Below are 72,089 nucleotides of genomic sequence, written 5' to 3'. Positions count from 1 at the left end.
TCCATACCTCTAGGTTCACCCTCTCATGTTTCTCTCTTGATGGTGTATACGTGGATTGAGGAAAACTAATCAGTGGTTTGGTTTTGTATTGGAAATTTTGAGGAAAATCTAGCCAGTGTTATTTTGTAATTGCATTTCATCTTTACTTGCAAATTCCATGATTATTTACCTAACTTACTTGCATATCATCTTTATATACTGGATCATTGTCTAAACAGAGTACTTGTGTAATTGTGGATACCAAGGTGGTTATTTGTGTTTTCATACCTTGATCATATCACTGTTTGGTACTTGTTAAAATTATGAATTGTACAGGCTATAATGAGTATCATTTATAATTCTTGCTGCTTTTACCAAGCCAAGGTTAGGTATGATACTTGCTGAGTACATGGGGTCGGTTGTACTCATGCTAAACTTTGTACTTAATTGTGTTGATCCAGGTGTTGGACCCAGTAATCAGTAGCGGAGTTTGCGAGCTGAGTTGATCATCAAGAGACGAGGTAGAGCTGATTCTTCGACCGCAGACCTTACGTCTCGTTCCACATTATATTGTTGTCTTTATTTCAGACAGTGTTGCTATTTAACTTTCAAACTTGTATTTTCTATTTTTGAGCTCATGACTCTATAATTACTAATTCTAGGGGATTTATCTTGTATTGGTATCATTATGTTATGTTAAGGTTTAGGCTGATGTTAAATTCTGTCATTTATGTTATCTTGGTTCCTTATGGTTATATCTGGCTTGCCTAACAAGTGTGTTAGGCGCCATCACGATGGGTTGGGATTTTAGGTCGTGACAAGTTGGTATCAAAGTCCTATATTCATAGGTATTATGGGTCATGAGCAAGTTTAGTAGAGACTTGCGAATCGGTAGGGAGACGTCTGTACTTATCTTCGAGAGGCTACCAAACTATTAGGAGAAACTTCACTTTCTTGCATTCTTGTCGTGCAGACTTATTATTTCTGAAGTTTGAACCTTGACTTTTTTATTCTCTCGCAGATGGTGAGGACACGGGTGGCCGAATCAGGCAAACGACCACCAGTACTACCAGTTAGGGCCACAAGAGGCCAGGGGCGCGATAGAGGATGAGGTAGAGCCACCAATTTCTCCAGCTGAGGAGTAGGTACTAGATATTGTTGAGCCGGTGATACCAGCTCGGGCACCAGCAATGGCTATCGTTATTCATGGCCTTCAGAAGGCCTTATCCCTAGTTTTGACTATGTGCATAAGCCTAGCTTAGGCAGTTTTGATTACAGTTGCACCGGCTACCTCACAGGCTGGGGTAGGTGCCCAAACTCCTGTTGCTCGTACTCCAGAGCAGATAGCTCAGGGTCATCAAATGCCAGGGATGTTACTAATTCAGCCGGTTGTTGTTGCCTGGGCCAAGGTTGGTCCACCTATGAGTGATGAGGAGTAGAAGAGGTTGGAGCGATTTGGGAAGATTAATCCTCCAGAGTTAAGAGGAGGGGAGTCAGAGGATGCTCAAGATTTTCTATACCGGTGTTAGAGGATTCTTTGCACCGCGAATATTTTGGACACTAGTGGAGTTGCATTCACTACCTTTCATCTGACAGCGGCAGCCTATAGATGGTGACAGTCTTATAAGTGAGCAGGCCAGCTGACGCAGTGCCACTCACATGGCATGAGTTCTGAATTCTCTTCTTAGAGAAATTTGTCCCACACACTCGCAAAGAGGAATTGCGTAGGGAGTTTGAGCAGCTACTCCAGGAGGGTATGACTGTGACCCAGTACGAGATGAGATTTTTAAATTTTGCACGTCATGCTATATGGTTGGTTCCCACCGAGAGGGAGAAAATCAGCAGGTTCATTGATGGCATCAATTATGGTTTGCATTATAGTATGGCTCGAGAGGTTGCGACAGATGCTAGGTTTGACAAGCTGGTCAATATTGCTAGACATTTGGAGTAGGTTTGCAGGCTGGAGCGTGAGGAGCGAGAGGCCAAGAGGCCTCATGGTTTAGGTGGGTCCACTAGTGCCTCATCTGGAGGCCAGTCACACTATAGCAGAGGTCGACATTCTAGACCCGTTCAGGCAGCTCGCTATGTTCCTCGTGGCTCTTTAGTTAGCCACAGTTCCTACAATGCATGCCCAACTCACTCACCATTCAGTGCATTGCCGGCATAGAGTTAAAACCATGCTTCAACTGCATAGGGATCCATAGGCAGTTATTCAGATCATCAGGGTTAACAGCTCCATCTGAGGAGATGTTATTTTGAGTGCAGGGACTTGAGTCATCTCAAGAGAGATTGCCTAAGACTGTTGAGTAGGGGCCCACAACAGACCTCTCAGCCTATGGTTTTAGCACCATCAGCTACATCACCCGCACAACCAGCTAGGGGTGGGGCACAATCAGTACGAGGTCGCCCCGGGGAAGGTCGTTCAGGCGGTGGTCAGGACCGCTTCTATGCATTTCTCGCCAGGCCAGAGGCAGTTTCTTCTGACGCCGTGATTACAAGTATTATTTTAGTATTCCACAGGGATGTTTCAGTGTTAATTGACCCTGGTTCCACTTATTCATATGTGTCATCATACTTTGTTCGTTATTTGGATATACCCCGCAATTCTTTATTTATATCTATTCATGTATCTATACCAGTGGGTGATTCTATTATTATGGACCATGTGTATCAATCGTCTGTGGTGACTATTGTGGGGTATGAGACGAGAGTTGATCTTTTATTGCTTAACATGGTTGATTTAGACGTGATTTTGGGCCTGAATTGGTTGTCGCCATGTCATCTATTCTTGATTGTCACACTAAAACCGTGACATTAGAGATGCCGGGGTTGCCTAGGGCTGAGTGGAGAGATTCCCTGGATTATGTTTTGAGTAGGGTGATTTCATACTTGAAGGCTCAATAGATGGTTGAGAAAGGGTGTCTGCGTACTTGGCCTTTGTGAGGGATGTTAGTGTTGACACTCCAACCGTTGAGTCAGTTCAGGTTGTGAGAGACTTCCCAAATGTATCTCCACCAGACCTGTTGAGCATGCCACTCGACAGGGACATTGATTTTGGTATTGACTTGGTACCGGGCACTCAGCCGATCTCTATTTCACTGTACCGTATGACAAATATAGAATTGAAGGAGTTGAAGGAACAGTTGCAGGAACTACTTGATAAGGACTTCATCAGGCCTAGTGTGTCACCTTGAGGTGCACCGATTCTATTTGTGAGGAAGAATGATGGTACTATGAGGATGTGTATTGTACATGCAGTTGAACAAGGTTACTATTAAGAACAGGGTATTGACTACAAGCAACTGAACAATTTTACTATTGAGAACAAGTATCCACTACTGTGCATTAATGACTAATTTGATCAGTTTTAGGGTGCTAGAGTGTTCTTAAAGATTGATTAGAGGTCACGATATCATCAGTTGAAGATTCAGGATTCAAATATTCTGAAGACGGCTTTTAGGACCCGCTATGGTCACTATGAGTTTCTGGTGATGTCTTTTGGGTTGACCAACGCCTCAGCAACCTTTATACACTTGATGAACATCATGTTCTAGCCATATCTTGATTCCTTCATCATAGTATTCATTGATTATATATATGTGTACTCACGGAGCCAGGAGGATCATGAGCAACATCTGAGGATCGTACTCCAGACTGGCTTGATTCAAAGTATTTTTGGGGCACTGGTGTTTAGTGAGGTGTTCAAGGTGGATCCGAAGAAGATTGAGGCAGTTCAGAATTGGCGTAGATCGTCTTCAGCTATAGAGATTCTGAGCTTCTTGGGTTTGGCATGTTATTATCACTGTTTCGTGGAGGGTTTCTCGTCCATTACTGCACCTTTGACTAGATTTACCCAGAAGGGTGCTCCTTTGAGATGATCCAATGAGTGTGAGGTAAGCTTTCAGAAGCTCAAAACTGCATTGACTATAATAGTGTTGGTGTTTCCAATAGGCTCGGGTCTTATACCGTGTATTATGATGCGTTCGTATTGGACTTGGGACGATGTTGATGCAGGACGGTAACGTGATTGCCTACGCGTCTCGGCAGTTGAAGGTCCATGAAAAGAATTACCTTGTGCATGACTTAGAGTTGGTCGCAATGTTCACGCACTGAAGATTTGGAGGCACTATCTGTACGGCATTCCATGTGAGGTCTATACCGACCATCGGAATCTCCAGCACCTGTTAAAGTAGAAAAACCTTAATTTTCGGCAGTGAAGATGGTTAGAGTTGTTGAAAGCCTATGATATCACCAAATTATACCATCCGGGGAAGGCCAATCATGGGAGAAAAAAGGAACAATTTATGCAATTTCTTTTTTAAGAAAGAGATCATAGTGATTGATGGATCTTTCAATCCACCGATGTAGTGGACGATGTTTTGAGTAGGAAGGCTGAAAGTATGGGCAGTTTGACATATTTACTAGTAACAGAGAGGCCACTACCCATGGATATTCAGGCTTTGGCCAATCAGTTTGTGAGATTGGATGTTTCGGAGCTTAGATGGATTATTGTTTGCATTGTAGCACATTCATCATTGTTAGAGTATATCAAAGCTCACCAGTTTGATAATCCTCACTTGTTGGTGTTGAGGGACACAGTGCAACGGGAAAGTGCTCAGGAGGTTGTGATTGGTGACAATGGTGTTATGCAGCTTCAAGGTTAGATTTGTGTTTCAATTGTTGATGGGTTAAGAGATTTTATCCTTGAGGAGGCTCATAGCTCGCGCTATTCCATTCACCCAAGCGTCACGAAGATGTACTGTGACTTAAAACAACACTACTGGTGGTAGAAAATAAAGAAAGATATTTTTGCTTATGTCTCTCAGTGTTTGAGTTGTCAATAAGTGAAGTATGAGCATCAGAAACCGGAGGGTTGACTTAGAGATTGGAGATATCAGAGTGGAAGTGGGAGGCTATCACGATGAATTTCATAGTTGGACTTCCACAGACCTTGAGGAAATTTGATGCAGTATGGGTTATTGTGGACAGACTGACCAAGTCTGCACATTTCATTCCAATAGTGACTACCTATTCTTCAGAGCGACTGGCTTATATTTACATTTGTGAGATTGTTCGCCTTTATGGTATGTCCATGTCTATCATTTCGGATCAAGGCACTCAGTTCATGTCGCAATTTTGGATAATGGTACAACGAGAGTTGGGCACACGAGTGGAGCTGAGTACAACATTTTACTCCCACACGTACGGGCAGTCCGAGCCCACTATTCAGATCTTGGAGGACATGATATATGCTTGTGTTATTGATTTTGGAGGCTCATGGGATATATTTCTTCCATTAGTAGAGTTCGTCTACAACAACAGCTTTCAGTCGAGTATCCAGATGGCTTCTTATGAGGCCTTATATGGGAGGAGATGTCGTTCTATGGTTATTTGATTTGAGCCCGGGGAGGCTAGGTTATTGGGTACTGATTTGGTCCGTGATGCTTTGGAGAAGGTAAAGTTGACCCAGAAGCGGCTCCGTACAACACAGTCTAGATAGAAGAGTTATGCTGGCAAGAAGGTTCGTGATGTTACATATATAGTGGGTGAGAAGGTTCTGCTTAGATTTTTGCCCATGAAGGGTGTGATAAGGTTCGGGGTAAGGGAAAGTTGAGCCCTCGGTATATTGGTCTTTTTGAGGTGCTTGAGATAGTTGGAGAGGTGTCCTACATATTTGCATTGACACCTAGTCTATCAGGTGTTCACCTAGTATTTCATGTTTCTATGCTCAAGAAGTATTATGGTGATCCGTCACATGTTTTGGACTTCATTACGGTACTGCTAGATGTGGATCTGACTTATGATATGGAGCCGGTGGCCATTTTGTAATGGCAGGTTGAAAAGTTGAGGTCGAAGAATATAACTTCGGTGAAGGTTCATTGGAGAGGTCAGCCATTTGAGGAGGCTACTTGGGAGATCGAACGGGAGATGCGAGGCAGTTATCCACACATATTTAAGACTCTAGATATGATTTTAGACCTGTTCTAGGATGAACATTTGTTTAATGGGTGGAAAATATAAGGGCATGACCGATTATTTTGAGTATTTTAGCTACGTTTCCCCTGTTTGATGCCTTAAATATTGTATTTGTAATAACATGACTTATCGGGGTGGTTGGTTTGGCTTCAGGGAGGTTTCTGAGAAAATTGGTATACTTAGTCTCAAGGTTGAAGATTGAGTTAAAAGAGTTGACCGATCTTTGACCTTTGTGTAGACAGAATAAAGTTTTGATGGTTCTAATAGTTTCACATGGTGATTTTGAATTTAGGCATATGTCCGAATTTAGATTCGGAGGTCCGTAGGTTGATTTGATACTTTTTGGCGAAAGTTAAAAGTTTGAAAGGTTGATAGGTTTGACCGAGAGTTGACTTTGTTGATATCGAGTTCGGATTTCGGTTCCAGGAGTTGGAATAGGACCATTGTATCATTTGGGACTTGTGTGTAAAATTTGAGATCATTCCGTGTTGGCTTGATGTGTTTCAATATGCGTTCTTGAAGCTGGAAGTTCATTAGTTTTATTAGGATTGAATTGGGGTGAGATTCATGGGTTTGGTGTTTGATGTGATTTGATATTTCGAGTAAGTTTGTATTGTATTTTAGGAATTATTGGTATGTTTGCAGGTGAGAGGCCGCAGAAGCGGCTTGGTAATCGCAGATGCGGGCTTGGCTAGAGTTGTGGAGGAGAGCAGGTGCGAGGGATTTTCTGCATTTATGAGCCTACAGATGTGGGCAAGTGAGCGCAGAAACAAAAGGGGAGCCTACAGAGTAGGTTCGGAGATGCGGACATTGGAGCGCATGTGCGTATGCGCAAATGCGCAAAGGAGACCGCAGAAGCGGAAGGTTGCTAGAAGGTCAGGGTCTGCATATGCGGAAGGCTGGTCGCAGAAGCGGTCCCGTAGATGCGGGGTGAGGATCGCATGTGCGCTTGGTCGGGACTTAAGTGATTTCCGTAGATGCGGAATATTTACCGCAAAAGCGGCATCGCAGGTGCGACTGAGGGAGCCGCAGTTGCGAGAATCATAGGCAGAAGTGTTAAAACGAGGATTTAGAAATTTTTTCTCATTTTGAATTTGTGGAGCTCGGCTAAGAGCGATTTTTGGGAGACTTTTTGCCACAATTGAAGAGGTACGCGGAGTTTAATCACTTTTGATGTTAGATATTGATTACCCAATAATTATTACACCTAGTTTATGTGAATTTGAAGTAAATTTATGGACTTTAGGCTATATTATTGGAGAGTGAGATTTAATAATATGAGGGTCGATTTGTGAATGGAATTGAATGAAATTAGTATAGTTGGACTCGTAATTGAATGGGCGTCGGAATTTATAAATTTTATCAAGTTTCGGGGTGCGGGCCCGGGGTTGACTTTGCACATTTAATTCGAGACTTTAGCTTTATCCTTTGAAATTATTTTCTATGGCTTTTATTGACTATATTAAGTTAATTTGGCTAGATCCGAATCATCCATAGGTTGATTCACGCAGGAAGTCTTATTAGAGGAGTTATTTGGCTTGCTTGAGTTAAGTATCTTACCTAAACTTGGTTGAGGCACTAGTTGCCTGAGTTATTTGCGATAGATACATGCTATGGGTGCACATATGTGTGGGTATTGAGCCCATGTTCGAGCACAAGGGGGTATTTATACATGTTCGAGGTAGTGCTTATGCTATGACATGCCTTGAATTGATTGTTAAGTTTTAAGCTATGATGTTTATCATAGTTGTACCTTGTTGTGAACTATAAGATCCATGTTTTGAGATTACATAAAGGCTAATCCCCTAAGTGCACTTGATAATTGCTAATTCCGTAATAAAATTACCGATTTGAGCTATGATAGCACACTTTGCACATGCATACACCTTAGCATGTCAGTTATATTAGTCCAGAAGCATGAAATCTAATATTCATTGATCATATACATGTATTCTTGTATATTTGCTTATGTGTAATATGGCTTGGACTGGGTGCATGTGACCACGCGGGGCAGATTGTGTTGTTAGCATGTTACCACGCCGAGCGAATTGTGATTATTAGCGCGTGAGTTATCCTCGTGATTTGTATTATTGGCACGTGAATTATCCGTACACTATGTGAGTTGTCCATGCGGATTCAGATATTAATATTATTGGCACGTAAGGTTTCCTTGCGGTTGATATTATTAGTACGTGAGTTATCTGTGTAGCACGTGAGTTGTCCGTGCAGTACGTGAGTTGTCCGTACAGCATATGAGTTGTCCGTTCAGCGTGTGGATATGGATATATCCCCCTGGGATCACCCTCTCATGTTTCTCTCTTGATGGTATACACACGGATTGAGGAAAACTAATCACTGGTTTGGTATTGTATTGGAAATTGTGGGGATAATCTAGCAGTGTTATTTGGTTATTGCATTTCATCTTTACTTGCAATTTCCATGATTATTTACCTGACTTACTTACATATTATCTTTATATGTTGGATCACTGTCTGAAAAGAGTACTTGTGTAATTGTGGATACCGAGGTGGTTATTCGTGTTTTAATGCCTTGATCATATCATCGTTTGGTACTTGTTAAAATTATGAACTGTACTGGTTATAGCGAGTATCATTTATAATTCTTGATATTTTTACCTCGTCGAGGTTAGTTATGACACTTTTTTCGTATATGGGGTCAGTTGTACTCATGCTACACTATCCACTTAATTGTGCAGATCCAAGTGTTGGACCTGGTCACCGATTGTGGAGTTTGCTAGCTGAGTTAATCATTGAGAGACATGGTAGAGCTGCATCTTCGACCGCATACTTGACATTTTTTTCACATTGTACTGTTGTCTTTATTTTAGACAGTGTTGTTATTTATCTTTCATACTTGTATTTTCCGTTTTAGAGATCATGACTATGTATTTACCAGTTCTGGGGAATTTATCTTGTATTGGTATCATTATGTTACGTTAAGGTTTAGACTGATGTTAAATTCTGCCATTTCTGCTAGCTTGGTTCATTATGGTTATATCCGGCTTGTCTAGCAAGTGTATTAGGCGCAATCATGACAGAGGTTGGGATTATGGGTCATGACTAAAAAACTCCGGATCATTTCGAGCCTGAAATACCATATTCCATAGAGTTGATTTTATAGGATGTAATGGGTAACATATTCAACTTTCACATATTTTTAACGTTTATCTCCTCTGTTGCTTTAATACATCATTTTTTTCACAATCCTCAAATATATGAAACTATTCACATGAAACGATTATGTGTAGTACCCGTATTTCTCCTTTTTGTTTCTAAATGTTGGTTTCACAATTGTGTACTAATTTCTACATATCTACAATTTTATCAACAATATGATATATCTTAATAATGGATAAGCCTTTTTAGGGTGATTGTATACATGCTTCAATCGGGAAAGTATGTTATTAAGTTCTTTAGTCAATTTTTCACAATCCTCAAATACATGAGACCATCTACATGAAACGATTATGTGTGGTACCTGTATTTCTATTTATGTTTCTGAAAGTTTATTTTATAATAGTATTCTAATTTCTTTGTATCTGCAATTTATAAGCATTATGACATATCATAATAATGAATATGCCTACTAGGGTGATTTTATACATATCTCAATCGGAAAGTATATTATTAAGTTCTTTAGGACCAAGATATAAGACCTCAGCTTATATCATATGCACTACTTTGTTATCGAACCAAATAACTTAAAATTAAAGACTACGGTACACAACCTGAGACTGACATTTATACGTAGTACATTTATCGAGGAAACAATTAATCCTTTATTTCATATGAAAATCTTTAATTTGCTTCTTTTTCGATCATCGAACAAATCATCATGATGTCGATGAGGTAGAATATTCGGTAATTCTTCTCTTTTATTCTATTCTAATACTAAGTTTTATAAAACTGTGAATTATAGGTAAATTATTAAATAAAAAAATCACAATAGAAGAAAAAAGAGGAACAAAGATAATGTGAGAATATTTATAATCTAACTTAACTTAAAAAGTAAAATAAACTAGGTAAATGGTACTAACAATACTATTTATAAATTTAGACAGTTTAATAATAATATAGAATAAAAGTTTATAAAACAAAAAATTATACCAGAGTATAAATATATTTATAAATAAAAAATTATTACTATAGAAAAAATATAAATTTATATAATATTAAAAGAAGAGATTTCTGAAGCTACCAAGCGTAGGGTTAGACTGTTGGCAGCTCAGGAACTACGGCTGTGCATTATTTGGAATAACCTAAAAATCCGAACAGATCCGTATTATTCGGATTGGTTTGGATTTGATTTTAGCTCTTTGGACCAGATTTCAGATCTTTAATTTAATTATTTTAGATATTGGATCGGATACGGTTTGGCTCAATTTATATCCAAACCGATCCGAAACTCGAAATTTATATTTCACATATAAAAGTGAGGGGTTTGCCGGACGTTTTGAGAATATTAGCCTCGATCCCCTATTTATTACTCTCTCTATTATATTTTATGGTTATGTGACTTGTCGGGGCGCTTGGTGTCGGGTTCGGGAGAGTTTCAGAGTGGAATGGGACACATAGTCCATAAATTGAAAGTTTAAGTCATAGGAGTTGACCATAGTTTGACTTGTATGAAGACGATTCCGGAATAGAGTTTTGGCTGTTCCAATAGCTCCGTATGGTTATTTTAGTCTTAGTAGTGTATACAAATGTTGATTTGGAGGTCCGTAGGTCATTTCGGCGTTAATTGGCGAACGTTGAAAAGTTGGAAGATTTTGAAAAGTTTGACCGGGAGTGAACTTTTTGATATCGGGGTTGTATTTCGATTTCGAAAGTTGGAGTAGGTCCATGGTGTCATTGGCAACTTGTGTGCAAAATTTGAGGTCAATCGGACGTGATTTAATAGGTTTCGGCATCAAATGTAGAAGTTAGAAGTTCAAAAGTTCATTAGGCTTGAATTGATGCATTATTCATGATTTTAGCACTGTTTGATGTGATTTGAAGACTCGACTAAGTTCGTATGATATTTTGGGACCTGTTGGTATGTTTGGTTGAGGTCCAGGGGGCTTCGGGTGAGTTTCGGATGGTTAACAGATCAATTTTGGACTTAGAGGTATGCTGAAGTTTTCTAGTGTCTGTGTATCTGGTTTCCTCTTTTGCGATCGCAAAGAAAGGGACGCGATTGTGAAGAGTTGCTGTTGGGAGGGAGGGTTCGCGATATTAGGCCTGCGTTCACGTACCTTTGAGAGTCTCAAATCATCGCGGACGCGAGAAAGTTCACGTGTTCGCGTAGAGGAATTGGGCGCAGCATGTTCACGCGCAATTGTGCTTCGCGATCACGTGGGTGAGTTCGCGATCGCGTAGGTTGAGGAGTAAGTCCTTCGCATTCGCGTGGTGACTGATAGTTTGCGTAGGGTTAAAATTTTGGGCAGCAGAGTTGTGCTTCTCAATCGCAAGGAAATTTCAGCGACCGCGATTAAGGATAACTGGGTAGTAGAAACTTAAATTTCAAAATGAGGGTTCATTCTCTTATTTCACATTTGGAATTTAAAGATCAGATTAAGGCGAGATTTTGATGGATTTTCAGAGGAAGTGTTGAGGTAAGAGTTCTTAACTCATTTTTGATTAAATTCTCTTAATCTATCATTGATTTTATCATTTAATTAGGGATTTGGGTTGAAAAAATGGGGAAAATTGCAGGAAACTTCTTAGGCCGAATTTTGGGGATTTGAGCGAGATTTTGGTATCGGATTTGTGAAAATTTTGTATGGTTGGACTCGATATCGAATGGGTGTTCGATTTTTATAATCTTGGTTGGGTTCCGAGACGTGGACCCGGATCGACTTTTTGGAGTAATTTTTCCAATTCTTGCAAAAATTATTATTTTATTATTTAAACTAGCTTCCTATAGTTATATTTATAGTATGAAATTGTGTTGTCTAGATTCGAGCCATTCGGAGTTAGAAAATCAAGGGAAAGGCCTTCTAATTGATTGATAGATTGTGGTTTGAGGTAAGTGACTTGTCTAACCTTGTGTGAGGGAAATTCCTCTTAGGATCTGGTATTTTAGTGATGATTTGTGATATGTGAAGGCCGTGTACGCAAGGTGACGAGTGCGTACACGGGATAAATATTGAAATTCCGGCTTTTGCTATGTAGTTTCCTTTTCATGCCTTAATTGAGTTACTTTAGCACGTTATAGTCATCATGTTTAGCCTAATTTCACGTGTCTACGTGTCTTATCTCCTATTTGCAACTTGTATCACATGTTTAGTTGAATTACTTGCTTTTCTTGATTTCCGTATTCATTACTTAACTGTGGAAGTTCTTTACTTGAAATTGCTATCCTTGAAATATCATTTATTTAGTTGTTATGTTTTGGCTTTCGTGTTATTGTTAAAGTGATTGTTTGGTTGTTTGCACAAGGTTTCTGCCGTGCAGTTGTTGCACGAGGTTTTTGCCATGCTGTTGTGATTATTGATATGCATGCAGTGGTATAAGGTCTGGGTGTTGAAACGCATGCGGTGAGATAAAGTGGGCTTGATACACGTGGCTAGTAGGGGAATTACTAGAAGTCATGCGGTAAGATAAGGTGGGCTAAAATGCGGGATGCTATTTCAAAAAAATAATTTTCAAAAACCAAATATAAAGGCTCCCGCGATGATATAAGGAAAGACTGTGATTTGTTTTTACGATTTGAGACTACGAGGCGGTACCTCGGGAGTGCCCCTGTTGATATTCTTTATTTGGACTATTGTTTGGTTCTTGCTTTCCTTAACACGTAAAATTATTGTTTTCTTTCGTGTTGTATTAGCTTTTCTTGATTTCGTGTTGTTATTTCCCGTAAGTTTTTTATTGTTCACTTCCTTGTCATTTTTAATATATCATATTATCTCTGTCTTGTTTCTTATTATCTCCAGTAGGGCCCTGACCCTACCTTGTCACTACTCTACCGAGGTTAGGCTTGGCACTTACTTGGTACCATTATGGTGTACTCATACTACACTTCTGCATATATTTTTGTGCAGATCCAGGTAAATCCTATCAGCCTCGATATTGTTGTGTTGCTTCTTTGGAGACTTCAAGGTACACCTACCCGTGTCCACAGGTCTAAGAGTCCCCTTCGACCCTGTTTTCTTTATTTCCTTATGTTTTTTATAGACAGTGATGCATAGGATTGTTCAGCATTGTATCTAGATCTTATGACTTATATCTCACCGGGTTTTGAGAAATTGTACGTATTGAAGTTATAGTCTATTGATGATATTTTTGAAGTTTTGAAATTTTAAATTTTTATTTGATGTTTCCGCATATTGTTAGGCTTACCTAGTCTTAGAGACTACGTGCCGTCATGACATTCTACGGAGGGGATTTGGAGTCGTGACAAGTTGGTATCAGAGTCTCGCGGATCGATACAGAGATGTATGTACATATCTTCGGGAGGCTATGGAACTGTTAGGAAAAGCTTCACTTCTTTTATTCCTTATCGTGTAAAATCTTTGACTTCGGATTCTAAATTTCTGTCTTTCTATTCTCTCACAGATGGCGAGGACACGTACAGTTGGATCAGATGACCAGACACTCGCGCCCCTACTAGGACCGCGAGAGGTCGGGGACATCCATGTGGCGCAGCCAGGCACTCGCACGAGCTGCTACGGATGAACCACCAGTAGCTCCAGTTGGAGGGCAAGCACCTCAGATGCATGTTACTGCACCAGCTCTTCAGGAGACTCTCGCCCAGTTTCTGAGCATGTTCGGTACTTTAGCTTAGGCAGGGTTTATCCCACTTGCTCCTGCTACATGTCAGGCGGGGGGATGAGCACAGAATCGCGCTGCCTGTACCCTGGAGCAGTGGGTCCAGGTTGACCAGGTCCCTGAGGTCATGCATGTGTAGCCGGTAGACCCAGTTAAGCCTGAGGTTAGGGCAGCAGCTTCTGAGGAGGAGTAGATCAGGCTCAAGAGGTACCACCCTCTTATTTTCAGTGGCCCAGGGTTTTCTTGAGGAGTGCCACCGCATCCTCCGTACTATGGGTATTGCGGAGTCTAGTGGGGTTGTTTTCACTACGTTCCAGCTTAGATGAGCGACCTATCAGTGGTGGCATGCATATGAGTTAGGTAGTCCGGCTGAGGTAGCTTCACTCACTTGGACTCAGTTCTCGGATATATTCTTGAGGGAGTATGTTCCCCAGAGTTTCAGAGATGCATGGCGAGCAGAGTTTGAGCAGTTGCGCCAGGGTTCTATGACTGTGTCGGAGTATGCGGTTAGGTTCAATGATTTGGCTGGGCATGCACCAGCCTTGGTTGCTATTGTTAAAGAGTGGGTCCGTCGATTTATCGATGGGCTCAACCCCAGTATCAGATTTAGCATGGCCCGAGAGTTGGAGATGGACATCGCATACCAGTAGGTAGTAGGAATATCTAGGAGATGGGAGGGTATGTTGACTCGGGAGAGAGCGGAGAGGGAGTCCAAGAGGTCTCGAGAGTCTAGCACATATAGTGGTACTCATGCCCCAGCTACAGCTCATCATGGTAGGGTCTATGTGAGTCGCCCTATTCATTCCGAACTTCCAGCTTCCAGTAGTATTCCAGCCACTCCTAGGCCTTAGGATCCCTATTATGCACCGCCATTATCTAGTGCACCTCCTGCACTAGGTGATTTCAGCTGTCAGTCTAGCCGATCAGGCCCCAGCCAACCTTAGCAGCCACGTCCTCAAAGAGCTTATTTTGAGTGTGGTGACACTCGTTATATGGTGAGGGATTGCCTAGACTCAGGAGGGGTGCACCTCCACAGACTACTCAGGCTCCGCGTATTCCATCGGGCCCTCAGGCTTCTCAGTCCATGGTCACTGCACCAACTGCCACCCTACTTGCACAGCCAGCTAGAGGTGGAGTTCGGGAAGGTAGAGTGGGAGGCCATGTAAGATATTATGTTCTTCCTGCTAGGACGGAGGCAATTGTATCCGGCTCTGTCATGACAGGTATTGTTTCGGTCTGTCATAGAGATGCATCAGTCTTATTTGATTCAGGCTCCAATTATTCATATGTGTCATATTATTTTGCTCTGTATTTGGGAGTATCCCATGATTCTTTGTTCTGCTTCCTGTTGGCCCTCTCCTCCTGATAAATCCTCTCAAGATCCATTGCTAGATCTACAAAGTTAGCAAAGGTAGTGTTTTTTCTCCCACTAGCTGTATCTTTTCTGATTCCCGGAATCAAGCCACGAGCAAAGCGATCAATCTTCTCATCCTCAGTGGGGATAAGGTGGGGAGCATAACGGGATAACTTCTCGAATTTGATATAATTCTCTAAGACGGTCATGGTATCTTTCTTTAAGGTCTCAAACAATATTGCAAGGGCGGCTCTCACTCCCGGTGTTAATCACTTCTTAATGAAGATCTTCTTAAACTCCGCCCAAATCATTGGAGGTGCATCCTCCGGTCGACTTTTCTCTACCCCTTTGATCCAAAGGTCAGCAATATCTTTCAACCAGTAGGTTGCCAACCGAACCACCCGGTAGTCTTTAACTCCAGCAAAGTAGTAGCCTTCTCAACTTCCTCCAAGAAATTCTGAGGGTCTGTAGTAGGATGTGTACCAGTGAAAACTGGAGGCTCAAGTCTTACAAATTTCATGGCCAACTGCGCCATGTCCTCAACCATTGGTGCTCTCATCCCTCCTTGTTGGAGTGCATGAATACCCACTTAAAGGTTCTGTTGAGTTTGCATAGCCATGAGGCCAACAAAAGTATCCATAGCCTTTCTAATATCAGTGAGGGTCTTCTCCAAGTGATTTGGTTCTTGAGGTGGGACATGTGCCTCTTTAACTTCTTCCTCGAGCTCCTGGGCCAACATTGGAGCCATTGGAACTGGCACAGTCCGTGCTCTTGCAACCTTCGGAGGTCGTCCCCTAGGTCTAGCGGGCACCCCTTCCGAAGCCGCATCAGGTATAAGAGCATCTTCCAGATTCATATTACTGCCATGCGTGTTCACCATATTCTGCTAATTAATATAGCGCACGAGTTAGGAATTATTTCTTAGCTTTATTGCACGATTCTAGAACAAGAAGAAAGAGTGAAGAATTCTTATAATGTCCATATATCCTTCTCGATATAAGTGTGGTGCACAACACACCAATAATGAAAACTCTACCAGACACTATTCCATAGACTCCCTCGGACTCGAATTAGAACCTAGGGCTCTAATACCAAGTTTGTCACGCGCTAAAACCACGTGACCGACACTCGGTACTCTACCCGACCCGAGTGAACCATCCCATAGATTAATACTCACCTATGTGCCTAACAGGAGGATGCAGAAGCCTCTTCAAGTACAATCAATTTTAAGATATAAAACAAAACATGAATAATATCTTTAAGTAAATATTTTCCTTTGAAAGAAAACTTCATAAAGATGAAAGAAAGTTTCATTCATGCATGCCATATGAGTAACCAGAGGATTACAACCCAAAATGAATACTACTATTGTCAAAGTAATCTCTATGACACGCAATAAAATAGCCAACCAAGGCATAACCCAGTGGCTCAAAAGAATAATAATATAATAAAGTCTTCCACGGGTAAGAGTGTGGAGTCTCACCAAAAGCATCAACAGAAAATGTAGAGCTGCCCTAATCACGCGGTCCAAGCTGCTCAGGTCGAGTCCCTGAAAATAGAAATGGAAATGTGGCCGAAAGGCCTAAGCTCCACATGCCTAGTATGAATCATGAACCGTTCCCCAAAAGAAAATAGGACAAGACTTAAAAAGATAAAAGATATGCAATAACAATTGATATAAGAAAGAAGCATTTATATCAATTAACAATTTAGAAAACAAAATAAAATAATATGGTAAAACATACTTCAAAGTCTTCCTTTAGCATTAATCTTTACAAAATCATGTTAGAGTTTTCATTTACCAGGAGCAATATACCATCACCGACATAGAAGAAAGTCAACTAGGTTATGTACCTAGCGGCAAGTATTATATACCCTACTTGCTCAGGTCGTCTCATCGTTGTGCCACACGAATCGACTCAGTCATGCTAATAAAGTAGCACAATAGTACCCCTTCATGGGAAGTACTTTGCCGTAGTTCCCAACTGTAAGGTAGGTTCTACGCCTACACCGGCACGTGTAGTTTCATGACCTAATGAGGAAGAGTATCCAAGGTCAATCTCGGTGAACTTAAGTAACTCCCAAAACCTTTACATTTATCAATGATGGTGTTCATAGCCAAATCAACTATTTGAGAATAGTTAAATCTAAGATATATCACAGCTCATGTATTTTCATTTCAAAAATACTACAAGTGTTATTCCTCATTCATTTAGTTTCAAAATTAAAATAAAATATTTCAAGAAAACAATATTCATAACACTTAAATATTTTATGATGCAAGAAGTGTTACAATCCCAACTCGCTCGTCCCTACAAGTTAGGAATCACATTTAGAATTTCTATTTAATCGTGTTTCGATATGAGTTTGGAGAAAAGCTCTGAGGGTAGTAAGTTTCAACGTACCTCAAATTGCTTCCAACCTTACCCCAAATGGTCCAATAATTCCAACGAGTCACAATCTACATATACGAACTCACATAATTTAATAACGCATTACAACAATACCAACTAAGCCAACTAAGTGTCTAACACTTAAGTTCCATTTCGTAAGTTCAGCAAAAATCTCCATTTCCTCATTTGAAGGTCAATCCTTAAATTTTAACTCCAATTATTTCATTAAACCTATTATGAGATCTAGTCATTCCACTAGAAACTCAAAATAATATCGTTCGAGCAAGACCCAGCACTATTCATCATCCCTACCAACCAACTCTTCAATTTCAAAACTAGCTTCTAGGGTTTCATGAATAGATGTTTAAATACAAATCTATCTTCATAAATATACTCTACTACGCCCATGGAGTATAGTACATAAGACTGAAGTAAAGAGATTACCTCTTTGTCAAACCCTAGAACTTTGAAGATTTGAGTTCTTGAGATATTCTTCAAAAAATTATAATTTTTATGAGATTGGAGAGTTAAAAGATGTAATAAATGAACCCAACCTACCAAAGAAATGGATTTAATATTCAACTCAAGACATTTATGGAGTAGTAGCTCTTTCTTCTTTCTAACCCAAAAGAACTTGACCCAAATAATATTTCTCACTCTCAGATAGCCTATAAAAAGGTTGCTTCACTGATTCTCGCGGAACATGTGCGACACATCCTCGTTGCGCGACCTATCCCTTTGCTACAAAATTTTGGACGCCTTCCTGGACGCCTTGGCCTGACTTCATTGCTCATTGCATTGCCTTTGGTCAATCACAAATAAGTTTTCCTTCAAATTCATTCTCTTTTGTTCCTCGTCTTTGACATTAATCCCCCCCACCCCCCATTTCTCGACAACATAGCAACCCCAATGTCTGTTTCAAATTCTATCAAATGTTTCAAATAACTTAGCTTAGTCACATGCTTCCTAGTTTCCATATTCTCCCTTTTTCATTCTTGCTAATCGATTTCAATTATTACTAATTAAATATTCTCAATCATTTTAAATACTTATCCCATGGAACTATAATTAATTCCAAACTATACCAAAGTTAAATACAAGCGCTCCCATGACTTCGTTCCATTCGTATAACCATATAGCTCGGATTTAATTACATTATATTCTCAACCTCAAAATTAGTAGGAATTAATTAAAAAGAATTTACGAGGCTTTACAGTACTTTAGATTATGTTCCTAGCAGGGTTATTTCATTTCTAAAGGCTCGGCAGATGGTTGAGAAGGGGTGTGATGCGTATCTGGCATATGTGAGAGATGTCAGTGTTGATACTCCTACCGTCAAGCCAGTTCCGGTAGTGAGGGATTATCCAGATGTATTCCCGATGGATCTTTCGGGCATGCCGCCCGACAGAGATATCTACTTTGATATTGATTTGTTACCGGACACTCAGCTCATTTATATTCCACCCTATCGTATGGCCCCAGCAAAGTTGAACGAATTAAAGGAACAGTCATAGGAGTTGCTTGATAAGGACTTCATTCGGCCTAGTGTGTCACCTTGAGGTGCTCCAGTCTTATTTGTAAAGAAGAAGGATGGTTCTATGTGAATGTGTATTGATTATCGCCAGTTAAACAAGGTTATAGTGAAGAATATGTATCCATTTCCACGTATTGATGAACTATTTGATCATCTACAGGGTGACAGAGTGTTCTCTAAGATCGACTTGCATTCAGGCTATCATCAGTTGAAGATTCGGGAGCCAGATATCCCGAAGACTGCCTTCAAGACTCGGTATGAACATTACGAGTTCCTTGTGATGTCTTTTGGGCTGACCAATGCCCCAGCAATATTCATGCACTTGATGAACAATATATTTCAGCATTATCTTAATTCGTTCATCATTGTGTTTATTGACAACATTCTGGTGTACTCCCGGAGTTGGGAGGATCATGAGGAACACCTGAGGATTGTGCTTCATACCTTGAGAGAAAAGAAGTTATATGCAAAATTTTCGAAGTGTGAATTCTGGCTAGATTCAGTGGCATTTTTGGGTCATGTAGTATCGAGTGAGGGGATAAAGATGGATCTGAAGAAGATTGAAGTAGTGCAGAGTTGGACCAGACTGTCCTCAGCTACAGAGATTTGGAGTTATCTTAGTTTGGCGGGGTATTACCATCGATTTGTAGAGAGTTTCTCATATATTGCAGCACCTATGACCAGAATAACCCAGAAGGGTGCTCCGTTCAGGTGGATCAAGCAGTGTGAGGAGAGCTTTCAAAATCTCAAGACTGCTTTGACTACAACCCCAATGTTGGTATTGCCAACAGGTTTGGGGTCTTATACTGTATATTGTGATGTGTCATGCATTGGTCTTAACATGGTGTTGATGCAGGATGGTAGAGTGATTGCCTACGCATCTAGACAACTAAAGGTGCATGAGAAGAATTCATGAGCTCGAGTTAGCAGTTATTTTTTATGCCTTGAAGATCTGGCGGCACTCTTTGTACGGTGTCCTTTGTGAGGTCTACACCGATCATCGGAGTTTACAACATTTGTTCAAACAGAAGGATCTTAACTTGCGGAAGTGGAGGTGGTTAGAGTTGCTTAAGGACTATGATATCGCCATTCTATATCATCCTAGGAAGGCCAATGTGGTGGCCGATGCCTTGAGTCGCAAGGTGGAGAGTTTGGGTAGCTTAGCATATCTACCAGTAGTAGAGAGGCTATTAGTCTTGTATGTTCAGGCCTTGGCCAACCAGTTTGTTAGATTGGATGTTTCTGAGCCGAGCCGAGTTTTGGCCTCAAGGACAACCCCCAACTGCTTGTCCTCAAGAATACGGTTCAGCACGGCGATGCCAAGGAGGTCACTATTGTAGATGATGGTGTATTGCGGATGCAGGACATGCTATGTATGCCCAATGCAGAAGGCTTGTGTGAGTTTGAAAGGGGGAATGAACGTTTGGGGTGTGGGACTCTGCTTGTTTAGATAAATTGAAAAGGGTAGGCGGGTAAATAGTTTAGACCATATAGGTAGGAAAAGTAAATCCTTTGAGCTCGGGTATTAGGGTAAATAGTTTGGGTTAATAGCTATAAAGTGAGATTTTCTCAATAATTAATGGGCTACTTCATTAATAGCAAACTATTAAAAATATAATACAAAAGATTAGCATTAATTAATGATTAATAAATATGCCAGTAAAATATTTATACATATAGCAGATTTTATTCAATTCAAATCGGCAAGAATGAAGCTACTTAAAAAGGCAGTCGTAGTATTTAATATCTTTCCCTATTTTTTCTCTCCATTCCATAACATGTTTTATGTTTTCGTTGGAAACCAATCCATTCCATAACAGATTTTTTTCTTTCCATACATGGACCTTTTTATATAATGTAATGTAGCGAAATTATACATCTTTATATTCTGATGAAATAAAATATATATATTTCATGAAAAAAATGTGTGTGTGTGTATGTATATATATATATATATATATATATATATATATATATATATATATATATATATATACACGTATATAATAAATCATGTATTTTTAGGAAAATTCATGTATATATGCATATGTTGTTTATACACGTCTTTATATTTAAATATACATCATCGATCCATTTCATAATAATTTTTTTCCTTTTTATACATGGACCTTTTTATTCAACTTAATCCTAGCAAAATTATATATCTGTACATTCTATAGAAATAAAATACATATATTTTGTGGGGAAAAAAATATAATGTATGTTTGTGGTATATTATAAATCATATTTCTTTTAAGAAAAAATCATGTATATATGCATATGTTATTCATACACTTATTTATATTTAAATAGATATTATTAATATACCATTTATATTTTGCACTAATATAACGTGCATATTTGTATAAATTATCCGTATATAAATAGTATATGCGACATATTTTTTTTCTTCTATATACTTTTTTTGGTAACTAACAAATTTTGTATTAATCACCAGTAACTTTACCTATCCATAGCCTGCTTATAACTCAGCAACTATAACTCTTACATATTCTAAAGCCTACACTAACTGTCTATATCAAACATAAAATATTGCACCATGCTACTAATCCCAGTGGTGGCTCGTACGTTACATATGTAGGCTAACTCACGTGCAATACTATCAACTCCTCTGCTTCTATTTTTAAACAACCGCAGGTTCCTTTTTATCCAAATAAAGTGAGTTATCTCAGCATATACCATCCTAAAGACTTGTGCTCGTTGTGTTTTACCCTTAGCACATTGTATAACCCATTGCATATGTTGTTCTCAATTTCCCCTAGCCATATCCTGCCTTTGCATCCAATGTAGGATTCTCTGCCACAACTCCTTAGTAAATCGACAGTTGACAAACAAGTATTCCATGTTCTCATCATGAGCTTGTCATAAGGAGCACCTTGGATCTACAACTAGTCCGCATTGTATCAACCTATATGTAGTCAGCAATCTCCCATGTAGTTGCAGCCACAAGGTAAATATAGATTTTGGCCTGGCATTATTTTGAAACATCAAGCATTTCCAGTTAACTCTTAGTCTGTCTTCCAACAACTGCAAGTAGAAGCTGTTGATCATACTCTTTCTTTGATGTTGCTGATGCTGCACCTGTTGGAGTGTTGTTTTAGCATTTAGGATTTGTCTCGTCATCCAACTTGCTTGTTGGGGAATTGCCACCTCTTCAAAGTATTTGTCTTTGATGTAGAAAGCATGTATCCATTTTATCCATAGTCGATCTTGCTTGTTTGCTACATCCCAACAGACTTTAGCTAGAGCAGCCTTGTTCCATAGATGCAAATTAATCAGGTTTAGGCCCCCACTTGATTTAGGCGTACACATTTTATCCCAAGCTATCAGAGCCTTTTTGTGATCACATTTATCCCAGACCAGATGTAGCTTCAGCAGTATGAATCAATCATCTTCAAGACCTTTGAAGGCAGAGTAAACAGCTGCGACCGATAGGATTGAATACCAAATAACACGGTTTGAACAAGCTGTACTCGACCAGCATATGATAATTTCTTTGCTGTCCAGGAAGAGATCTTTGCAACTATCTTCTCTATCAAAGGTTGCCACTGTATCAATGAAAGCTTCTTGGTAGCAAGTGGGATACCAAGATATTTGAAAGGCAGTTCCCCCAATGTGAAACCTAAATGTTACAGTATATCCATTCTTATAGTCTGAGGGACTCCACCAAAGTACATTGAGCTTTTTCCAAGATTTGCTTGTAGCCCTGATACGTGGAAATTTGACTAAAACATCTATGAATAGCAAAGATTGAAGGAAGGTCACCTCTAGCAAATAACAGAAGGTCGTCTGCATAACTAAGGTGTGTGATCCCTAGTTTGTCACATCTTGAATGAAATCTGAAATTCTTCACTTCTTTGAGTCTATTTAGATTTCTACTAAGATACTCCATAACTATGGAAAATAGGAAGGGGGAGATAAGATCTCCTTGCCTCAAACCTTTAACAACATCAAAGGGTAGGGTGGATTCACCATTTATCATGACAGTATAGTTAACAGTGGTAACACACTCCATTATCCATGCTACAAATCTCATAGGAAATCCCAGCTCTATCAAGTTCTGCTCCAAAAAACTCCACTCGACTGAATCACAGGCTTTTTGAAGATCAATCTTGATCATGCATCTGCCAGAAATATGTTTCATTGTGTATGCCTTTACTAGCTCGTGTGCTAGTATGATGTTATCAGTTATTCTCCTGCCAGGGATGAAGCCAGCTTGTGCCTCACAGATGATAGAGGCAATGACTTGTTGTATCCTGGCTGCTAGCACTTTAGATATGCATTTATAAAGTATGGTGCAACAGGCAATTGGTCGATAATCTATGACTGTATTAGGACTGGGTATTTTAGGCACCAGTGTGAGAGTCGTGCAGTTAACAACTTTATACAATTTCCCAGTAGTAAAAAAGTCTTTGACGGCTTGAGTAACTTCATCTTTAATGATCACCCATGACTTCTTAAAGAAGTAAGCATTGTATCAATTAATTCCCGGTGCTTTATCACTATCAATAGCACATAATCCAACATATATTTCATGGTCAGTAACCTTAGCACATAGAGCAATCTTTTGATGTTGTGACAGGACTGGTCCATTTCTCATAACCAGCCTGTTTATAGTAGGGAGAGAATGGGCTGCTGATCCCATTAGTGACTTATAAAACTCAGTGATCTCCTGTTTTATGCTGTCAGGGTGAGTAAGCTTATCACATGTGAGGGCCACAATTTTATTTAGCTGTTTCTTCTGACTTCTTTCCTTCATGATAGCTGCAAAATACTTGGTGTTTGAATCATCAAGCCTAATCCATTTTGCTCTAGACTTCTGCTTCAATACACTTTCTTCTATGAGAGACCATTTTTCTAAATTCTGTAAGAGGCTCCTTTCTTCTTCAAGCAGTGAATCATTACATGTTGTATTGATCTCCTCCTGTATGTTTCCTAATTTCATTCTAACATGTTCAATCTTTGAGCTAATAGTTCTGAAATGTTTATTATTTAAAGTTCTGAAATGTGGTCTTAGGGCCTTCAGCTTCATCCAAACATTTTTTATCTGGCAAGTAGCATATGATTGTCCCCAAATCATTTCCCCAATATCAATAAAACTATCATGCTCACCCCAAACATTAAAGAATCTAAATAGTACTTTGCCATGTTTTGGAGCTTAGTGTAAAGTTAGTGTCACGGGAGCATGATCAGAAATAAATGGCAACCCGTATTCAATAGTCACATAACCCTACTGCATTATCCATTCAAAATTACCAAGTGCTCTGTCAAGCCTGCTACACACTCTATCTGTACTATGTTGCTTGTTCGACCATGTGTAATACTCCCCTGTCCATTGCAGTTCATTCAGTGATAATGAAGTCAGGCAATCAGCAAAATCCTGAATTTCTGTATAGTTTATAGGATTACCCAGAAGTCTGTCATTAGAATACAATACATCATTAAAATCACCACATAGGAGCCAAGGTTTGGTAATTCTTACTGCTAACTCCTTTATAGATTCTCATAAATGTTTCCTATGTTCCAGAGTATTATATCCATAGATAGCTGTAATTTCATAATCCACCACACACAGCCTATCCTGTACTAAACAATGTATAAGTTGAGCTTCTGTTCTTAGCAATGTAACAATATACCATTGAGGATCCCATGTAAGCCACAATCTTCCATTTGGTGCATGTTGATAGTTTGTAATATAGTTCCACCCTGGGATTACATTTTGCACCACCTTGCTTGCATTATGTTCTTTGACTCTAGTTTCAACTATAGGTGCTAACTTTATTGTCTGGCTACTAATATATTTTGTAAACTCTTTTTATCTGTATCTCTTATTTACACCCCTGATATTCCAGAAGAGTCACTTAATTAGCAAGTCATGTGACCCTTACCCTTATCAGGTGGTAGGGTGTTAACAATCCAACTTCTACTTTGTAATGGCTCAAAGGCATTTTTCACTGATACATCTGACAGTGCTGGAAAATTTACCATGCTCAGTTCATGCATAGTTCCTGCAGGTTTACCCTTATCTATTGTTACATCCAAATTGTCCTTGTGTTGTTGTATAGACATTTGAAAATTGCCCTGCTTATCTTGTGCATGAACGCCAACAGTTGTCTTCACATTTCCTCTGCCCTGTGGGCCTTCTTTGCTCTGCTGAGGGAGAATGTCTTGTGTCTGTTGCTGAGCTTGGTCCCCTGATTGGTTAGCCTAATTGTCTCCTCCTTTCAATGGGCCTTTGTATCTCCATTCCATTATTATATTCTTAGGATCCCTTCTCCTTATAGGTTGCTTCTCTTGTTGATTGTTTGGTCATTGCTCTATGCCACACTTGTGCCCCACCACTAGGAATTTCTGGCAATACTCGGGTTTCCAGTCATATCTGACTAGCTGCGTGAATTGCCTGCCATTAGGATCTATAACCACTAACTCTAGAGGTAACTCTTTAGTGATGTTTACTTTTATCAGCATCCTCGCAAAAGACACTCTAGTTTTCTTTGCAGTACACTCATTTGCATAGATAAGAGTCTCAATTGCACTAGCCATTCTACTTAAAGAATCATGACCCCAACAGTTCATAGGCAACTTAGGGAATTGGACCCACAAAGGAATCTCTGTAGGAAACTCCTCATTGAAGTCAAAGTCTAGTATCCAGGGCTTTAGAATAATAGGTCTATTGTTGATCGTATATGGCCTAGAATAATAGATTTCCTGCATGTCTGCTTAATTATGAAATTTAATGATGTAATAGCCCTCCTTATGTAGGTATAACTCGGGTTCAATAACATTTGCCCAATTCATCCCAATATATCTATTCATAGTGCTGTAACCTGGCACTTCCCCAATGATATAACCTATCACTGCACTTCTCCGTCTCTAGATCAATTTCAGCTTTGTCTAATTGCACTACAATTTGGCCATCAATAATTTATGGAGGTATGTAAGATAGCGACATACCATTCTCAACTGCTCTGTTCCTCTGAAATAGATTTGTCCATGGTTTGGGCTCCGCAACAACTTCCTCATTAAGCTTAATATTCTCCACAATCTCCGATCCATTAGCAACACACACAGGATTTACTGTCTCGTTGTCAGAGATTATTGTTCCCTTACTTGCACGTTGGATGGTGCTCCTCGGGGCTGTTGACTTCAGTTACTATTGGAGGAGTGTTCAGATCTAGCCTCTTTTTAACGCTAGAGCTTGTCGATGATGATCCCACTTCACAGCTCGTTATGCCCATTGCAATTCCAGTTTCCTGCACCACCTGTTTGTGATAAGGTGTGCCTAATTGATCCTTCTCCTTTCCATCAGCTTGGATTCGAGCACCCACAAAGCTACCAAAGATAGCTATGGGATTCTTCTTGGGCCTACCACGCCCTCGACCCCGTCCCCGTCCTCTTCCGTTCGCCATGGATGAGCATAGTCAGCGCACGTTAACTATCATGCGCCGAGAGCATGAGCAAAAAGAAGCAATTTTTATATACATATTAGTGGCATGCTAACATTTTAGATTAAATTTTATGTAAGGTATTTGCTAGCATATATATATATATATATATATATATATATATATATATATATATATATAAGTTATATTTGGCATATTGATGGAATATTTATATTGTAAATTATCACAATATAATATACTTGAAATATATTAAAGGTATATTTTGAGTTAAAATAAAATTATACAGAAAAAGTTAAAAACTCAAAAAAAACTAAAATTCTCAGGGTCGAGAGGGAATTATTTTTTAGATGTTCTTCTTTCAGAATCTATGATATATTTGGGGAAGTGTTATTTATAGAAGAGAAAAAAGAATTTATGGAAGAGTGAGGGAAAAGGAAATGTGGTAAAAAATATATTAATGTAGAGAGTTCTTTACTTAATGGAATTATCAATGTGAAAGTGTTAAAATAGTAAAAAAATGTGCCTTTTGGAATAAATAAAGCCTACTATTATTTATGATAATAGTTTTTTAAAAAAACGAGCAATCATTCTCATAGTTTTAATTGGAATATTTTCGACCCTTCTCTTTCCACCAATTGCTATCTTCAATCTCTTTACAGAACCGAAACAAAAATTCAAAAACCCTAACAGAATTTCTTCACGATCTTCCCAAATTTTACCCTCTCAATTCCTATTAATTCCCTCCAACTCCACTCCCTCTTCCCTCCCATGAATTTCTCCTTTCACAAACCCTAAAACCCCAAAAATCGCCAATTCACACAATGTCGGAGCAGCCAATAATCACTCACGTCTCCGATACGAGTCCATTGAACCGGCCAACGAGCTCCCGATCCGTGACGGAAACTGTAAACGGCTCACACCGGTTTGTGATCCAGGGGTATTCGTTGGCGAAAGGAATGGGAGTGGGAAAACATATCGCAAGTGATAATTTCACCGTTGGAGGTCATCAGTGGGCGATTTACTTCTATCCGGATGGGAAAAATCCTGAGGATACTTCGACGTACGTGTCGGTTTTTATTGCGCTTGCAAGTGAAGGAACGGATGTTAGGGCTTTGTTTGAGTTGACGCTTGTTGATCAGAGCGGTAAAGGGAAGCATAAGGTTCATAGTCATTTTGATCGGTCACTTGAGAGCGGGCCTTATACATTGAAATACCGCGGCAGCATGTGGTAATTTTCTTTAACTCCCATATTTTAGCTTTAATTTGAGGGCGAACCTCAGTGCAATGTAGCAATTTGTCATTTCTTATGTGATATGGTTTTAATTTGTAGTAGATTTGAAGTTTCCATGCTTTATTGCTGTGTTAGTTGTTTCGTTCTTTTGGTTTATGTCAAAGATTGCTGTTGCAGCTGCTATTTATGAGCAGTTTAGAAAGTATTAATTCCCAATTTAACTCCTGCAATTTTGTTTTAGTTTGAGGGCAAGCCTTCGGGCTATGGTAAATTGGCAGTTGCAAAAAATGCTACTAGCTGATTTCTGTCCATCTGCCTAAGCCTTGATAGGCGCAATTACCCGATATTTGTGCTGGTGGGAGATAGCATGTACCTGGTGGAATAGTTGAGGTGTGTGTAAGCTAGCTTGAACATAAAATAAAGAAGAAAAATTGGCAGTGTGTTTGTGATTTCTTTAAATTATTTAATTTTACTTTAATTTGCAGTGAATAAGTTTTCATGCGTTATTGTTGAGTTTACCTGTTTCATTCTATTGATTTATGCAAAAGACTGAAATTTGTGCTGTTGCAAGTGCTATTTATAAGCATTGTGGAAAGTTTTAATTCAACTTGTGTTAGTTGGAATTTTGTTCGATCAATAAATATGCCTCTATCCTTCTAGCATCTATCCAAAATGATCAAACTCTGTCCTATGTGAAGTTGCGTGAGAAATTAGTTGGGACAAGCTATAATTATGTTTCGTTCGGCTTTATTCAGGGTTCAGTATTAAGAGGGCTAATTATAGCTAATAATAATTGTGAAGACATCAACAACAACAACAACAACAACAACAACAACGAACCTAGTATAATCGCACAAGTGGAGTCTGGAGAGGGTAGTGTGTACACAGACCTTGCCAGTTGCTCCTACCTTGTGAATGAATAATTGTGAAACGTAGTTAAATAAATAAAAGTATTCCTCTCAAAAGCTTAAGTTTTTACATGAAATGGTTTACACATCAACATGGTAAGCACGTTCACTCTCGTAAGTGCATATCAAGTCCACGTTTGAACTCCAAAAATCCCGGCTTACACGTGTAGGGGGATGTTGAGATGTATACAACCCCCACATTGGTTGTAAAGGGCATGCAAAATGTTTTATAAGGGTCTTGGGTTACTCCATCCATTCTCATAAATTAAAAAACAAAAAGAATCTGACTCGTAAGTGAGGGAGTGTTTGAAGGGTCAGCTAGAGACACTCTGTCCTTCTCGAAAACTCGATATTTTTGATGATGCGGTTCACTTCTTATTAGAATGTCTCACATTGGTTCAGAGAATGAGTCGTTGTCTTCTTATATGGTCTTCGCAATCCTTCTTTTCTTCGGCAATCCTTCTTATATGGTCTTATTGGAATGTTTCACATTGGTTGGGTAATATAATTTTATTGATGTTAGTCTTGGGTAATCCTAATTTTATAAGCTAGTTTTTGGGGTTAAATTAGGCCCAATGTCCTTATTTGTAATATGGTATAAGAGCTAGACCCGTTCCAATTCTTAGTTTACCCAATTTGGGTCCCCATTTTACATATTTCATGCTCTAAATGTCTAGACCTAGGTTTGTTGGGGTTGTTAGAATGTCCCAAATTGGTTGACGAAATGGTATGTCTCCTTGGACAATCCTAACCTCATGAGCTAACTTTTGAGGTTGCGTTAGTCCCGTTTTTTAACTCATCTCAATGTAAACAGTCTTTTAAAGTAATTTGGATAAAGTGATCTGCTCAAGTATTTAATTGTTTTGATATGTTGCGAGGGTCTTTTCTGTTACCAAAGTTGCCCTATGCATGTAGTAGTTGATGCTTGTTGAGCACTGACTACATAAAATGAGAAATATTACATGGGCCATATGTGTAATGTAATATAACAGTCAAAAAAATGTAATATAACAGTCGCTTGGAGAATTGATACAAGAAGAAATGAATGGGAGGTAGAACGCTTGAATGTAGTCAAACCTGATCATCAAGGTGCACAGCACTAATTATCCTCTTTATATTCAATCAAGAAGTTGGTAGTTATCATCACAAAACTTCATTGAATGCTGAGACATCTTATTGTGTCGACATTATTTGTGGGCGATATTTGGTACTTGCTGACGGTGGTGCATCTCCTTGATGACACATGCTCTATTATTAGGTTTTTCCCTTTCTTGAAATTTTCTATTCCTTGTCATGGCATTAATGTGAAAAAAAAAAACACAAACTAGAACTAGTATCTAGGAGACCCTAATCGAACTTTATTTTTTCCTTTTTCTTTAAGCTTGATATTGTCTATTATAACTGAAGATAAAATTTGCTATACTTGTTTATATGTGTGGTATGCAGGGGCTACAAACGTTTCTTTAGACGAGCGATGCTTGAAACTTCAGATTATCTCAAGGATGACTGTTTGAAAATCAATTGCACTGTTGGAGTTGTTCGATCTACGATTGACTGTTCGAGCTTACATCCAATACAGGTTCCAGATTCTGATATTGGATCGCACTTTGGCATGCTATTGGAAAATATGGAAGGCTCTGATGTTGTTTTCAGTGTGGCTGGTGAAAAATTTCATGCCCATAAGCTGGTATTGGCTGCTCGTTCTCCTGTATTCCGCACTGAATTTTTTGATGAGCTGGAGGGTGATAAGCAGGAGATTGTTGTCGCGGATATGGAACCCACTGTCTTCAAAGTGAGCATCAACGTCTTTTCTTTTTTACCTCTTTTAATCAGTTTAGTTTAAATTAGGTTTTCCTGTGCTGTCGAAGTAGACGATATTTCTCATTGCTTCAGATAGTGGCATTTTTCCATCTCTCTTTCTGTATTTGTTTCTCCAAAGTAACTTTTGTTTTTTTTTTGGGGCAGAAAAGATTAAAAATTCTTTTGAACAATAAAATTAAATTCTCACTCTCCCCTTCTTTGATATATCCTATTCTTGTGGCATGAAACAGGCTCTGTTGCACTTCATATACAGAGATTCTCTTGTAGAAGAAGAGCTAGAAGATACTAGTTCTTCTTCTATTCCTTCTGTGACTGATTCATTGACAGCAAAACTGCTAGCAGCAGCTGATCTGTATGATTTAACAAGGCTCAGGCGGGTGTGTGAATCTCATCTTTGCAAAGATATTTCCGTGAACTCTGTTTCCAGAACTCTTGCTTTAGCTGACCGTTACCATGCCACGGAACTCAAAGCTGTCTGCCTTAGATTTGCTGCTGAAAATCTTGCAGGTATGAGAGATATTATTTGTTGCAACTTGTCCATATATTAGAGTGACTTCTGCAGAGTGTCCTGAGCTGCTTAACTGAAACTTGTGCATTTTGCCTTGTCTTGGATTGCAACAAAATGAAAATTAATAATTGTTTAGCATGAACCTTGTATATTTTGCCTGGTCCTTGGTGTTTTCTTTTTGTGGGTGGCGGGCGGTAGGTTATTTGTCATCTTTTTTGCTCTTTTGGAGCAGCTGTGAAGTAAGTAGACTTGTAGCATGTCCATGGTATCTATTGAATCTATCTTTGTCTGTATAGTTAACCATTTTCCATGTCCGCCCTTTTGCTGAATGTCTTGCGATCCCTCTTTTCCAAAACCAATTTAGCAGGAGTTATGCTTCTTTACTGAAGCTGTCAATATATTTTATGTCTGATAGGACATAAGCTGAGCAAAGAAGATAAGTCTTTCTTCTTTTGCTAGGAATACTTTCCTTTTTCTTTTCTCTTCTCATGAAAAATATTGAAAATTCAAAAGTGCAGCCGTCAGGTGGAATAAGAGTGTTCTGCTCCGAATTTTACCAAAATTGAAGCTGCTTTAGATATCCTAAACCACGACAACAAACAGAACAGATGCCTCATTCCCAGCTACTTGGGTTGGTTATATGCATCCTAGCTGTCCATCTCGCTCTATTTGGACCTATTTCATTCCTATGTTCAATAACATGGGATTCTCTTCCACTAGTGTCTCTCTAGAGATATTTTATCAAAGAGTTAGACTTTGGTATAAAGGACTTCTTTCTATAAGTATTCCTCTGTCTTTACCTCTTTGGTTTTCTTCACTGCCTCCCCTCTTCTTACAAACACAAAGAAGCTGCATGTCATCCCAGGCCATATATGTGATCAGTACCTTTACGACAAGATGCGGATGGATAAGATTAGGAATGAGGATATTCGGGAGAGGGTGGGCGTGGCTCCCGTGGATGACAAGATGCGGAAGCGAGGCTTAGATGGTTCGGGCACGTGCGGAGGAGGAGCCTAGGTGCTCCGGTTAGGAGGTGTGAGCGGTTGGCTCTGGCAGGTACGAGAAGAGGTAGAGGGCGGCCTAAGAAGTATTGGGGTGAGGTGATCAGGCAGGACATGGTGCAACTTCAGATTTTCGAGGACATGGCTCTTGATAGGAAGGTGTGGAGGTCGAGCATTAGGGTCGTAGGTTAGGGGGTAGTCGAGCGTTTCTCTTCGTCGCGCCGGCTAGTCTGATAGTGTTTTATCTAGGACTGCTAGCGGTTTTTATTGTGTTTCACATTTTTTCTGTCTTTCACATTTTGGCCTTTCCATTTATTTGCTGTATTTTACGATGCTGATACTATTTTTCTGGTTTCTGTTACGGATCTATTGTCTCTGAGCTGAGGGTCTCCCGGAAATAGCCTCTCTATCCCTTCGGGGTAGGGGTAAGGTATGCGTACACTCTACCCTCCCTAGACCCCACTAGTGGGATTCTACTGAGTTGTTGTTGTTGTACCTCTACGACAATGTAACAAGCCCATAATAAAAAAGCATCTAAAATTTCCGACCTATCCACTTCTTTTTTCATGACGGTGGTGCTCGGGCCAGCTTGCGTGCACCTCGACTAATTCCACGGCGTACCTGCCACCTTCCCACCAGCACAAGTACCGAGTAACTCTGTTCACCAATGCTTGCACATATAGGGTGAAATCACTTAATGTTTTTGCCTCCGCCATGACTTGAACCTGAGACCTCGTAGTTCTCAACCACGAGATCACTATCCATTTTCTATGAGATATAGAAATCTATACTCATGAGGTCCCTATTTGTATAGAAGATTGGATCTCTTTTGTTGAGAATTATATTTTGGTGTAGGTTCTCTTTTTTTGGTATACGGCTTGTACACGGGGTTAGTCCCCAATTGTTAATAAAATTATTTACCTTATAAAAAAAATGAGATATAGAAATCTAGAGACGGGAAGTAATGGATCGCTATCCTGACCTAGTGAAGTAAGGATGGAAAATTGTTAAAACTTGTGCTCATGAATTTGGCATGGACATCTTTGCCACTGATGTTACTGATGCCGAATTCAATTCCATTGAACACAAGTTCGCCTGGTGGTGACATCAACGGAACGTCTATGGATCCATTAATCTCCTTTTGTTGTACCAGCAAGGCTACACACAACCATGCACCTCAAGTCTTAAACCACACGCCACACAGCACCAAAAGAACTCTTTAACTGTCAAATTCCAACTTCCATTGTTCTCTCTGATAGCTTACTTTTTTCTAGATCTGTTAATGGGTGCATCATGGAATCCACTCAAGTGAAAATAAACTCCTACTTTGGAATTCAAATGAGTTTTCTGCATATGAACATAAAAGTACAATAAGATTTTCTCTGAAATGAAAGAAGAATTGTACTTAGCCACGCTGCTGTAAACTCTGAAAACAGAAAGCATCCATACTTAGTGACAGTCTGCTATTAGCTTAATCACATTTTGATTTTATTTGACTATGAGGGACTAACTTGAAGAATTAGATCCTATGAAGCTCTGTCTGCCATACACATATCTTGATTATTAGATGACTGCAATATATGTGTCAAGTAGTCCTGTTTTTTGGTGCTCTTATTTGGTTTGTAACGTTGAATGCCTCTTTTGAAGATTCTAACTTCAGAAATTACATGAGTAAATTGAAAAGCAATCTGAAAATGGTATGAGAAATGTTTTCTTCCTGGAATTAAGCAAAAAATGTTTCTCACTAGTGAGTGCTTTCGGATGGAATATTTATTCTGAAATGGCTATTAAGTTTATAATGACTGATATACATGTATGTATCTGGTAGTTGTGTCTGTTGTAAATGGGCGTACTATAAAGTTAACCTCGTGTAAATTAGATTCCAATTAATGAAATTTAACTACCTTTCTGGAAAGAGACAGAGGGAAAATTATGTACTTCCCTAGAAGTTGAAAAAATTCTTTTACCACCAAAGAGGCTCTAACTCCCACATCCTAAATTTTGGAATTCACCAAGTTAGGGCATTTCAAATGTGTGTCGAAGACACATGAAAAAATTACAGACCTATGCGACTAGCCCTCGGGGATTTCTCGGTTATCAAAAACAAAAGATACAGTGCTATAGAATGTCACAATGAATGTGCATATCCCTTTGGATATCCAAATGTCTAGCATTTTCTTTGATGAGTTGCTGCCCCATTGGGGAGTTTGGCTTCGACTTCTGTAACTAGCAGCAGAGTTCCTCTGGGGACCTTTCTATGTTAAAAACTATGATAGACATGGAAATCTGCAGGTGTTTTTTTGTGTGCTTGCTTTGCACTGTAGTCTTCTCTCATCTATTAGTTGGCATGTTTTCGCAGCTGTCATGCAATCGGATGGATTTGAATACCTTAAAGAAAACTGCCCATCTCTTCAGTCGGAGCTTCTTAAAACCGTTGCTGGTTGTGATGATGATTGTAGCAGTGGAGGTGGAAAGTCTAGAAGCGTTTGGGCCCAGCTTTCAGATGGTGGTGATACCAATGGCAGGAGGGTAAGGCAACGGACCTGATTTTAGGTAGAAAACCCTGATGTTGTTCTGTATATTGGAGGACAGTGTTGAAAATGTTGATAGGAAGGTAAAATTGTACCATAGTTTCTGAAATATCAATGACGGGTCTGTTTGTAATACCAGTATCCTGGAAGTTGTTGCGTACTGAGTTTTTTTTACCTTCAAACTGACACCAAGTTGGGTTGTCAGTAGGCTATTCAGGGTAAGACTTGATCCCAGAAAGCCATTGCCTTTGCTTTTGCCAATATAACCTTGTAATTGGAGGATACTGTTGTTTGTAATTCACGTGCTGCTCTGTAGAAAAAGGATGCTTTCTTCTCTGGTTTATTACCAAATTTCTGATTTGTTATTGCATATTGTCTAAAGATGGCAATGAACCGTTGCTTGGGAATTTTGTAAAACTCTTTCATAGCTTGAAAATTTAACTGGTTGTGTTCTTTACATTCATTGTAAAGACAGGAGTGGTTGATATAGGGAGAAATGCTTTGATTTTTCTGTTGATTTTAAGTTGAGGCGCAGTTGTTGCCCGTTTCTTTTTGTTCCAATCTGTTTGAATCAATAAAATATTGATTTCAGTCTTGAGTTATTGCTATATTCCAAATGTGGTTCTTGTGTTATTTTACATTTAACCTTCAATTTATCAAATGTGTGATTTTGGTCTTTGAACCTAATGGAAGTTGAAAACTTAACGAAACCATTCTTAGAACTGAATAAAAGAAAACCAAATATTATGAACTTCTCCGAACTCAATCCAATGCAATGAATTTGGTAGGCTTAGTGGGATATATAAAACTAACCTGCAGGCACTATTCATATCGAGCAGTTAAAATTAAAGTGAAAATATATATCACTTAATCATGACAAATGTGTGTATAAAAGGACATATGTCTTGCATTTATTCTTGAGAAAATGCATAACTACTCCCGATCTATAGTCGGATTTTTAACTACACACTTTATCTTTGCGGGGTTCATGTTATCCCCTAAACTATTTTTAGATTGAATTAGTATCACCCTGAAATTCACTAGCACATCTGTGTTTGGTGGTGAAATACACGCGCCTGACACATGTATTTCCTATTAAAATCATTTTTTTCTTATTTTTTTCCCATCTACTTCTTTTCCCAATTCACTTTTTGTATTTTTTTTATAAAAAAAATTCCTTTTCACGCAAGGATTACAAGATCAAACTTTCACGTCATAAAGTGCCAATAAATATTACTTCAAATAATTACACGAGATGTAATTTGTATTTGAGAAACAAATAGCCAATGAGTTTCTTTCTTTTCAATAGAAATGATAGCTAAAACAGCGGAGTTATTTTCCTCCTAAGTGCCAACAAATGTTACTTCAAAGTTTCATAGTCCTCTAGTTCAATTTCTCTAAAGTTAAAGGGGTTAACCTGGAAGTTACCCTCTACCCATGATTTATGCATGCATTGTTAAAATAACTTCGAGTTCCATTCGTACTTTAAGGGGTCGTTTGGTAGGATGCATCGGATAAAATAATATATGCATTAACTTTGTATATTAATAATGTCTTGTTTGGTACACTTTTTGAATTTATGCATCAATGGCGGAGCTACATTGAAGCAAGGGGTGTCAAGCGACACTCCTTCGCCGAAAAATTACACTATTTTGCTAAATAATTTTTATTTTATTTTATGTATATTTACTATACGTTGACTCCCCTTGACTTTTTGATGTGTCTAATTATTTATATTTTGACACCTCTTGATAAAAATTCTGGATCCGTCACTGCTATGCATTAGTTATACACCCTATTGGTATTATCATATGCATAATTAATGCATATGAAACCATGGTATTAATAATGCAATATGTTTTAATGCATGCATCAGCTTAGTTAAAGATAAAATTGCCCTTCAAAATTTATGCTTGATTAAAATATGCTATTATATTAATGCAAGTGATGTAAAGTTTGATACTGAAATTGTTCCCGCTATTTATATCTATACTTCGCCAATTTCATGGTTAATTTATAAATTTGTACTCTACTACTACGTACTAGAATGTACTTGTAATCAACTCATTTTTTTTTTATTTTTTTAATTCAAACTTTCTTTACCTAATAATCCAAGAAAGTAAAAAATAAAACTATATCCCTATTAGATAAAAAAATATTTAGCATATTTCTTTTTTTATAAATAAATATTCAGTTCTATACTACAATATAGGTAGACAAATAAAAAAAATTAAACCTTTTTCATATAAAAATATTTCTCAACATATATATTTTTTTTAAAAAGATAAAGTGATGGACCGATTGTGGAGTATTTTTGTAAACAAATAATTTTTTTTAGAAATTGTGCAATATTTTAATATATCAAACCAAACCATAGATAAAAAAATATGTAACCACCCTAAGGAGCATTAGTTGTGACGTAAAAGGGATCATCAATTAGTCTCCAAAAGAAGGTAAAAGTATAGAATTTCGGGCAGGAAATCATTCACGCAGCTTCATTTGCGCATAGAGAGACTTTGCGTGAAGGCAAAAACTATTGTCAAAAAAAAAAAAAAAAAAATTTTAAGTCTCCTTTTTCTTCTCTATTTCCTTTTTCTTTTTTAAAATAATGAAAACAACAATTCAAAAAATTTTCGTATCATTTCAAATTAATTGCCTGAAAAAAAATAAAAAGCTTTGGCGCAATGCCTTCGTGTCACCACGATGTCACAGATTCAAACAATGAAAAAGAATGTCACATATTCAAACAATGAAAATGACATATTTAGTGAAGTTAAGCCAAGCCCTTATATTTCCCTTTTTATAGCTGTAACAAACTTTTTAGACAAGTGCATGTTTAGCCAAGCTTCTCCAAACTCAATAATACTTTTTTTTTTCTTCAAAGAATTGCTTTTTTTAAAAAATATTGAGGTGTTTGGCCAAACTTTAGATGAAAAAAAATATTTTTGAATAGAAACAAACGTAGTTTTTAAAAAGCAAAAAAAAAAAAAAAAAAAAACTCCTAAAAAGTACTTTTGAAAAAAATACGCAGTGAAACACTTTTTAAAAGCTTGGCCAAACACTAATTGTTGGTGAAAATTGCTTTTCAGATTAATTAGCCAAACACAAACTAATTTTCACTAAAACTACTTTTTTGAAAAACGCCAAACAGGCTAAATAAACAGGTTTTAAGGACTGTCTTTCATGCTTCACCCATTCATTTCATGCACCTAGACTGCATGTAGTAGGGGCATGAAGTACAATTTACTGTCTCACACAAGCACATGCTGCAACTCCTCCAAACCACAATTGATTTACAACAACAAACAACGCCTCAGTGCTGAGCAAGTTGAGGTCGGCTATATGAATTCTTACTGTCCACGTCACTTAATTAAGCTAATATTATAAAAACTGCAATCAATTTGACGCCACATAAAAAGAAGTATCAATGTATTTGTCAATAGATTGCCTAAACTCAATGCACTCCAAACATGCAGAAGTGTTTCCAGCTAATGGAAAATATTACATTGTATTCCATTGTCATGTTATAACTGAGATAACCAAGTTGTCTTCGAAAAAAAAGATGTTCTCATAGCTTTTAAAAGTACCATAATCGCGTTCAGGTCATCGACTACACAGCGGACATGGCATCCCATGCACAAGAATCGCGTCCACAAGCTTGCCCTGATGATGTGGCAACGTTCTCTTGCTTAACCTTGCATCCTTCAACATCAAGAAACAATCCAATTACATGAAGTATAAACACACTACACTTAACTATGCAAATAATAAGGAGAAGCCAAAAATTCACCATTCTCACCTGGCATTGTGGCTAATGACGGGAACTCATGTAATGAGCTTCCGTCGATAGGGGCATATTCACTAAATACTGATGCAGTGAAATGACTCAAAGGAGAGATTAGATCGGCATAAGAATTATCGACTGCATCACCAAACGACGACTTCTCTTGGTGTGAGTTATCGGTTGAAGCTTTCATAGTTTGTGATCCGTAAAGCATAGCATCCAGTAAACCACTGTTCCTAGGCGACAGATCACTACCCGATTCACTGTGTCCAGCTGCAGGGGACTGAATTAGAGTATCAATGGACTCTAGTGAAGGAAGAGGGGAAGATGGTGGGCCCCAATTCGCCGTCTGATTTTGGAGTGAAGGGAGCTCTTCCGAAGAAGAGGAATTGCCATTTAAAGGGGCTTGGCTGCCCGGAATTACAGTACACGAGAATGATTCGTGATCATCATATGTTACATTATGATTATTATATGAGGAAAACCCCAAGGGCTGACCAAGCAAAGAACCACCATTTGAACCGAAGAATATGGATTCTGATCCTCGTATACGCTTTGACGGATGCATTGTCGAAAGGAAAGACGTACTACCATAGGGAGGACTATGACCCTGGGCGAGAAAGCTACTTACAGTAATATCGAGCAAGCTATTAGAAGGAATTTCAACGAGTGGTGGTGGATATAACAGCCGATTGAGTTCCAAATTTTTGAACTCTACAGCAGGAATATCAAAAGTGTTAGTTCCCGAGACATTAGGATTTTGTGCATCTGCAGAGGAGAATGCACCCAACTCCTCATTTTGTTTGTTCTGACTTGCTAGGAAACAAATATCTGGAGGGTAAACTGGCAAGCCAGCACGCTGATGTCGCTTTATCCTTGTGTTCCAGTAGTTCTTTATCTCATTATCTGTGCGGCCAGGCAACTGAAAAGGTAAAAAAGAGCATAACGTAAGTTAATTAATGAATCATATACCACCAATCATCCAATTGAAGTTGAAGAAATCATACTCCTGATTACTTAATTAGTACAATCTCCGGTCTAATATCCTGACTCTTTAAAAGGGGGATGAAAATCCACATTTGCTAATCTGTAAATTTATAAGTTCTAACAAACACAAAAGCACTATTCATTATCGCAACGAAATATACTGCACATATTACCCAAATCAAAATCATGTGTACCTAGATAATGGAAGAATGAACTTTTGACTATTATAAAAAATAGCAGATAGTATAGAGAAAATCATCATCGGGAGGAAGTGGCTCGGACAATGTGGTGTTCATTATTAATAACTTCACTTCTCACCTTTTTACCAGGCAAAAGTTGTTCACCCAAAGGAAAACAAAAGATAGAATTTGAGATATTATTATTATTAACAGGGGATACAGGAAAGAAAAGCTAAATCTGATTCAAAATGATTTTGCACAAATCAAGATTCCCCCATAACTGAAAATATATAGCAGAAACTCACAATTAGGGGACGAACAGATCAAAATGATACTAATTACTTAGTCAAAATTAAATACTTATATAAGGAATACTTATCCAAGACTACTCGACATTGTCTGGAAAGAGTTATGAATAAGTATTAATAAGATATGGACTGCGTCCGCAGGATTAGCAGTGACCTTGAATTTATTGTTGGCTGGACGCCAACTTAAATAGGAATTAATATGAAATAAAATCATCAAATGAAGGATGCCAGTTATTTCCTAGTAGTGTAACAATAAACTGATGCTTAATCATTTTACCTGAGAAAAATCAGTTTGACGATTTCCGCCAACTGAAGAACTGGAAGTTCACTTGCACAGTGGAAAAAATAGCAGCAAAGACATTTTGTTTGAAGATTTTACAAAAAACCCAAATAAATACCAAAAATGTGTTTTCCGTATTTCTTTGTTAAAGAAAATGACACAAAGGCCGGTATACTCCAATCATGTGTTTTTAGAAATTTAAATATGAAACAATGATGCTTTTAACCAAAACCCAATATTGAACAGTCATTTTAAACAAATTCTAGATAATAGTTTAATAAAGACGGGGAAGGCAGACGGCATTTATGCCTTATTATTAACTAAGCAAAGATATGGAGCAAAATAAGACAGCTGGAAATAGTCGTCAGTAACCATTAGTGACAGAAAAAAGATTGAAAGATAATATGAACCTCAGCAGCCATTCGTGCCCATTTGTTTCCCATCTTAGCATGCAGCTCAACTATCCTCCGCTCTTCCTCTGGAGTAAATGCACCTTTCTTTAAATCTGGTCTCAGGTGATTTGCCCACCGCAGACGACAACTTTTACCACAACGAGCAAGTCCTGATTGCTTCTGGACAGCATTCCAATTCCCCTCGCCATGTTTCATGACGTAATCCATTAAAATTGCATCTTCTGCGGATGTCCAGGGACCTTTTTTAAGTGGTTCACTTCCACCTGCATTTCCTCCAACAGTAGCTTCGTCGGGCGAATCCACATCTACTTTGGATGTCATCATGTCATTGGTTTCAATAGTGATGTTCATATCCTAAAATGCTAAAAAGTCCGTCCCAACAGTTTAGCCTGAAAAGATAATAAATAAAAAATAGCATGTAACTGCCAATGAAAGGAGATGTGAAATTGTTTGTTATAAAAGTCAAGGGAGAAATAAAGACGACATGTCCAAAAGGAGTGACATCATTCATGACGAGCCAGTCGAGGTTACTAAAGAAACAGCCAACCTTTTTTATTTTTATTTTTTTTTCCTTTTTGGCTTTAAGTAAGATTTTTATTCAAAATAACAGCAACAAGCAAGTGCTGAAATTATAGAACGCGATGGATATAAATGAACCTCCAACTTCAGAAAGCAAGATTGACATACATTCTCACACAATACCAGAAAAGGTAAAAAGATAAACGATGAAAAAGGATAATCTATTCTGAATTCCCTGACCACATTATCTCATATAACTACCAAAATAACATGACACAACCAAATCTTAGGGGTAAAATGAAGTAAATAGAGGAAGGAAAAAGGTATATACAAGGTCCACAGAGAAATTCACTGAGCTCAATCCTAGGTGTATAAAACAACTTAATAATTTGACCAATGCAAATAAACATATACGTCATAGTTGTCGAATAGAACAAAGAAGCCGCTAACGTCTAAAAATAATAAATAAAACAAAGAAGTCGCCAACAGTATTGACCAATCATTTAGCTTCGAAATCAGCATATAACAAACTCAACGATTTAGCTGCTAAGAAAAAATGCACAAGAATGTCCAGTTAATTGCATTGCACAGCATGACCTCAGCCTAAAAATCATTAAAAAGACTTACTTGCACGCGATGTTTACACCATAACTAATAAATGCAAAACTCAAAATGAATGTGAAAGAACTCTTAATTAATGTAATAGGAGCTCCTAACTTGAATTTAGAGACTTCACTAACAGTCTAACACCAATAAGCACCCATTCACCCCCCCCCCCCCCAAACACAAAAAAAAAATCTGAATATTTCATAATGTAGAAACGAAATCATGCTAGATTTCACTAACAGTTTAACACCAATAAGCACTCATTCAACCCCCCCCCCTCCAAATATAATCTATGAATATTTCATAATGTAGAAACCAATTAAATCATGCTAGTGTAAACTGATTCAACGAATACAAAAATACTCAAATAGGGTATGCTGAGCAATTGACAGTTTTAACATATAATCTAAGAAAACCAGGGAGCATAACAAGCTCAAACTAAAATTTTATTATACAAAAATTAGCATTTTATCATACCTGAATAATGAAAGCTAGTGAAGTAGCCCACAGAGTCTTGGAGCAAGGGGTCCCACTAATCAATTTCTCAAAAAAACTCAAATAAACAAATGAAGAAATAACAGAATTCAATTGAATTTAACACATAAAAAAAGCTGAAAATAAGCTTAAAACCCCAGTATACAGAAACAAAGTACAAACTCAGAAAATAAGTCACATAAATTAACAAGATCAAACCTTTTAAAATTTAACTCCAACCCCTAATTATGGATTATACAAAAAATCCAAGATTACAACTTTAAGAACCATAAAAAAAAACTGGAAAATGAAATGGGAATGCAAAAAAATCTTAACTTTATTCATTTATTTAATTGGTAAATGAACAAAAAAAGATTAAATCCTTGAGAAACACAAAATATGAGGATTATACAAAATCCAAGACTAGAACTTTAAACCCATAAAACAAAGATGGAAGCTGAAATGGGAATGCAAAAATTCAAACTTTAAGAGAAAAAAAATTGTTTAAGTGAACAAAAAAGATTAAACTTTTAAGAAACCCAATTGTGTTTAGTGAAGAAAGAAATCAAGAACAGTGAGATCCACTTATTATTGAAAGAGTTTGACAAAAAAGAAACACTGAGAGAAATAGCTAAGGTGTCAGCTGCTTAAGTAATTTCATTTCAAAAAAGAAGCCAAGGGAAATAAAAGAGAGAAAAAGAGGATTACATGGCAAGAAGAAAGAGAAAATAGAGGGAGAAAGATCTGGAATAGATAACACCAAACATCATTAAATTAAGGGGAAAAAAACAAGCTTTTTTGTGCAATCATTTTCTTGTTTAATTGGGATAATTAAGGCCCGTTTGGCCATTAAAAGTTTTCACTTTTTTCGGATTTCTTTTTAAAAAACAATTTCGAAAAGTATTTGGCCATAAATATTTCAAATTTCACTCGAAATTAAATTTCTGAATTTTTCAGAATTTGAAAAACTTAAACAAACTATTTTTTAAAATTTTTACTTAAAAACACTCACAAAAATTCAAAAATTACTCCAAATTATATTCATATGCAAACACAACTTTAATTTTTAAATACCACTTTCAACTTATTTTTACTTTCTTTTTTTGGAATTTCATGATCTTTATGTCCAAACGCCCTATAAATCTTTTAATTTGCTCCTTTTATTTTTTTCCATAAGAGTTTATACGCTTCAAGATGTTTACACCAATTCAATAAATACATGAAGCACATCTTTACATACAATATATTATCACTAGATCATAGTTAATGAATACATATTCTCACCTTAATTTATTGTTTAATCATAATGAATTACTATGACCGATAGATACTTGATACATGTTGATTTTTATATATTTTATCTCTACTATTTTCTCCCTTTTTCAACTTTTTATCCATTAAAAAAAAAGAGGGGGGCTTCTAACATATGAAGATTTAGAAATAAAGAATCATTTATCTCTTATTTATGTGATGTTTGGAGTTAATCATTAAGAAATGATTAAATAATTAGAAAATAAGAAGAAATTTGTGGGGTATAGGACCACAAGAAGGAATCTCAAGAAGGTTTATGATCAAGACTTTGTAAGTTTCCAATAAAAATTAATATATGTCAAAACCTGAGTTTGATTAAGAAAAGGAAGGAAATTTTGGCATTACATGATTTAAAGGAGATATTTAAAAAGTATAATTAATTAGTACGAGAAATTAAATGTATTACGAAATAATTACTATAATAAGGAAATTACATTAGGAGTTTGGTGAATCAAAAATGGAAATTTTTCTCATAATTCTCCAGTGGGACCCACCCCCACCCCCAATTATGGAGAAAACATAGGCAGAAGAATAATTAGAAAGTACTGTACAATTTAAGTCAGTGACATTAATTAAGAAGTATACTGTATCCTTTTGCAAGATTTGTACTCCCTATTATTCTCTTTTAATGCGGACAAGGGATTTGTACTCTCTCAAAGAGGCCAGAATCCAGATTATGGACCATATTTTTGTCTTTTACTAATGTTCGATAGGCGGATTCAAGATTTAAAATTAATGAGTTCCTATAACGATCTTAACTTAATATACAATAGTTTATAAATTCACAATATGATATTTATAGATATTTAATGAATTTCTTAGTACATATATAAGGTATAAACAAAAGCTACTAGGTTCTGGTGAACCCGATCTTTGTACTCTAGATCCGCCTCTGGTTCAATATCTGAAGTAATTGTCTTTATGTGACTTATAAGTTACGGGTTCGAGTCGTGAAAGCAGTCACCAATACTTACGATAGATAGGTCGTCTACATCACACGTCTAAGGGTACGCCCCTTCCCGAAACCCTGTGTGAATGAGGATACTTGCTATGGGACTCAATTAATTCGGACTTGCATTGAAAAATCTCATATTCGAAGTAAAACACTCTTGTTAAAGATGACTAGGCTCAAACCTTAGATCTTTAGTTAATAATGAAGGAATATTTATCACTTCATCATAACCTTATGTGGTTTATCATGGACCACTGATAATCCACTTTTAATTCTTACCAATATAATTTCTCTAAAGAAAGTTCAAATAAAATAAATTAGAGAAAAATACTCGGGAAAATACTCATCTCTCACCTAATGTTAGAATATAATATCAATTTTTTTAATACTTATATCAATTTAAAAAATACTAGTAAACTCCTATTTCCCGAATTATTGTACATTTAAATTGAGTTAAGAGCTCAGTGTCTAACTCTAAAAATGTCTTTACCTATAGATGTATCTGATTATATATATAATTGATAATTGATAGAGTAAGTAATCAGCTTACTCTTTTTTATTAAAAAAAACACATGATAAGAAGAAAGCTTATTTTGAATACTTCCAGTCATATCTTTCTACAGGGAAAGATTGTCGGGGTATCTGTGAAATTCAAATATTCATTCCTGATTCCACATACTCATTAATATTACCCAAATATGTGCAAAACATAAGTTCAAGAATGAAAGCATGTCTATTATGGTTACTTTAGGAGAGCACCAAACGAAAGGTATGGGGATTCAACTTTTAAAATGAGAATGAAGTGTCACGACCCCGAATTCTCACATTCGGAATCGTGATGGCGCCTAATATTTCACTTGTTAGGCAAGCCAGCGTTAGAATAATTTTTAGCCATTTTTAACAAATCAAATTAACTGATACCAATTAAACTGTAAAAATTGAAATAGAGTATGAAAAACCATAATAACCGCAATATCTAGATACAATCCCAGAATCGGTATTACAAGTGCACGAGCGACTAAAATAATACAGATAATGATCTGAATAAAAGTAAAACTATCTGAAATAATATAAACAGCTAGGATAAAATAGAAGGGGACTTCAGGGCTGCCAACACCGAGCAGTTGTACCTCAAGTCTCCAATCCGGCAATCAATCCGAGCAATCTACTTACAATAACCTGTACACAGTATAACAATAAAAAAAAAAAAAGAAACGCGAAAAAAATAAAGCAGATAACTTATGAAAAGAAACTCAACCCTTGGAATCGGTAAAGCCAGAAACACCAGTACTCACAATCTCGTATGAAAACATCGAAAGCTAACACAATACAACAATGAATACAAAACACACAATTCGTTGCGGCGCGCAACCCGATCCCACCGTACAAACACAATCCTCCCTTATTTCACCATATCAATATCAATAATAACATGTAAAATTCGTTACGGCACACAACCCGATCCCACCATATAATCAGATTCAATATCATATTCCTCTCTACACACTCACACGATCTTTGCCAACAGATGGGAGCATTCGATGGAACCAGTGAACTACACTTGCTTCTGTATAGATGTGTGGGATAGAGGGCTCGTGGTACTTGTTACCCACCCTTCCTCATTTGCTTTGAGAACCGTGTAAACGAAGAGTAGGCAGAAGAGAAGGAGGTTCTCATACGGAGTCGCACACTTACTTGAGCAGTGCGGGAGACTGGGGAATAGGTCGAATAAACTCCCCTGGGCCGAAAAAATAACAGACAAAGCTTTTCACCATATCAATCACATATAAAATCCGTTGTGACGTGCAACTCGATCCATAAACAAAATCAATAAATGTAATCAACTTAGTAGCTCAAATCACAAGAACCTCTACTATTAACAAATATGAAAGCAAATTATAAAGGAATCTCGTACCAAATCAAGAAAATGCCATAATTAATACTAAGCAACAAGAAAGCCAAATATATGACAGTTAAGGTGTACATATAAAATAATTAAGGCAAGAAGCAATTAATCTTGGAAGCATGGAAGAAACTAGCATTTTAATACGAGAATAATAAATGACGGTAGCAAGTTAAGGCATAGGTTGCAATTAAAGCATGTAACAATTAAGACATGGAATAAAATAATTAATGGAATACGGGAAAGCATGGAAACAATTACTTTGATGGCGTATATACATTCGCCATCTCGCATATACACTACTACACATGTAATTCACATAGCACATAGCTCAAGGGTTCCTAATTCCCTCAAATCAAGGTTAGACCCAACACTTACCTTGCTCCACAAGCAAATCAAAGCTCTATTGGGGCATTTCCTCTAAAATCTGCCTCCAAACATGACGCGATCACGAAGCACTAGCACAAATGACCTTCGCATTCGCAAGGTGTTCTTCGCGTTCGCGATGGTTCTTCCCCCTGACCATCGTGTTCGCGACCCACTGATTGCGTTCGCGAAGAACACAAGCCCAGCTCCCCCAAATCCCACAATACTTCCCGTTCGCGGAGGACAGACGCATTCCTGAAGGGCAAGCCCCCCTCCACTTCGCGTTCGCGTCTAGTACCTCGCATTCGCGAAGAGCAACTCCACCTCAGTCCCCAAACTACTCTTCGCAATCGCGGGAGTATCTTAGCGATCTTGAAGAAACATTCACCAGAAACCAGTAGAAACCAAAACCAACTTTTTTCCTAAGTTTAAAATTATCTGTAGCTATCCGAAACTCACCCGAGCCCTTCGGGCTCCAAACCTAACATGCACACAGATATAATAACATCATACGAACTCGCTTGCATGATCAAAACATCAAAATAACACCTAGAACCACGAATCAGACACCAAAACAAATGAATTTTTAAAGAAACTTAAGAACTTTTATTTTTTCAACCGGACGTCCGAATCACGTCAAATCAACTCCATTTTGCATCAAAAATTACGGACAAGTCATAAATACTGTAATGAACTTATACCAAGTCCCTGAACCAAAATTCAAACCCGGTAGCAACAAAATTAACTTACGGTGAAACTTAGAAATTTCTTTAAACTTTTAACTTGCTAGTTTTCAACAAATTGCATTAATTCAAGTTAGGGACTTCCGAATTCGATTTCGGGCAAACGCTCAAGCCCCAAATCATGATACAGACCCACCGAGACTGTCAAAATACTGATCCGGGTCTGTTTACACAAAACGTTGACCGTATTCAACTCAAATAAGTTTTAAGGCATGATTTCATATTTTCATTAATTTTCTTATAAAAATCTTCCGAAAAAAGGACACGGACTATGCACGCTAAATGAGAAAGATTAAATGGAGCTATTCGAGGTCTCAAAACATAGAAATAAAGGGTAAAACTATAAATGATCTATCGGATCATCACATGAAGTGTTATATTTTAGAATTAATATTTAAATGGTCATTCAAGACAATAAAATTATTAGTTACTAGTATTTATACCCGCGCATTGCGCGGAGAATATTTTTCAGTATCTTGACATTTGGCTTAATCTTATGAGTAATAATTATTTTTTGCTAAAATTGCTAAGTGACTTTTTATTATGTTGTCACTTGGTTTATATGATGTCTTTGCCTATACTTTTATTATGTATAGATAATATAATATATAATATATAGATTAGTATTTTAAAAGGAGTTTTCGGGGCGAGCCCTGGGGCGAGACTTATCAAAAACATCCTGAGGCGATAGTGTGGGGCGAAAGACTCAAGAGGCGTATGCCCAGTAATTCGGAGCGTACGCCCGGGCGTTTGAGGCGCGTTTTTTAGTGAGACATAAGCCCCAAAGACTTGTTCAAATTAAAATAAAATTTGTTGAATAAGTCCTTCATATAAGACCCAAATTCTCAAAAGTCGGCTTGGTAATTGCTCAAAAGTTTTAAAAAGGAACTGAAATGTATTAAATTTAAAAGTCAAGACCTTTTTTATTGATTGAAGCCCTAATTCGAGGTCTTTTCTAATTCTTTATCTTGTCCGCTAGTCTGCTAATATCTTCAAAAAGCAACTAATATTCAATTTATTTTTTACAAATACAAAGAGAACTCCATTCTCCTTCATAACAGCAAGTTCAAATTTTAAATTGCAGATTAGTCATCATTTTTGTTGCTCCATGTAGAAAACTTTATTCTTTTAGACTCAACTTACTGGTGCTTGAAAGTAGCGTATAATAGATTGTTTTGACTAATTTTTTGTGGGGATGGAGCACATCTCTCTGTGTGTATGTGTGTGTGTGTATGAAACACATCTATATATATATATATATATCACATATTTATAGTTTTATTTATTTTTTATGCAATTTTACATGTTTATAAATATTTACTGTAATTATATTATTTTATAAAATATTAAAAATTAAATACCTATGGGGCTTACGCCCCGTGCCTCAGGGCTTACGCCTCGCTGACGCATTTGTAAAACGCCTCACCTTACGCCCACGCCTTTTAAAACACTGATATAGATATATCATTTCATACAACATAGATAATATAGATTTCTTACTTCGTCAAAATTTTTTATTGTTATTTTGTATAAAATGTATCAATATTCTAATTATTTTTTTGAATAAGCAATTAGACTTTTATTCTATTTTATTTTCAATATAGAGTTTTGATTTTTACATTTTTTAATTCGTCCAAAATATATGTTCTTTTATTATTTTGTATAAAATCTATCAATATTTTTATAATTTTTTTCTACTTTATATGGAATAAGCAATTAAACTTTTTTCTATTTTATTTTTGATATAAAGTTTTGATTTTATATTTTTTTACTATTTTGCTTGTAATTATTTCAAATTCAAATTAGACTTTTCTTCTTAAATTAAAATTCAAAAAGAGTAACTAATTATTAATGAAAAATAATGCATAATTTAATTTTATTAAAATTTAAATTCAAAAATAAACTAACTATTAACTAACCTAACTAACTTTGTCCTAACATTTCAAAGTGTCTTTTTATTTGTCATGACCCGAAATTTCTACCGTCGGGACCGTGATGGCGCCTAACATTTCACTTGTTAGGTAAGTCAGCGTTAGAATAATCTAAATAATTTTTATCAATTTATTTTAATTAATTAGTAAAGAAACCAAAAAACTGGAGAAAATTATCTAAATTAAAGCGAACAAACCAAAATAAATGTGATGTCTAAATACCATCCCAGAACTGGAGTCACAAGTGCACGTGCTTCTAGAATAATACAAACAAGGATCTGAATAAAAATAATGTTGTCTAAAAGAAAGCACATAGCTAAAATAAAGTAGAAGGGGACTTCAGAGCTGCGAACGTCGTGCAACTATACCTCAAACCTCCATTGATTGCTGAATCCGAGCAAAATCTACAGTACGCCGCTGGGACCAACTCCGAAATCTGCACAAGAAGTGCAGAGTGAAGTATGAGTACAACCGACCTCATGTACTCTGTAAGTGCCGAGCCTAACCTCGAGGAAGTAGTGACAAGGCTAAGGCAGGTCGCTTACATTAACCTGTACGCAATAATAATAATAATAATAATAATAATAATAATAATAATAATAATAATAATAATAATAATAATAATAATAATAATAATAATAATAATAATAATAATAATAATAATAATAATAATAATAATAATAATAATAATAATAATAATAATAATAATAATAATAATAATAATAATAATAATAATAATAATAATAATAATAATAATAATAATAATAATAATAATAATAATAATAATAATAATAATAATAATAATAATAATAATAATAATAATAATAATAATAATAATAATAATAATAATAATAATAATAATAATAATAATAATAATAATAATAATAATAATAATAATAATAATAATAATAATAATAATAATAATAATAATAATAATAATAATAATAATAATAATAATAATAATAATAATAATAATAATAATAATAATAATAATAATAATAATAATAATAATAATAATAATAACAACAACAATAGAGGTAAGACATGTAAATTATATCAATAATCGAAATCATTTCAGCAATGACAATCAATTATTTCATTTTCCATTCTGTTGCGGTGTGTAACCCGTTCCAACAATACAATTCTTCAATAAATTTCCGTTGCGGCTTGCAATCCGCTCCAATAATATAAAATTAGAATATAATCCGTTGCGGCGCACAACCCGATCCCCCAATATATTCATTTTTATTTTCGTTGCGGCGTGCAACCCGCTCCAACAATATAATTTAACAACTCTTAAATGTAATAAAAATACTCCAATAAATACAACATTCAATAAGAAATTATTAGGCATCAAAGCACACAATATTTATAAACTATTTAGGAAACAAGTAATGACAAGTAGCAATTAATTGTAGAAATTAGGGAGAAAATAGGCAATTTAATTTCTAATATACTAAATGTCAGGTAGCAATTAATTGTAGAAATTAGGGAGAAAATAGGCAATTTAATTTCTAATATACTAAATGTCAAGTAGCAATTAAGTCACATAAGTCAAATAGGCATGTAGCAGTTAGAGCATGAATTCAAGACATAATATTGGACAAGGAAGATGAGAGAAATAATTTATATAATAATTAACTCTTGATTTAAAATAATTTATGAATTTTAGATAAATATGTAAAAAATCAATTTGACGGCACTCGTCACCTCGCCTATACGTGGTTACACATGAAATTCACATAACAAATAATTCAAGGGTTCTATTCTTTCAAGTCAAGGTTAACCACGACACTTACCTCGCTTCGCAACCAAATTCAAGATTCCAATAAACCTTTGCCTCGCAAGTTAGTGTCTGAAAGCTTCAAATTTAGTCACAAACAATTCAATATACTCAATACGAATCGTATGAATTAATTCCATATGAAATTACTAATTTTCCGAATTAAAATCCGAAATTCATCTTAAAAATCCACAGTGGGGCCACGTCTCGAATCTCGGAAAACTCACGAATCCGAACACCCCTTCTGAGATGAGTCCAACCATACAAAAATTATCAAATTCCGATGTAAATGGACTTTCAAATCTTAAATTTCATTTTGGGAAAGTTTTACAAATATTTCAATTTTCTTCCATCTAAATCCGAAATAAATGATAAATATAGACATGGATTTATAAAATATAATCACTATATGATAAAGAACACTTATCCAGTTCGAAATCGTGAAAAAACCCCTTTGAAATCGCCCCCCTAGGCCGAGCTCTAATGGAGGATTTGTGAAAAATGGGAAAATCCCGTTTTTGGTCAGTTTTAATCACTGAGCGTCAGGACTTCTTCGCGTTCGTGAAGGGACTGTCGCATTCGTGGTGTGCAGCAGCCCAAGTGGCCTTCGCGTTCGCGAAGGCTGCTCCTCCCTGACCTTCGCGTTCACGAGCCAATACTCCCATTCGCATAGAAGAAACAATGATTCCCCCTCCCCATGTCACAAGTCTACGTGTTCGCGGGAAGCTGGCAGCGTTCGCGAAGGGTAAGGCCCCTCATTGCTCCGCATTCGCGACCCAGCTATCGCGTTCGCGATGAAGGAAATCCCACCCAGCCCAGTTCACTCTTCGCGCTCGCGAGAGTGCCTTCGCGAACGCAAAGAAGGGAACACCAGAAACCAGCAAAACTGAAAAACCAGCACACTTTCTAAATTCAAAAGGTCCGTAGGCTATCCGAAACTCACCCGAGCCCTCGGGGATCCAAACCAAATATGCACACAAGTCCAAAAATCTGATACGAACTCGCTCGCATGATTAAAATACTAAAATAACACCTAGAATTGCGAATTAGACACCAAATTAAATGAAATTTTCATTAAAACTTTAGAACTTCTATGTTAACAATCGACGTCCGAATCACGTCAAACTAACTCTATTTTCACCAAATTTGACAGACAAGTCATAAATATAGTAATGGACCTATACAGGGTTCCGAAACCAGAATACGGACCCGGTATCAACAAAGTCAAACATTAGTCAAATCTGTGAAGTCATTAAACCTTTAAACTTCAAAATTTCGACAAGCAGCGATAACTTGAGCTAGGGACCTCCGAATTTGATTTTGAGCATACGCCCAAGTACCAAATCACGATACAGACCCAAGAACCATCAAAACATGGATCCAGGTCTATTTTCTCAAAACATTGACCGAAGTCAACTCGAATCGATTTCTAATGCAAAAGTTCACATTTTATCAATTTTTCACATAAAAACTTTTTGGAACAATTTATATACTGCGCACGCAAGTCGAGGAAAGTTGAATTGTGCTATTTGAGGTCTCAGAACACAGAAATAACTATTAAATTTAAAGATGATATTTTGGGTCATCACATTCTCCACCTCTAAAACAAACGTTCGTCCTTAAACGGAATTAGAAAAGTACCTGGGTTGGTGAAAAGGTATGGATATCTTCTCCGCATGTCGGACTCGGACTCCCAGGTAGTTGCCTCAATTGACTGATCTCTCTATTGCACCCGAACTGAAGGATAACTCTTAGACCTCAACTGTCGGACCTGCCGGGCTAGAATAGCTACCGACGCCTCTTCATAAGTCAAATCCTTGTCAAGTTGGACTAAGTTGAAATATAACACAAGGGAGGATCACCATGATATTTTCGGAGGATAGACACATGGAACACCAAATGATTTACTTATAAATTAGGTGGTAATGCAAGCCTGTAGGCTACTTCACCCACCCATTTAAGAATTTCAAAGGGTCCTATATACCTAGGGCTCAACTTGCCCTTCTTTCCGAACCTCATTACGCCCTTCATAGGTGAAACCCGGAGCAATACTCTTTCTCCCACCATGAATGCAACATCACGAACTTTACGATCGGTATAACTCTTTTTCCTAGATTGAGTTGTGCGAAGTCGATCCTGAATAATCTTGACCTTATCCAAGGCATCCTCTACCAAACCAGTACCTAACAATCGAGCCTCTCCCGGTTCAAACCAGCCAATTGGTGAACGACACAGTCTCCCGTATAATGCTTCATATGGAGCCATATGAATGCTGCACTGGTAACTGCTATTATAGGCAAACTCCACAAGTGGCAAGAAATGATCCCAAGAACCTCCAAAGTCTATAACACAAGTGCGAAGCATATCTTCCAATATCTGAATAGTGCGCTCAGACTGTCCGTCCGTCTGTGAATGAAATGTTATACTCAACTCAACCAGTGTGCCTAACTCACGATGTACATCCCTCCAGAAGTGCGAGGTGAACTGCGTATCTCGGTCATAAATGATAGACACGGGCACACCGTGAAGGCATACAATCTCACGGATGTAAATCTCCACTAACTGCTCTGAAGAATAGGTAACTGCTACTGGAATAAAATGCGCTGACTTGGTCAACCTGTCCATAATGACCCAAATTGCGTCAAATTTTCTCTGAGTCCATGGGAGCCCAACAACAAAATTCATAGTGATACGCTCCCACTTCCAATCAGGAATTTCTAACTTCTAAAGCAAACCACTAGGCCTCTGATGCTCGTACTTGACTTGCTGACAATGTAGGCACCGAGCTACATATGCAACTATATCCTTCTTCATTCTCCTCCACCAATAATGTTGCCGCAAATCTTGATACATTTTGGCGGCACCTGGATGAATAGAATACCAGGAACTATATGCCTCTTCAAAAATTAATTCACGAAGCCCATCCACATTAGGCACACAAATATGACCCTGCATATGCAGACTCCATCTTTCCCCACAACAACCTGTTTGACACCACTATGCCGCATTGTGTCCTTAAGGACAAGCAAATGAGGTCATCATACTTCCGCTCCCTGATGCGTTCAAACAAAGAAGACTCAGCGATTGTGTAAGCTAGAACCCGACTGGGTTATGAAACATCTAACCTCACGAACTGATTAGCCAAAGTCTGAACATTTGCAGCTAACTGTCTCTCACCAACAGGAATATATGCAAGGCTTCCCATACTCACAACCTTTCTACTCAAAGCATTGGCCACTGCATTAACCTTTCCGGGATGATATAAAATGGTGATATCATAGTCTTTCAACAACTCTAACCATCTTCTCTACCTCAAATTGAGAACTTTTTTCATGAACAAATACTGTAGGCTACGATGATCAGTGAATACCTCACACGAGACACCGTAAAGGTAGTGCCTCCAAATCTTCAGTACATGAACAATGGCTACCATTTCTAAGTCATGAACATGATAATTCTTCTCGTGAACTTTCAACTGTCGCGACGCATATGCAATCACCCTACTATCTTGCATCAATATTGTACCAAGACCAATGTGAGATGCATCACAATACACCGTATAAGATACTGAACCTGTGGGTAATACCAACACTGATGTCGTAGTTAAAGCAGTCTTGAGCTTCTGAAAACTCAACTCACACTCGTTTGACCATCTGAATGGGGCACCTTTCTGGGTCAATTTGGTCAATGGAGATGCTATAAATGAAAACCCTTCCACAAAACGGCGATAATAACCTGCCAAACCCAAGAAACTAGGGATCTCTGTAGCTGAAGTAGGTCTAGGAAAATTCTGAACAACCTCAATCTTTTTAGGATCCACTTTTATGCCTTCTGCCGATACAATATGCCCTCAAAAGGCAACTGAGTCTAATTGCCTTTTGAAAATTTGGCATATAACTGATTATTCTTCAAAGTCTGAAGCACAGTCCGAAGATGTTCACTCTAATTAAGGCATCCCTAGCATGGCTAAAGTCACCATTTTGGCGTGACAATCCAATATAGCATGATAAGGTGACAGCCAATCCATACCCAAGATGACATCAAAATCTATCATATCGAGAAGTAGAAGATCCACGCTAGTCTCAAGACTCCCAATAGTAACCACACACGAATGATAGACACGATCTACTATAATAGAGTCTCCTACCGGTGTGTACACATACACAGAAGCAATCAGAGAATCGCGGGGCACAACAAGATATGAAGCAAAATAGGAGGACACATAGGAATAAGTAGATCCTGAATCAAATAGAACTGAAGCATCTCTATGGAAAACTGGAACAATACATGTGATCACGACATCGGATGACTCGGCCTCAGGCTTAGCTGGAAAAGCATAAAATAGGACTGGGCCCCACCACTCTGAACCGTGTCTCTAGGACGGCCTCTAATTGGCTGGCCTCCACCTCTAACGACCCCACCTCCACCTTTAATGTCCTGACCTCCACCTATAGCTGTATGACCCCTACCTCTAGCTGGATGAGCAGGCAGTGAAGCAATCGGTGCCGGTATGATGGCATGAGAATCCTACCGAGATCTGTTGCTCGATAACCTAGGGTAATACCTCCTGATGTGACCAATGTTCCCATACTCGTAATACCCATCATGTTGCTGTGGCTGCTGAAGTTGAAGTTGACCCGAACAGGCTAGATAACCGTTGTAGTGACTCTGGAGTAGTGGTGCACTGATAAGAGCTGAATGGGCACTAAATGATGGCTGCCCAAGTAAGGTATAATAGGACCGTGACTCCCTGAAGCACTGTGAGATGCCTGAAGTGCTGAATGAAAGGGCCTGGGAGGATGACCCCTACCAAAATTACCCCTTTCTCCAGACGAGGAACCATTGAACCCACCGAACTGACGAGGCCTCTTATCAGACCCCTGCCCTCTCTCCTGTGCAGGAAACATCTCGATCCTCCTAGCAACATTAGCAGCCGCCTGAAAGGAAATAGCATTTCCGGTCTCCTTGTCTATCTGAAGCTTGATTGGCTGAGTGAGTCCACCAATAAACCTCCTCACTCTCTCTCTCTCTCTTAGTAGGAAGTAAAAGGAGATCATGACGGGCTAGCTCTACAAAGCGGGTCTCGTACTGAGTAACAGTCATACTGCCGTGCTAGAGACACTCAAATTTCTTGCGGTAATCCTATCTCAATGTGATAGGGAGGAACTTCTCTAGAAATAGCTGGGACAACTGCTCCCAAGTCACTGCAGGCGACCCAGCTGGTCTGGTCAACATATAATCTCTCCACCACCTCTTGGCGGATCCCGTCATCTGAAATACAGCAAAATCGACCACATTGGTCTCCCCATGTTCCGCAACACCTCATGGCAGCGGTCAAGATAATCATGCGGGTCCTCAGAAGGTGTACTACTAAAGTAAACTAGAAAGAGCTTATTAAACTTGTCCAGTCTCAATAAGGCCTCAGAATACATGGCGGGTATGTGCCGCAACAACTGGCTAAACTACCCCAACTGGCGGGGCTGCTGGTGCTTGATACTGGGGAGTCATCTGCTCCAGAGCGGGAGTTGTGGGAGTTTGTTCTCCTCCCTAAGCCTGTGAGACCGGAAAATGTACCATTCTGGGCCACGCCCTCCATAAGACTCACCAAACGGACTAGAGTGTCCTGAAGCACTAGAGTAGCTATGAATCCTTCCGGGACCTGAACTGGTCCAACAGGTACAGTCTGAACTGGAACCTCCTCATGAAAATCCACCTGAGGCTCCACTACAGGCGCTGCTGCTCGAGCTCTAGCTTGAGCTCTGCCTCTACCTCTGCCTCGGCCTCTGAGGCGACCTCGGCCTCGGACTCTACCCTTGGTCATAGTTGCCACCGAGGGATTTGGTCCTTGTCCGTCGGTAGATGTATTACGTGTTCTCACCATTTGCGAGAGAATAAGAGTAGAATAGTTCAATCATCGATGATAGAATAAAATTGCACGACAAAATAAGAAAGAAGTGATATTGTTCCTAATATGCATAGCCTCTAAAAGATAAGTACAGACGTCTCTGTACCGATCCTTCAGACTCTAAGCTTGCTCGTGACTCGTGAGACCTAAGTAACCGAGTGCTCTAATACCAACTTGTCATGACCCGAAACTCTCACCTTCGTAACCGTGATGACGTCTAACATTTCTCTTGCTAGGCAAGCCAACGTTAGAATAATCTAAACCATATTTATCAATTCATTTTAATTAATTAGTAAAGAAACCAAACAACTGGAAAAAATTGTTTGAATTAAAGTGAACAAACCAAAATAAATATGATGTCTAAATACCATCTCAGAACTGGAGTCACAAGTGCACAAGCTTCTAGAATAATACAAACAAGGGTCTTAATAAAAATAAAGCTGTCTGAAAGAAAGCACACAACTAAAATAAAGTAGAAGGGGACTTCAGAGCTACGAACGTCGTGCAGTTATACCTCAAGTCTCCACTGAGAGATGAATCCGAGCAAAATTTACAGTATGCTATTGGGACCAACTCCGAAATTTGCACAAGAAGTGCAGAGTGTAGTATGAGTACAACCTACCCCGTGTACTCTGTAAGTGCCGAGCCTAACCTCGAAGAAGTAGTGACGAGGTTAAGGCAGGTAGCTTACATTAACTTGTACGTAATAATAATAATAATAATAACAACATGAATAGAGGTAAGACAGGTAAATCATATCAATAATCGAAATCATTTCAGCAGTCATAATCAATTATTTCTTTTCTCATTTTGTTGCATCGTGCAACCCGTTCCAATAATATAATTCTTCAATAAATTTCTGGTGCGACGTGCAACTAGCTCCAACAATATAAACTTAAAATATAATCCGTTGCGGCGTGCAACCCATTCCCCCAATATATTCATTTTTATTTCCGTTGCAGCGTACAACATGCTCCAACAATATAATTTAAAAACTCTTAAATATAATAAAAAATACTCCAATAAATACCACATTCAATAAGAAATTATTAGGCAACAAAGCACACAATATTTATAAATTATTTAGGAAACAAGTAATGACAAGTAGCAATTAATTATGGAAATTAGGGAGAAAATAGGTAATTTAATTTATAATATACTAAGTTTCAAGTAGCAATTAAGTCACATAAGTCAAATAGGCATGTAGCAATTATAGCATAAATTCAAGACATAATATTAGACAAGAAATATGAGAGAAATAAATTATATAATAATTAACTCTTGATTTAAAATAATTTATGAATTTAAGATAAATATGTAAACAAGCAATTTGACGATATATAGGCACTCGTCACCTCGCATATACGTCGTTACACATGAAATTCACATAACAACTAATTTAAGGATTCTATTCTTTCAAGTCAAGGTTAACCACGACACTTACCTCGCTTCGCAACCAAATTCAAGATTCCAATAAACTTTTGCCTCGCGAATTAGTGTCTGAAAGCTTCAAATCTAGTCACAAACAATTCAATATACTTAACAAGAATCGTAGGAATTAATTCCATATGAAATTACTAATTTTCTGAATTAAAATCCAAAATTCATCTATGGGCCCACATCTCGAATCTCGAAAAACTCACGAAATCTGAACACCTGTTCCGAGACGAGTCCAACCATACAAAAATTATCTAATTTCGATGTAAATGGACCTTCAAATCTTAAATTTCGTTTTTGAAAAGTTTTACAAAAATTCCAATTTTCTTTCATCTAAATCCGAAATAAATGATGAATATAGACATGGATTTATAAAATATAATCACTATATGATAAAGAACACTTACCCAGTTTGAAATCGTAAAAAAACTTCTTTGAAATCGCCCCTAGGCCGAGCTCTAACGGAGGATTTGTGAAAAATGAGGAAAATCCTGTTTTTGGTCTGTTTTAATCACTAGGCGTCAGGCCTTCTTCGCGTTCGCGAAGGGCCTGTCGAGTTCGCGATGTGCAACAGCCCAAGTTGCCTTCACGTTCGCGAGTCCTCCCATGCATTCGCGAAGGTTGCTCCCCCTAGCCTTCGCGTTCGCGAGCCAATACTCACATTCGCATAGAAGAAACAATGATTCCCCCTCCCTAGGTCACAAGTCTATGCGTTCGCGGGAAGCTGGTCGCGTTCGCGAAGGGTAAGGCCCCCCATTGCTCCGCGTTCGCGACCAAGCTATCGCATTCGCGATGAAGAAAATACCACCCAGCCTAGTTCACTCTTCGCGTTCGCAAGAGTGCCTTCGCGAACGCGAAGAAGTGAACACCAGAAACCAGCAGAAGTGAAAAATAAGCAAACTTTCTAAGTTCAAAAGTTTCGTAGGCTATCTGAAACTCACCCAAGCCCTTGGGGATCCAAACCAAATATGCACACAAGTCCAAAAATCTGATACGAACTCGCTCGCGTGATCAATATACCAAAATAATACCTAGAACTGTGAATCAGACACCAAATCAAATGAAATTTTTATTAAAACTTTAGAACTTCTATTTTAACAACCGACATTCGAATCATGTCAAACTAACTTCGTTTTTCACCAAATTTGACAGACAAGTCATAAATATAGTAATGGATCTATACCAGGTTTCGAAATCAGAATACGAATCCGGTATCAACAAAGTCAAACATTAGTCAAATCTCTGAAGTCATTAAACCTTTAAACTTTAAAATTTTGACCACAAGCGATAACTCGAGCTAGGGACCTCTGAATTTGATTTCGAGCATACGCCCAAATCCCAAATCATGATACGGACGTACTAGGACCGTCAAAATACGGATCCGGGTCCGTTTGATCAAAACATTGACCGAAATCAACTCGAATGGATAAGCAAAATTTTATATTTTATCATTTTTTCACATAAAAACTTTCCGTAATAATTTACGGACTGCGCACGCAAGTCGAGAAAAGTTTAATGGTGCTATTTGAGGTCTCAGAATACATAAATAATTATTAAATTTAAAGAAGACCTTTCGGGTCATCACATTATTATGTTGAGGCTTACTATGATGTCTTTAATTGTCTCTCCTATTATATATAGATAGATTGTATGGAATACGCAATTAGACTTTTCTTTTATTTTATTTTCAATATAAAGTTTTAATTTTTATATTTTTTTATTATGTTGCTTGTAATTATTTAAAATTCAAATTATACTTTTCTTCTATATTTAAATTCAAACTCAAAAAGAGTAGCTAATTATTAATATAATAATAATTCATAATTTTGTTTTTTTTTTAAAAACTTTAAATTCAAAAAGAAACTAATTATTACCTAACCTAACTAACTTTGTCCTAAAATTGTCAAGTAACTGTTTATTATGTTGCCATTTGGCATACTATGGTGTCTTTGCTTCTCCTATTTTTTTTTATATATATATATATATATATATATATAAAAAAAAATTGATATAAAGTTTTGATTTGTATATATTTTACTATGTTGTTTGTAATTAATTCAAATTCAAATTAGACTTTTCTTTTATATTTAAATTCAAATTCAAAAATAATAAATAAAGCATAATTTAATTTTTTTGAAATTCAAATTAAAAAAAATTAATTATTACCTAACCTAACTAACTTTGTCCTAAAATTGTCAAGTGGCTTTTTATTATGTTTTCACTTAGCTTACTGTGGTGTCTTTGCATCTCCTATTATATATCCTTAGTTCCTGCGAGGTAGGCATGGGCATTTCCCTTGCATTTCGCTCTATCACACTGATCTCCCTCATGATTTATAACATTACCGGCACCTCCCTTATTTTTTATAACACTAATCCTTAGCAGATCTAGTTTGGTTTATAATGTTATGTGTTGGTTGATTTGAGTGGTTAAATAACAATTTATTTTTGCTTATTCATTTTATGACTCTTTTTTTAAAATTTAAAATAAAGCATATTAGGAAGGGCAATTTAGTCCATCACAATATTTTATATTAAAAAATAAATATATTTAAAGAATTATTACAAAGAAATCAAAATAAGAGATATAAGAGTAATATCGTAAATCACGAGGGAAGTCAATATGATGGAGGAAAACGCGAGGGAAGGACTCTGAAATTAACTCTAAAAGAATTAGCTCAGCAGAAATGTGATTAATAGCATCATAAACAAAACTATCAAACTCGAAATGCACACAAAAGAAAGATGTCATGAGTTATTTAAAAAGAACACTTTTTATTATGCGGGAGAAATGCTATTAAAGAACCTTCTATGAACTTTTTTCTTATAAAATTTCTACTTAGTTTGCTTTTGTCTCCAAATGTTTTCATGCTTTCCTATACCATGATTTGATAAAGTACACTATTAGTATAAAAGTTTTTCATACGGTTAGTGCATATAAATTAAATCTTTAAAATAATATTAATTTATTAAAAAGATTGACATAAATGGTCTCACGAGGGCTGGTCTTAGCCGAATGTCTCCAAAATTAGCGATATATAAAAAAATTCCTCGGACCGGCATAGAGTTTTTCAGGGGTTTCTCTGTTGGAATTTTAAGCTTGTGTAGCTTAAAGAGGGTGAATGAGAAATTGAGGGGAAAATGAAATATTTGAGTTTTCCTCCTTGACAAAGGGACATTGTCCCATATTGGAGGAAGAAAAGGCTTTTGATGGGTATATATATAATTGCTCTTTTTCTAGCTCTTAAAGAGTTAAGAAGAAGGCAAGCCTCGCGCCGTCGTCGTCGTCGCTCGCTCGGCTTCGGTCAAAGATTGATTGATTAATCTTTTTGGACAAACTTCCTTTCAATTATTTAATTAACGAAAAATTCAATCCGGAATAACCCATGACCCGCGATCCGGTCCGGTCAGGCCCGTTTTCTTTTCCGGATTATTTTGAATCGATTTTCCCGCAATATTTCAAACAACCCTGTTCCAACAGCCATGGCTGTTTCTGAAACGTTGCAAACCTTTTCAGAAAACAATGCCAGCAACTCTATAAATAGAGTTTGAATCCCAGAATCTTTCCTTACAAAATTTTCTGAGCTTCTTCTTCTTTTTCTTCTTCTTCTTCTCCTTCTTCTTCTGCACAAAAAATCCAGTGTGTTTTACAGCCTTCGAGTGGCTCGCTGTTTACCGGCGTTTGGTACCAATCACTCCGGTGAGTTAAATCGTTCTATCCTGGGAGGATATATTCCAGTACCTCGGGTACTTAAGGAAAATAATTTTCTTAAGGACACATTGTGTATTCAGTGGGCTCGATTTATTCCTATACTGTTTTTTCAAAATTTATTTCGTTAAACAAGTATTACTAACTTTCTTTTTTGTTTATATATTTCAGAAAGTTTAATTATTTATTACAGCAATACAGATTTAATAACATTCTCTACCGAATTAAGTTGTTCATCGAAGTTATCTGATTGTCATACTTTTTCTCTTCAGAATTCCTATATCTTATTGGTAGAGTTGATGTTATATTCACTCTACATATTTGTTAAGTTGTTCATCGAAGTCTACCCGATTGTCATACTTTTTCTCTTCAGAGTTTCTCTACCAAATTGGTAGAGTTGATGCTATATTCATTCTATATATTTGTTAAGTTGTTCATCTAAATCTATCCGATTGACATACTTTTTGTGAGTTGTTTTAACAAAGTATTCTTCGAATTTGCAACTAATTTCGATTAAACCACCACAAATCTGCTCCAAATGATCTCAAATATGAAACAAAGCTCCCAAATACTAACGCAAGCAATCCCTAATCACCAATTAGTCAAATAATACCAAATCAAAAAGACTCATTTATCTTCTTCAACACTTTCTAAAGTCTAATAATGGAGGTTTGAGTTTTTTTTTTTTTTTTTTTTTTTTTACGTAAATCACCAAAATCTGTGTTAAACTAAAAATTTAAGTACAACTTATCAACATCCAAAATAATTTAATCAATAATCGGTCATTAACTTCTATTTTCGCTACCAAACAAGAATTTCAACTTTCAAAGATTAAATAACTATAGTGTTCAAGTCAAAAGCATAGATATTTTGTTAAGACCAGTCAAAACGGGGATATTCTACCACGACCAATCCCTTTGGGTGACAGGCTGTGCAAATTTTTATCCACCCATTTTCAAATACTTTAAGTTAAAACTTTTCATTTTACCCTCAGAAGTTTTTATAGCTTTAAAAAAATATATGGTACTACAAGTTTCTAACAGTTTTAAAAGTTATAGCATATTTATGAACACAATTTTCAAAAACTCTTTCATATCTTTAGAATTTCATGGCGACTTAAAATTATGTTACATAAATTGAAATTGAGAGAGTAGTAAAACTTTAAATTATACCGATTATATAAAAGATAAATCCAAAAAATAAAGTAGTATTACTTGACACTTTGGAACCCAAGAATTTTGTTATCCAAAATATTTGTGACAGCATTTCATATAAGCCAAATCCTCAACCACATTTTTGCTCTAAAGCAATTTTATCCACAGGTCATATATAACTCATAAAATAGTGAACCAAAAACCAAGAAAATCCATAAAAGAAAAAGATGGAATTAACTACAACTTCACAGTCTCTTTCCTATGCTAATCTTCCAAAACTACCATCTCTGTTCCCATCTAGAGTTAATGTTTGTTCTTCCAATTCCATTAATATTCTTGGATTTAATTGCATACCCAGAAAGCTAAAATGCAATGCAAGAAAACAACTGAGACAATTTGGAGCTATCCATGCTTCTGTGGCGGAGAGCAATTCAACTAATGTTTCTGTTACATGGCTTCTTGAATTTATAGGTATGTGGTAGTAGTTTTTTTTTTTTGGGAAGGATAGTCTTGGAGTAACGGTAAAGTTCTCTGCGTGACATATAGGTATATAGGTCATCCTGCACGAACGAGGAATATTTTGTGCACCGGGCTAGCTATAGAAGTTTATGATCATGAGCTAGTGCTGAATTTAGAATGGGAAACAATTAAGGGGATCAAATTTGCAAGAACTATAAAAAAAAGGCAACCCGGTGGACAAAGGATCCTGCATTCATTAGCGAAGGGCCGCACTCCAAGAGAATGCGACGTAGGCAACCTACTCTGATTTCATGGCTCGAACCCCTAACATATTGCAAGAACTAATACTTGAATAAAGAAAAGGGAAAATAATAAACCCCAATAGAGAAAAAAAAGTTAGGTGATTTTTTCTTATATGCCTAAATTTTGGTGGACAGAATTATTCATACCTATGCTTGTAAGAAGTAGCAAGTATCCGAAGAAATGATGTGCATAAGCCGGTCCGACACTACCATTATAAAGTAAAATAAGGAAAACTTTAGAGACCAAACTCTTACACTTTTTAAATTAAGAATTTAACTTATATACACTGATAGTGCATTGCTTTTTACGCTGTGAGTGCATGTTATAGCTGGTCATTTTCTTTATTCTCCATATTGATATTTACAAGTAGGCTTATTATAGAGAATTATATGTCGTTGTAGGTCATTTTAACATGATGGTGCAAAAAATTATACGGGAGCGCATACAAGTTAAACTCTTTAATTAAAGGGTAAATATGCTCAGTTAAAAAATATGTAGGGATCAAACCAAGGTAACAACTCGAGAGACTAAAATCACTATTTTCCCTTGTAGTTTGTTGTTTCCTTTGTCCTTGACTTCATCATTGTGAACCACATCAGAGGCGGACGCACATTGAACGAAGCAGTATCACGCGACACCGCCTCGTCGGAAAATTTTACTAAACATAAGTATTATTACTGTGGGAAATAATAACAAGAGAAAATGTCACCACTTAGACACAGATCATCGTCTAGTACGCTGGTTAAGTGCCTTATTTTGTTGTAAGAGGCCGTAGATTCGAACCTCAAGTAGAAAATATTTTTGGCATATATTTGAGAGAGCCTCTTGTTAAAAACTATAGGTAAGTAGAATTGGACTCAGAACCTCTTCTAACTTAAGACTCAACAAAATCAATGCACTAACGCCATTTCTTATGTAGAAATGTGATAATTAAAGTTATTTATTCTTCGTTCTTCTATAAATATCGATGGCGCTTATAAAAAATCTTGCGTACGCCCCTGAACCACATGTTGTATGTACTGTTCCTAGTTGATGCTTTAAAGCAAGGACCTGAATTTGTGTTACTTGCTTTCTTCTTTCATAATGAATTGTGTTATAAGCTGCAGAGTATAGTAATCTCTAGATATGGTTAACGACAACAGGAGCTTTAAGCATTTTTTGTGATCTTATCATCTATTCATGTACCCTTTAGTTTAGAACTTTTGATTTACTATCAATTTTTGAATACATCAATGCTGGAAAAAGGTGATGGAGACGCAAGACACATCGGTTCTCCAACTGCAAAGCCAGGCTCTCTTGAAATACCTTCTGTAAGTATTATGATGTACAATTCTTTTTGCGACATTGGATTCACCATTTAACGTACGTGTGCCATGTATGTTAATTGCAAATTCTGCAACATGGTTTAGGGTGCAGTTACTGTCGGACGTCTTGCTGAGAAGGCAGATATGGTCATTCCGGTGCCTACAGGTAATGAAAGCAGTTTTCCGAAATAATTTTACTTATAGAAATTGACCGTGTAAGTAATGTTTACTCTATGTAATTTAACCTGTTGAAAAGGGTTGCCGACCTACTTTTCAAGTAACTAGTTCCACTTATTATTAATTACCTTTAGTTATCTTTTTAGATGAGTTGATGATATAATTGTTTCGACATTGTTAATTTATAGAAGTTAAACTCAACTGAAATGCTTCGTCTTTCCTCTTTTTGAGTAGTTTAAGGGAAGGATTTTACTTACATACACTGACAGTGTAAGCAAGTTTTGCATTGTCGATGTAATATAAACTTAGTCAAGGTATAAAGTTGGTTTGCCAAAAAAAAAAGTTTTAGTTTCTGCAGCTGAATATCTGTTAATGTACAAACAGTATCTGCTGTACATGCTCTGCTACAAAGCATGGAAGAGTATCTCGTAGTTACAGATTTAGACAGCACGAATGGCACGTTCATCGGAGAGAAGAGGCTCAGACCTGGTGTGGCTGCTGCTGCATCACCTGGAAGTCTCTTGACATTTGGTAAAGCTTCAGTCCTAATTTTACTTTCTGTATCTTATTTTCCTTTGCTGAGGATCTATCGGAAACAGTCTCTTTGCCGTTCTAGGGTAGGGGTAAGGTTGTGCACATCCTACCCTCCCCAGACCCTACTTGTAGGAATACATTGGTGGTTGTTGTATCCTGCTTTCCTTCCCCTTTAAACCGTTGTTATAATTTCGTCCGTGTATAATTAAATCAGGGAATATGGTTAATTAGTCCAGAGTCCACAAGATTGACCCGCCTTAATTAGGTTTGTATAGTCCGCTTTGGTCCAGCCAGTGTTGTGAAGAGCGTGAAGCGAGGAAAAGCGACAACCCTCTTTTCTCTTAAAGCGAGAAGCGAGAAGCGAGAAGCGAAGCGCTCGCTTTTTTGAAGCGAAGCGGAATTTAAAAAAAAAATTAAAATAAATACTGCATAGACAACATTCAATACTTCAATGTAAAAACTAAAGAGTAGCATCAATTAAAGCACAAAATGAGCATCCTATTCTTCGACAAGATTGTCAAATTCTTGTATTCTACTATCATTATTATATTGCTCGTCATCTTCTTCAACTTCTTCTTCATCAACTAATAAGAACTAAAAATAAAGGATATAAAAATAAGAGGAAGGGCAGTACACCATTCCAGTAAAAAAATGGGCAGCATTTCAAACGAAAAAACAGTGCAAGAAAATGAAGAAGAAGAAGAAGAAGAGGAGAAGAATGAGAAAGAAGAACTGAAGGGAAAAAAAAAATTCGCCAGCATTTCGCTGCTATTTGGACGCTAAACAATGAAATCACATACCTGGAAAGTGTAGAAAACTTGAACCCTAATCGCCTCTTTCTTTCTCTGTTGTTGCTGGTCGATATGTTTTAAAAAAGAACATCCTTTTTAATTAAATAGGTGGGCAGCCATTTAAAACAGAGAAGCGCACACTTCTTACGCATCGCTTCGCATCCTCGCTTCTCGCTTTTTAGTGGGAAGCGAGCGCTTTTGAATACATGCTACGCTTCAGATAGCAGAAGCGCTCGATGGATCACCTCGCTTCGCTTCTTGCTTTAAGCGAGGAAGTGACCGCTTTTCACAACACTGGGTCCGACGGATCTCATTGATTTGTTCGCTGGGCTATGCCGCATCGACATACTCTGTGAACTTGTGCTCTGTCTTATATAACACTTCACTTTTCTCTCACTTTCTCATGTCGAATTTGTTCAAAGCGTCATACGCACCTCTTTTTCGGAAGCTTGTCATGTTAGAAGCCTGTAAATCCTTCTCTTTTATCTGCCCTCCATCATGACCGACATTAGACCACGTGAGCTTGTTGAAAGGAGAACATATGTCAATGGCCAATCTCTTGTGTGGATATGGAGTATGTATGTAGCATTAACCAAATGGAATATTTGATGCACCCTCGTCTTTGATGATATGAGAAACATTAGAAATCCATTATATAAGTAAAAAGGGAAGAAAAAGGACAAAAGGAAAAAAAGAATTTTGAGACTATCTAGGGGAAGTTGGGATATCATAAGTTAAGTAACTTACATTATAAAGAACTTTTACGCGATCAGTGTATTTAACGTATTGTAGCAAGTTACTTTCCTTATTTTTCTAGGTTACTAATTTTATTTATTACGAACTGTTACTTGTAATTATCTTTTAGGTGACTTGATTGTTTAAAAATTCTTTTATACTGTCAGTGTATAAAAGTTAAACTCGTGTATCAAATGTGTCGACTTTCTCATTTAGGGGACACCAATTTGGCGATATTCCGGGTAGCAAAGCTTGAGAAGATGGAAACTCCATCTGAACCAGAAAAAGCTGAAGCTAATACAGAGGAAGAGGAGCCAAGTAGCAGCTAAAAGTTCAGAGTTGTTATTATCTGCAATAATTTTGTATACAGAGGAAATTTATATATGTGCTTCTATTGAACTTGTGTTGTCCATTTTCTTCTTGACTTGAGGTTATCCCTTTGTTTTCCTTTCCCACCAATTTTTATATTAGCCTTGAGTTTTGTTTCTTTATCTTTTCTACTAGAAGACATCTATATAATGTGCCTTTTCTATGCTCACTTTTACCCAAAAAATGACAGGGAAAAATCATATAAAAAGGAAAATAGTTGGATAATTCTCCAGACAGTTTTATATATAAAAGGCTAACTACAAAAACTTTACTAAAAGGTTTAGATCTAAAAACTTATGGTTTCTCTCTTCTATATTCCAATTGATACCTTTTACTTTCCTAGTTTCACTTTATTTGTGATCAATATTTAACCAAACACAAAACCAAATTTAGTGGGGCAATATGAGTAACATACACCAGGTGGAAAACCACAAGAAAAAAACTTAAACGCGAGGAATGATGAGATAATATTGCACAAGAAGGTCAAGTTGTTATTATCTTTTATTCATCTTTTCTTACAAGAATGGCCAAGTTGAAACCAATATAAGATCTATATGTCTAAGGATTTCAAAAAATGGACTAATCATGTGTATACGGGTGAAACCGAGCCCGTGGGACGCCTCGGTTTCCGATGAAGTGAACAGAGCAAGAAACGTAAAGGCAAGGATCCCTTTGATCCGGGGTCCGGGCAAAACACCCGCCCTCGGGAGTATCGGGGTCATGACCCCCAGTTCCGGTTCGAACCCTAAAAGCCTCAGAGAGCATGACCAGAGAACCGGTGATTAGTTAAACAGAAGAGTTTTACCTTTTATGGAATTGTACTTAGAGTAAAACTCTCATACTGTATAAAGGGGGTCTGATTATTCATTAGGGACATTGTAAGACGCACATCAAATCAATATACTCTTATTTTCTCTGTTATTCAAAGTTCTCATTTTTGTTCATTAAATCATCAGTAACGTGAGCCCCGGTTCGAAGGCAGGCATTCCATTAAGCTGTTACTAAGTCCGAGATCACTCCTCTTCATTGGTTAAACAATTTATCACGTCATTTATCTGTTTAATCTAACACAATTTATTGTTTGTTTTAAAATCACGTAAAAATTTAATTGTTATTCGTTTTTCAGGGTAAACATCATGCTAAATCGAACGCTTGTTGTGCTCAATATTAAAAAGGAAATGTAGAAGAAACGTGTAAATTTATTTCTGTTCTGAAACTTCTTTTTATGGCTCTAATTCGTATACATTAAATACAAACCCAGAAGTTGCCCGTTTTGTGTTTTCATCGGTTATCTCAGTGGCGGAGCGACATTGAACCAAGGCTTGGCAGATGAAAATTATATTATATTACTAGATAATTTTTTATATTTTATGTATATATATTATACGTTGACTCCCTTCGACTTTTCGATGTAACTAATTATTTATTTTTTGATACCCCTTGATGAAAATTCTGGCTCCGCCACTGGATTATCTAACCATTGCTTTCATTCACTTCATTTTTCTAACCAGTATGTTGACCTTTGAAGTTCTCGCCAATTTGGTTTCGGTTGAAAAACTTATAAATCTTATTAAAAGACGCATGTCATATACTCACTCCGTCCAAGTTTACTTGCCCACAATACTAAAAATATATAGTGATTATAGCAGGTTCTTGCAGCATGCTGGTCTGATGGAGATGAAAGCAGTAGGAAGAACATTTACATGGACAAATAACCATGTGTATAGTATACAGTCAAACCTCTCTGTAACAACCTCGTTTGTTCCGAATATGTTTGGATGTTACAGCGAAATGTTGTTATAGAAAACATATATTATAACATGAAAATTGGTTACGGAAAAGCTTGGCTTTTATAGTGAAGTGTTGTTATATAAGTATGTTGTTATAGAGATGTGTAACTGTAGTAGGATTGAAATTGAAGAAATTGAAGAAAAAAAGCCTTATTAGCCTGGGAAAAGATTTGTATGCCTAAAGTTGCAGGTGGGATGAATCTCCTGAACATACACCTGTGGAATAAAGCAGCATTGTGCAAATTGCTCTGGACGTTAAGTAAAAAGAAAGATATCCTTTAGGTAAAGTGGATTCATATGTATTATGGGAAAGGGGAGTCAATGTGGGATAAAATACCTAAACAAGCCTGTTGGATGATACAGAAGGTATTCAAAGCTAAACTATACATTGAAGATTTATAGAAAAGAGCATTGAATGACTAAAGAAGGTCTCCTTTCATGTGATTCTTTCTCCACCAAGAAGATTTATCTACAATTGCTTGGCTAGTACACAAAAGTTGCATGGAGAAGACTCATCTGTAATAATCCAGGTTATCTTAAATGGCTATTCATTGTGAATTTAGTGGCACATGGCAGATTATACACGGGGGCGAATGTAGTGTTGAACCGACGGGTTCAATTGAACCCATAACTTTCGACGCGGAGTAGAAATTTATATGTAAAAATTCATTAAAATTACAAAAATAGTAGATATGAACCCATAACTTTAAAAATATAATGGTTTTCAATGCTAAAAATCTTGAAAGTTGAACCCATAAGATTTAAATCTTGGATCCGCCTCTGATTATACACAAGAGACAGATTAGCTTAGTAGGGGATGGTGGTTGATCAGAGTTGCCCTCTATGTAGGGTAGAACAGGAAAGTATTGATCATTTATTTTCAAATGTATTGTTTCTGCATATATATGGGATAAGTTACTACAATGGCAGGAGGTTACAAGGAAGGCTATCAACTGGACTGATGAATTGGACTGGTTTGACAGGCACTACAAAGGGAAGAATTCAGGTGCTACTATCTACAGGTTGACCATGGCAGCAACTGTCTAGTTTGTTTGGCGAGAAAGAAACCTGGTGGTATTTCAGAACAAGAGCAGAACAACTAGTACAATTATTAAATTGATAATCCAAGAAAACTTAAGCATGTGCAAGAAGTTTTTTTTTTTTATATAGAATTTCCCAGGCTTCCTGGGGGGTATTTATTTCCAAAAGATAGGAGGGGGATGTGAGCCTTACCTCCAAGGATTACAACACACTGATATACATCCAACAGAGGTTGTTACATTAGTTTGCGCCTCTATTAAAGTACAAGACATTTACTACTTAGCTAACAAAAAAATTTCCTTTGTCATACTTAAGCCTAACAGTAGGCATCAGGTGTTTGTCAAGCACAAAAGAACCTTTAGTTCCTTTTGGGAGTTGTTGGAAAGAAAGGTATACTTTGGCTTCAGAGTTAGTAGTCGCCAATTTTGCTAAAGAGTCTGCTACTTCATTTGCCTCCCTGAAGCAATGCACAGGGGTAATATTGGCCTGGTTCATTATATGTGAAGTATCTTTTATGATCTTCTTCAACCTATAGTTGTTGGTATCACCCTCCTTCAGCATATTCATCACCAGCATTGAGTCCAATTTAATTGTGAAGTCTGAGAACCCATTTTGTACACACCAATTAATGTCAAACATAGCAGCTTGAGCCTCTGACATGTTATTGTTGCTGCATCTTGAAGGAATTGAGAAGGCCATAATGAGATCTCCTTGGTCGTTTCTCACCACTCCTTCCAATCCCGCTTTTCCATTACAATGAATAAAGCTTCCATCGGTATTTACTTTAATGACTCCATGTTTAGGTTTATTCCAGCATACTGAGATAGCCTTAGGAATAGGTTGAAGTTTCATCATGTTGTCACAAAAGTTGACCCAAGGCAATGTTAGCTTGCATTTTGGGAAAGCTCTATTGATTGCAGCTTGAGTATTCCAGTAGATCTGTTGCTTCATCTTGTAGTAGTTGAACCTCTTTTCATCACCATATTTGCAAGAACATCTACTCTTCCACATCTCCCAACATATTATAATAGGGATGATTTGGAGAGCAAATTTGTGAAGAGCATTCTTAGATTTCTGTAGCCACCAATGATTTATTAATCCTCTAATTGGCAATTGCATAGGAATGATTCCTAGAGGGGATCCTATAGCTTTCCAGATATACCTAGCTGCATCACTCTCAACAAAAACATGTTGCATAGTCTCTTTTTTTGGGTTATTGCAGCAGTTACAATTAGAGATAATGTTCTTACCAAAATCAAGGATAATATCATCAAAAGGAAGTTTAGATAAGCACAATCTCCATGTTAGGAAAGAAATTTTAAAAGGAATGCTAGAGTGTCATACCTTTGTAAGGAATCGATCTTTCTCCTTTGCGTCTCTGAACAGATGTAAAGATGTTTTGTAAGAATAT

At 37.2% G+C, this 72,089-nt stretch overlaps 3 protein-coding genes across 3 annotated transcripts; 2 read left to right on the top strand and 1 right to left on the bottom strand.

Annotated features, from left to right (window-relative positions):
* The first annotated feature begins 27,017 nt into the window (after window positions 1-27,017).
* LOC107822560 (BTB/POZ and MATH domain-containing protein 4) lies at window positions 27,018-34,783 on the top strand. Its single transcript, XM_016649112.2, has 4 exons — window positions 27,018-27,660; window positions 30,018-30,363; window positions 30,623-30,899; window positions 34,261-34,783. Exons 1-4 carry the CDS (start codon window positions 27,254-27,256, stop codon window positions 34,446-34,448), a joined length of 1,218 nt encoding a protein of 405 aa, XP_016504598.1. The 5' UTR covers window positions 27,018-27,253; the 3' UTR covers window positions 34,449-34,783.
* Window positions 34,784-37,846: 3,063 nt separating this feature from the next.
* LOC107822559 (transcription factor GAMYB-like) lies at window positions 37,847-42,661 on the bottom strand. The gene is made up of 4 exons (XM_016649111.2): window positions 41,986-42,661; window positions 40,381-40,772; window positions 38,232-39,138; window positions 37,847-38,134 (listed from the first exon to the last, which is right to left on the bottom strand). The coding sequence occupies exons 2-4, from the start codon at window positions 40,732-40,734 to the stop codon at window positions 38,043-38,045; spliced, it is 1,353 nt and encodes a 450-aa protein (XP_016504597.1). The 5' UTR covers window positions 40,735-40,772; window positions 41,986-42,661; the 3' UTR covers window positions 37,847-38,042.
* Window positions 42,662-63,317: 20,656 nt separating this feature from the next.
* On the top strand, window positions 63,318-67,965 carry LOC107817814 (uncharacterized). Its single transcript, XM_016643691.2, has 5 exons — window positions 63,318-63,646; window positions 65,183-65,247; window positions 65,347-65,407; window positions 65,803-65,949; window positions 67,695-67,965. Exons 1-5 carry the CDS (start codon window positions 63,403-63,405, stop codon window positions 67,805-67,807), a joined length of 630 nt encoding a protein of 209 aa, XP_016499177.1. The 5' UTR covers window positions 63,318-63,402; the 3' UTR covers window positions 67,808-67,965.
* The last annotated feature ends 4,124 nt before the right edge of the window (window positions 67,966-72,089 follow it).

This window comes from Nicotiana tabacum, chromosome 19 (assembly GCF_000715075.1).
Source record: "Nicotiana tabacum cultivar K326 chromosome 19, ASM71507v2, whole genome shotgun sequence".
Taxonomy (NCBI): Eukaryota; Viridiplantae; Streptophyta; class Magnoliopsida; order Solanales; family Solanaceae; genus Nicotiana; species Nicotiana tabacum.
Note: the sequence above shows the minus strand (reverse complement) of the source record. Positions and strands in the feature narration are given on the sequence as shown.

What these genes read in the sequence shown, in the direction of transcription:
- LOC107822560 (XM_016649112.2), top strand. Translation starts at nt 27,254, where the DNA reads ATGTCGGAGCAGCCAATAATCACTCACGTCTCCGATACGAGTCCATTG. An exon ending in TGGAACCCACTGTCTTCAAA is followed by an intron (nt 30,364 to 30,622) that starts GTGAGCATCAAC and finishes GGCATGAAACAG; the next exon opens with GCTCTGTTGCACTTCATATA. An exon ending in TGCTGCTGAAAATCTTGCAG is followed by an intron (nt 30,900 to 34,260) that starts GTATGAGAGATA and finishes ATGTTTTCGCAG; the next exon opens with CTGTCATGCAATCGGATGGA.
- LOC107822559 (XM_016649111.2), bottom strand. Translation starts at nt 40,734, where the DNA reads ATGAACATCACTATTGAAACCAATGACATGATGACATCCAAAGTAGAT. An exon ending in GGGCACGAATGGCTGCTGAG is followed by an intron (nt 39,139 to 40,380) that starts GTTCATATTATC and finishes TTACCTTTTCAG; the next exon opens with TTGCCTGGCCGCACAGATAA. An exon ending in GTCATTAGCCACAATGCCAG is followed by an intron (nt 38,135 to 38,231) that starts GTGAGAATGGTG and finishes TTGATGTTGAAG; the next exon opens with GATGCAAGGTTAAGCAAGAG.
- LOC107817814 (XM_016643691.2), top strand. Translation starts at nt 63,403, where the DNA reads ATGGAATTAACTACAACTTCACAGTCTCTTTCCTATGCTAATCTTCCA. An exon ending in ATGGCTTCTTGAATTTATAG is followed by an intron (nt 63,647 to 65,182) that starts GTATGTGGTAGT and finishes TGCTGGAAAAAG; the next exon opens with GTGATGGAGACGCAAGACAC. An exon ending in GCTCTCTTGAAATACCTTCT is followed by an intron (nt 65,248 to 65,346) that starts GTAAGTATTATG and finishes AACATGGTTTAG; the next exon opens with GGTGCAGTTACTGTCGGACG.